The 72,089-nt window shown below is 33.3% G+C and overlaps 7 protein-coding genes and 1 pseudogene across 9 annotated transcripts; 4 read left to right on the top strand and 4 right to left on the bottom strand.

The window, feature by feature from the left end:
- Window positions 1-17,032: 17,032 nt before the first annotated feature.
- LOC149055485 (ATP-dependent DNA helicase PIF6-like) lies at window positions 17,033-17,911 on the bottom strand. The gene has a single exon (XM_089229576.1). The coding sequence runs from the start codon at window positions 17,909-17,911 to the stop codon at window positions 17,033-17,035; it is 879 nt and encodes a 292-aa protein (XP_089085702.1).
- A 218-nt stretch (window positions 17,912-18,129) lies between these two features.
- Window positions 18,130-18,644, bottom strand: LOC149055484 (uncharacterized; annotated as a pseudogene).
- Window positions 18,645-20,115: 1,471 nt separating this feature from the next.
- Window positions 20,116-23,162, top strand: LOC149055483 (uncharacterized). The gene is made up of 3 exons (XM_089229575.1): window positions 20,116-20,197; window positions 21,117-21,299; window positions 21,418-23,162. The coding sequence occupies exons 1-3, from the start codon at window positions 20,116-20,118 to the stop codon at window positions 23,160-23,162; spliced, it is 2,010 nt and encodes a 669-aa protein (XP_089085701.1).
- LOC149055482 (uncharacterized) lies at window positions 23,162-23,815 on the top strand. The gene is made up of 2 exons (XM_089229574.1): window positions 23,162-23,648; window positions 23,709-23,815. Exons 1-2 carry the CDS (start codon window positions 23,162-23,164, stop codon window positions 23,813-23,815), a joined length of 594 nt encoding a protein of 197 aa, XP_089085700.1.
- Window positions 23,816-24,433: 618 nt separating this feature from the next.
- Window positions 24,434-25,447, top strand: LOC149055481 (uncharacterized). Of its 3 annotated transcripts, none has more exons than XM_089229067.1 (4): window positions 24,434-24,618; window positions 24,689-24,784; window positions 24,840-25,314; window positions 25,372-25,447. In XM_089229067.1, exons 1-4 carry the CDS (start codon window positions 24,450-24,452, stop codon window positions 25,418-25,420), a joined length of 789 nt encoding a protein of 262 aa, XP_089085193.1. In that variant the 5' UTR covers window positions 24,434-24,449; the 3' UTR covers window positions 25,421-25,447. The 3 variants fall into 3 exon arrangements, with proteins under 3 accessions (XP_089085193.1, XP_089085192.1, XP_089085194.1); XM_089229066.1 differs by having other exon boundaries at window positions 24,680-24,784; XM_089229068.1 differs by having other exon boundaries at window positions 24,483-24,618; window positions 24,732-24,784.
- Window positions 25,448-30,598: 5,151 nt separating this feature from the next.
- Window positions 30,599-31,870, top strand: LOC149055480 (uncharacterized). Its single transcript, XM_089229573.1, has one exon. The coding sequence runs from the start codon at window positions 30,599-30,601 to the stop codon at window positions 31,868-31,870; it is 1,272 nt and encodes a 423-aa protein (XP_089085699.1).
- Window positions 31,871-31,904: 34 nt separating this feature from the next.
- LOC149055479 (uncharacterized) lies at window positions 31,905-32,929 on the bottom strand. The gene is made up of 2 exons (XM_089229723.1): window positions 32,164-32,929; window positions 31,905-32,104 (listed from the first exon to the last, which is right to left on the bottom strand). The coding sequence occupies exons 1-2, from the start codon at window positions 32,767-32,769 to the stop codon at window positions 32,021-32,023; spliced, it is 690 nt and encodes a 229-aa protein (XP_089085849.1). The 5' UTR covers window positions 32,770-32,929; the 3' UTR covers window positions 31,905-32,020.
- A 10-nt stretch (window positions 32,930-32,939) lies between these two features.
- LOC149055478 (uncharacterized) lies at window positions 32,940-34,373 on the bottom strand. Its single transcript, XM_089229722.1, has 4 exons — window positions 33,481-34,373; window positions 33,313-33,411; window positions 33,165-33,254; window positions 32,940-33,110 (listed from the first exon to the last, which is right to left on the bottom strand). The coding sequence occupies exons 1-4, from the start codon at window positions 33,949-33,951 to the stop codon at window positions 33,039-33,041; spliced, it is 732 nt and encodes a 243-aa protein (XP_089085848.1). The 5' UTR covers window positions 33,952-34,373; the 3' UTR covers window positions 32,940-33,038.
- Window positions 34,374-72,089: the final 37,716 nt, after the last annotated feature.

Genomic DNA, 72,089 nt, shown 5'->3' with positions numbered 1-72,089 from the left:
ATAAACCCAAAAATATTGAAAGAATTACCCAAAAAGGCTATGATTCACCTAACACACATCTTCAATGCCATCCTGCCTACAGAATACGTTCCTAAACATTGGAAACGAGCTCGAGTAATAATGCTACTTAAACCAGGGAAGCCACCTGAACAAGTAACTTCATACAGACCGATATCGCTTCTCCCAAGCTTATCGAAATTATTCGAAAAATTACTTTTAAAGCGATTAAAACCGATAATAGAAGCAAGACAGCTCATTCCTGAACACCAGTTCGGATTCCGGAATAAACACTCAACAATCAAACAGGTACATCGTGTAACCAACACGATAAACAAGGCACTGGAAGAAAAAAAAAATATTGTTGTGGAGCCTTCCTTGATGTTGCACAAGATTTTGATAAAGTTTGGGCACAAAGGACTACTTATTAAGCTACGAGAACAGATGCCGCATACTTGGTGCGCACTCATTCAATCTTACCTATCTGAACGTCAGTTCAGAATCATTCACGAAGAAGCAATAACTGATTGGAAAAACATATCAGCTGGAGTACCACAAGGCAGTGTCCTCGAATCTATCTTGTACTTACTCTACACTGCAGATATTCCAACTAACAACTATTCAATGACAGCCATGTTTGCCGATGATACAGCAATATTGGCAACTTATGAAGACCAGCAGACTGCGACTGATCAACTTCAACGGACAATCAACAACGTCTCCAACTGGACTTGGAAAATCAAAATTAACAGTGACAAATCGCTGCACGTAAATTACACTTTGCGTAAATGTGTCAATATCCCAGTATTTTTGAATCAACAGATCATCCCACAGAACGATTCTGCAAAATATCTAGGAATGCACCTTGACACACGATTAAACTGGAAACATCACGTTCGCCAGAAAAAACTGCAAATTAAAGAGAAATTAAGGAAACTTTATTGGTTGATTGAAAGACACTCCGATCTAGACCTTACAAGCAAACGCCTTTTGTACGTAACGATAATTAAACCAATATGGACCTATGGAATACAACTATGGGGTGGTGCCAGTAAGTCCAATATTGAGATAATTCAACGCTGCCAAAACATTGCTCTTCGTACTATTGTCGCAGCATACCGGTACGACAGAAATTACATTATCCACCGCGATCTGATGATTACCGTCCGTCCAGGACGAGATAACCAAGTTTGCCCGAAAACACGAGATACGCCTAGATCAACACACCAATCCAGCTGCAATTCAATTACTTGACAACTCTCAAGACATAATGCGTCTCAAACGCCGAAGACCATATGACTTAGTATAAAATATTAGACTAAGACCGGGATCTCTCCACTGGGAGTAATAACCCAAACACGTTATTGTATATATTTACCAAAATATTATTCATTAATATTTAGCATATATGTACACCTTTGAAATGTATTGTTAAAGATCACTGATCGTTATAATAAAAGCCTTCTGGCAGTTTGCAAAAAAAAAAATTAGTATTGTGCAAATAATAAAAAAATAAGATAATACTCAAGGTAAGGTAATATTATATACTAGACATTTTATAAATTAATAACTCTACAAATTTTAATAGTTTATTCTTTCTAGTCAATATTTATAAACTTTATAGTCATACATGTTGTAATGGATAAAACAGATCCATGGGGATAATAAAATAATAATAATAATAATAATAGCGGCAATTCAAATTGGACGAATCAGAGAAACCCGGTTCTGAGCGTACCAACATTTGCAAAATACGCAGCCTGGCCAACGCAACCGTAACCATACGGTAATAGTGTAATACCACAAATACTTGTTTATTATTTTTTACATGAGACGGCCGGCTTATTAGAAAACATAGCCTAATAGAAATAGATGGAAAATTGGCCCGAGGACCGTGCACCTCACGGTTTGGCCCGAGGACCGTGAGGTGTGGTATGAGTATGACAAAATTGATATTAGACATATTAGGCAGTTTAAACAATTAGTATAATAAAGAAATTATTAAAAATTAAATTTTTACACTAACGATTGACATTTAATAATAGAACTTAATTGTATTCTTATTATATTATGGAAAATAAATACCATTACTGAACAGTAATTTTAAAAATTCGATCATTCAATAATACTCCTGTGTTACCGCGACAGCACTAGAATATTCTAGACGCGGCACCCCTCCTCCTTCTGCTGAGCTATCCACGACGGTCCCTATATATACGGGCCGCCACTACCGTCTGACGGGTTTTTTTTAATCACCGTGTCTTATTACGTTGGTAAGTTCCATGTAATTTGTTGTGTGATCTTTTATTTAAGTTGATTTTTGTCACGTAAACCTTATTATCGGCTGTTTCAGTGGCGCAGTACGCGGTAAGATTATAATTTGCTTATTGTTTGGTTAATTTCTAATATTATAATATTGTATTGTAATTTCGTACAATTATATTTTTGATGTATTTGATAACTTCTATTGGCTTGGTTATATCTCAATACATCTCTTTGTATATAATATGTTATATGTATATTTAATTACACACATACAGTCCACTTGTCATTAGACATATCCACATATCCATTAAAAGCGTAGTTACCCCGAACAACGATTTGCTAGGGACATCGCTTACAGCAGTAGATAAATTAAATGAGCTTAGAAAGACAGCCCTTCAGAATCCATTAATTGATGCTACAGATAAATACAAGGAACAAAGAAATACTACTAACGAGATTTTAAAAAGAGAAAAGCCTAGCTCTTGAAAAATAGCAAGAGATATCCATGAACAATGACAAATAGAGATAATTGGAGAATCAGTGATGTTGGATTACACAGATGATATTTTAGTGATGGGAGATACTAGGGAGGAAGTTTCCCAGACAACCGAGAGACTACTTAAGGCAATCCTATCAATGAGCTTAAATGTAAATTAAAAATAAATTAAATACATGGTGATGTCAAGGACCAATCTAAACATAAACGACCTATTGGTAGACAATTGGATATTCGAAGCAGTAGACAACTTCAAGTATTTAGGAGTAATCGTCAACAACAAGAACAATATGCACCAAGAAATAAATGAAAGAATCATGAGTGAGAGCAGGTGTTACTATACTATAATCATTGATTATAAATGCTATAATTTATAATCAATGGTATAATGAAGCTCCTACAATCAAAATTAATATCATGTACATCAAAGATACGCTTATACCTGACACGGTCCGCAACGGCAACCAGTACAAAGTACAGGCGCCGCAGCAACCTGTCTACGCTCTTGTCAACCGACACCACGGGATACGACCGCGCGACAGTAAACTCTCCCGCCACGCCGCTACGGCACAAGGCGGAACGGGAAGACAAGTCGCGCCGGACGCGTACCGGCCGTCGCCGGCCTCTCTCTCGTTCACCGACCTCCGTGTCAGACACGCCGATACATATACGCCGATATACGTACGCAGACACTCATACGCCAACACGCACTCTCCTTGTTTTTTTTTTGCAAAGCTTTAATTTATTGTTCAACGAATAAACGTGGCACATCCACATTCATCTGACCGTCGGTGTTCTTTTTGGTTACACCGTCACATCAACCTAACCTCCCGACATTAGCGACCGGCCTTCCACGGACCACCATCACCATCGTCGCCGCCAAAGCCGTGCCATACCATAACTATTTGTGACTAATAGTGATGTACGCAAGTGAGATCATATGGCCATTAACAAAAGGTGATGAGAGAAAGTTAATAATATTTGAAAGAAAAAGAATCCGGAATATATTTGGACCACGATTTAACTGAGAAACATACACGTTTGATAGAAGAAAAATGAAGAGCTACAGAAATTATACAAAAGATCAGATATTCTAGCCTTTATCAGGAATAAAAGACTAGTATTGTTTGGACACACATGGAGAGCGGATGGTCAACTAATAAAAAGAGGATTCGTGGAAAAATGAACAAAAAAAGACCCCTATGAATATCCAGGACCCGGTGGATCGATGTAGTTGCCTAGGATTTGAAAGCCATATACCAGAATGTGACATATGAGGCGACTTACAATTGCTATGGACTAGCGTCCTGCATTGTCTAGTTCACGGTCAACTAGGTACCAGCCGAACAAAGCTAGGGTAGGGTGCGACCAACTTTGTAATTATTGTAGGAAAGAAAGCATTTCGGGGAAATCATTATTATAAGGGAAATACGAATCATGTGGTCATACGACTATAAAAGATTATTAATAAGTGTGTACAGGACGTGGGGTTATACATCAATACAAAAGTTCCAAGAACCAATGTTATAATGTAATATCATAATATATATTTTTGCATAATAATAATATAAATTATCGAGGTCTGCAGCAACACGAGATGCACATTTAGCTCGTATGTGGGCGAGTGGCATTTCCGACAGTTTAGATGGTTATACCACATCCATGAGAACAGCGACAAGAGCAAGTAGACTATGGGGAGTAGAGGTTAGTACTATATAAGAGATCCCGAAACGGCCTGTATTCAGACGCGACTTGACCAGACTAGCCAGAGCACCTTCACGCCAGTCTGTTCTTTAATTAATTAAATTGGACTCAGGAAAATTCTCGTAAAATAATATTCTGAACTTATAAAATATTCAAGTCAAACCGAATTTATTCTAGCCATTCAGAATACTTAATTTTGTTAAACAAAATTCAGTTTTCATGTTTATAAATAAATATATGTTTTGTCAAAATAAATAATCAATCAGTCTAACTAAAAAGAATTCAACGTTGTTTAAATTAACTCAAGAGTTACCTTCTAACATCATCATTGACTACTGATACCTGTAGGCGACGTGATTACTACACAATATAGAGAGATGGAGAGACCTGTTTAAGGCAATAATGGTCCTTAATAAACCGGTAAGCTGAGAAGAAGAATAATAAACTGATGTTTACTTAATGCTACAGTAGTCAGAGATTGACTTAGGAAAATTTGAAAATTCTTTAAAAAAAATGTGAATCATTCAAATACGATTAAAAAGAAAACTAACCTATAGGTTAGTCATTTAAAGTCATTTGATCATTAGAGAAATTAATTAAAAACACAGATTTACGCTGACAAATGACATTTAAGCACTCGAATTAAATTTAAACAAATAAGACAAAGATTAAATATGGTTTTGGAATTTTCCAAAATTATTTTTATTATTCTGTTATATTCTAGGGAATAATATTGTTCGCGCTTTTTGCGTGTGTAATTACGCGCGTGGCTCGATTGACCACGTAGCAGGGTATAGACACTGTGTGTAATTGAAAAATCTGGTGAGTGTGGCCTTGAACACGGTCTTTAGGAGGGAGTGGCATGCATTGTCACTTAAATAAATCATATCATTATTATCAGACAAAAAGAGACAGAACAGATATAGTGTTTTGTAATGCCCATTGGCCATTGCGTTGTTTGGTTATTTCCGTTTTTATAATTCCGTAACTAAGAGGAATAAACGTTGCTAACATTCTATCAGATTACGGATACGGTACAATTTCCAATATTTCAACCGTAGGGATACAGTAACCCGATCAGCTGATCGAGTGTCTATTCTATATTGCTCTCCACTAAATTTTGTTTTTTGTTGCGTATGATCGAAGCCCGATGCTCACTTAGATGTTAATAATGTTAGTTTCTTGGATCTCGTAATGGATACCTACTACTTACACTTATTATAATGAAAAATGTTGTAAGAGTAAAAATCATAAAACAAACAACATTTTTTACAAAATAAAATAAATTAATGATACGTACTAGAATCATCTAAAAAAATTTAATTATTATAATTATTATTATAATTATTTATAATTATTATATTTAATTATTTCAGATGTAAAATAATGTGAAATTAACGATAAAAATATAAAAAGTATGATTAGTTCAATAAAAATGACTTTAGACGATATTTCAGTTTTTACCAAATTTTTTTTCTATTTTTTGTATTCACTCAAATGTGTTGTACAGACGTGTTTTAGATGTAAAACAATGTGAACTTAACGATAAAAATATAAAAAGTATGATTAGTTCAATACGAATGACTTAAGACGATATTTAGCGGATTCATCACCTGTTTTTCAAAATTTTTTTACGACCTTTTATATTCACCAAAATGTATCGTAAAGTTCTGATTTAGATGTAAAATAATGTGAACTTAACGATAAAAATATAAAAAGTATGATTAGTTCAATAAAAATGACTTTAGACGATATTTAGCGGAATTATCACCATTTTTACCAAATTTTTTCCCAAATTTTTTTTCTATTTTTTGTATTCACACAAATGTATTGTACAGACGTGTTTTAGATGTCAAAAAATGTGAACTTAACGTTAAAAATATAAAAAGTATGATTAGTTCAATACAAATGACTTTAGACGATATTTAGCGGAATTATAAAACAAACAACATTTTTTAAAAAATAAAATAAATTAATGATACGTACTAGAATCATCTAAAAAAATTTAATTATTAATAATGATAACGAGCTGTAACAACTGAAAAGACTTTTCTCAATTTTTTTTCTTTTATGTTAAAACATTACAGTTTTATTTCAATAATGGCATGAGACCACCCATCCCGGCACATTTTTTACTGCATTGATGCAGTAATCTATAGGCATCTTGAACTAGCATCACTTATCTAAATCTGTTAGTCCTAACCTACTTATTTATTTAATTTTTTTTTTTTTATTGAGATTGAGGCTTCGACAGCAAGGGTCATTAGTCTTTGGAACTGTGAGGGACGAACTATTGGTTTGGAACTCGTGGATGTTTTTGGCAGAATTTCAAATGGGCACCCGTAGGTTTCTGCCATGCCCGGGTTTGGGACGGTGGCCTCTTTTTCCAGACAGCGTGAACTGCCTGAAAAGCGATGACACCCATGACCGGGATTTGATTCGGCGATGGTGCGCATCGCAACCGACTCCTTAATCCACCCGGCCACTACACCTCCATACTTCTTTATTTATTATCGTGTATATATTGTATTATATATGAAAAATTATAACATCGTCCTATCACCAAATTATTATTTTACAAATTGTACATACTTTTTATAAAATCTATATATTTATTTCCTAGATCTGTAATAATAAACTCTTTAGAATTTAATCTATTTAATAGATTTAACCATTTATTCATCATTTATGAAACATTTTAATTAAATCTCCATATCTATTTGAATCCCATAGAACTTTTTTTAATAAGCTACGCATACTTTCTTAATATTCAAGTATAAATAAGATGTTAATGAAAAAAAGAAAAATAGAAAATAATATGCTTCGATATTTCATCCACAATCTAAACAGTTTTGTTTTTTAACATACCAAGGTAGCTTTTTTCAATGGAATTTAATTGTACTTATTTTAACTATCCTTAATTTAGTTACTTCAATATTTAATACGCCATAAGCATGTATTTAGTTACCATTATTGTAATCAAGCATATCAAATTATGTTGTTGGGCCTTACCTAACCTAACCTTGAAAATTATGAAGGTAGATACTAGTTTTACTCATAGATGGAGCATGATGGTAGTTCTCGCGAGAAAAATAGGGTGCATTGTACATGTGTGGAATTGTCTTCTGCACGTGTCCAAAAACACAACAAGGTTTGCTTCAATAGTAAAATTTATCGTATCGTAATATTATGGTATATGCATCGTCGGAGAATATATCAATAGACTTTAATACTAGTTATTTACATAACTGTGTTATTATTATTATTATTATTATTACTAAGTTATTTTGATTTGTTATAATATCACCATATAATAATATTATATGGCAAATGTTAATAACAATGTTTTTGGTCGCAATGTCACTGCAGGCATGTGAGGAATGACCACACAACTAACCCGCATCCCAGTGAATGCTCCGTCTATGAGTATAAAGTCTATTGTTGACTTATTTTTCATCATTATAAATGATTGAATAAGCAACGCTCAGAGCAGATCCTGGTAGCAATTGGGATTTATTAGATAATTATTGGGGGTCGTTAAGAAAATCGGGCGAAAACGGCCTGATCCGTAAATTATATTCTACAATGTCTGTTAAGTATAAATGCATGAATAGCGTTATTTTGTTCTCTTTATTGTCACAAAAAATATATACATTTGCTTACGTTGTTGAATATTAGATTGTAAAATTAATCATACCTATATTAAACTTTATTGTATTGTAATAAACTATATACTCTACTATTATAAATTATATTTTATATTAGTCTTTAATAAATTTAAAAACCTAAATAAATTATAGATAAGTACACTAAACATTAATAAAATTAAAATTTGTTTTAATATTGTTGAAAAATTAAAATCATGCTATAAATACATTTTACATATTATAATTTAAATTGAATATATTACACGTACGATTAACCATCTCTAAAAAAGAAAAAAAAAGAATTATTTGTTATTTATGCGATATTATTAGTTTACCTACCGTAATATCTTAGATACAGATTGATTAAAACATATAAACGCTTTTAAAATTGTGAAATTTCGGTCTTTTTAGGGACTTACTTTCCACCCATGTTCTCAGGGGAACACTGACCACATGACCTATAAACCGCACCACGTGTTGGCTCAGGAGTCAGGTTGATGGAACTTATAGGTTTTTGTACACGCAGTGGTTAATGAAAACCAAATATTTAAAAAAAAACAAAAGGGAAAAGAAATATTTTAAATAACAAAATTATAAATTTAAAGTTAATTATAAGATTTATTTTAAACGAGGCACTAAATTTGCATAGCAAATAATACAAAAAAAAAATTAATAACATCAAAAGGCACATGGCAGTTACATTTTAAATATATATAAAATTTTGCACGTGGCAGAATTATAAGGAAAGTAATAGGGAAAAATACGAGAAATAATGCTACGGCTCCGACAAGCGGTTACCGCGCACGGAATGGTAATCATATCAGCTGCTGAGCCAGGTCGCCGGACACTACGTCGAAGAGGGATTGGGGGACAGTGATTATACAACATGACTATTGTTCGTTTTAATCATTAGACCTTATACTAATTAATAGACGGAGCAAGAGTGTAGTTCGTGTGGTCTTGCCAGGCTGCGCTGCTCAAGAGACCCGGTGACCTATGCACATGCGCAGTAGAGTTCCAGGTTGTGTGTGTTTTAAAAATTTATTGTATGATAATAACTGTTGACTGATAACAATTATTTAAAACATCAACACTCAACTACAGTCAAAATATACACGAATTTACGATAATTAGTAATTTTACAGTCTTTTTGTCTTTTTTTTACAATCATCTTTTTTCAAAAATGGTTAGAAAGTGTATAGTGTGTGGTGTGAAATATGAACCTGATAGCGAAATAAAATTTCATACGTAAGTATTCTTTGTTTTACCTATATTTATTGTTTTGTCAATGATTTATGATTATGTTTAAAAAAATATACAAAAATGATATTATGGCGCGGCGTAATGAGTAATTTTATTTTATAATGTATGTACTTGCTAATAATTGTATTTTTATTTTTACCAATATACCTATGCAATATATTAATATTAGTAATAGGCATTGACTTTAGTGCAATAATTATTTATATTACGTTCACTTGTAAGTTGTAAAATAAATTTGTATCACTATTCACTTTGTATATATTTTAAAATAAAATATCAAAATGATTTGTTTCTTTAAATTTAATTAGTTTAAAATTTTGAGGCCTAAAATTCTGTGACGTTACAAAACATAAAGTTAATTGATTTATTTGAAATCAAATGAAATATAGTTTTTTTATAGTTCATGAATCGAGAGTAAAAATATTGTTAAATAAGGTGAATAGCCTAACTGAACGGATTCATAACTACAATAGTACACATCAAGTAAGTAAAGATTTGAGGGTGGTAATCTTTACAAAAGTTATCAAACACAAATCACATAAATTGAATTTCAGAATTAAAATTTTAAAAAGATATCACAATATTCACATACTATTTGAATCTGCTGACTCAACTAGAAAGAAAATAATAAACATATTATTTAATAAATCACAATACACAAAAAATATATTATATGGATGACCTAATATGACCTTCTACAAAACATTTAATTTCGTAGAATTTTTCAACGATTAAATGATGGAAAGCAAACGCATGATTTAAATTTAGGTTTACAGTATAAGTATTATATTGATATAAACAATCTAAGATTAGGTTATTCATAATTTATTAGTTAATTACAGAAAATAAATATGAACAAAATTAAAATACTTAGTTCATAATAGTATTTGTTTCACTAAAACTCATATTCAATTAGAAGATAAATATCAATGGCATCATTAACATATAAAGATATAGGTTCTTTTCCATAACTGACTGAAACAGTAACAGATTTCAACAGCTGTAGTACCGATTGGTTGAACTTAGTTTAAAAAATAATAATTTAAAAAAATACAATTTCCTGGCATCCCACCTCTAGACCTTAAAATCGAACTATTAAAGATTTCGTTTGTGCTGATATGTGCTCATGGATCATATTTTATGTTACAAACCCTAATAAACTACAAGGAATCCTTATTGGGGGAGCCAGCAAAACGACTCAAAATGAGTCTTTCTTTAATAATTTGCTACTGACATTCTGTACCTATACTTATTATTCGATGTTTGTGCTCCTTATAATAAGGAGGTCTCCTTAATTTTATAGGCATTGCATGCAATATTACACTTATACCATAAAATCTATCTTGTATCTTTATATCTATGTATTGGTTTTTAATTTAAACATTCGACAGTATAAACAATTGAAAATGTAGTTAGAAATAAGAGCATTTCTTAATTATCATCAAAGTTAACTAGTCATTGTAGATATATATTAGGGGGAGCTAATTCATTGATGTTTAAATTGCATATACACATTATAAACACGTAGATTAAGGTTAATATTTAATTATAATGAATTAAAACTAACAGCTTTTTTTTTAAATCGGAAAATTGAATGTAGATATTTAAAAAATTAAAATCACACTTTGTATCTAAATTATGTTGAATATCATATAAACATAAGATTAAACTTTAAATATATTTAAGATGCATATTATAAATCATGTAAAATTTAATAATTATTTAAAATTTAATCAACTTACTTTCGTCTATAATCGACAGAGAATATCCGATAATAATTAATAAGTGTATAATATATTTTATATTTATAAAATATTCATCAAATATTATGGTTAAACTGGAAAATCAAGTGCTTTATTTGAAATGTTTACAATGAATTTTAATTTTTTTCAGTAGAATACATAATAAATTTCGAAACATAAATATTAGGGTAGAAAAATCGTTTGAACTTAAATTTAAATAGAATTCTTACTTATAACATATTCATACTTATATGTCTACTATCAGGCGATGCATAAAATTAAACATTATAAATACATAGTTTATGGTTAATATTCAATTATAATAGATTATAACTAACAGCTTTTTTTTTTAGAAAATCGAAAAATTGAATGCAGATATTTAAAAAAAAAATCACACTACTTATTTAAATCATGTTGAATATAATATAAACATATGATTAAACCTTAAATATAATTTAAGATGCATATTATAAATCGTGTAAAATTAAATAATTATATAAAATTAAATCAACTTACCAAGTACTATAATAGACAGAGAATACTCAATAATAATTAATAAGTGTATAATATATTTTATATTTATAAAAAATTCATTAAATGTTATGATTATGGTGGAAAATCAAGTGATTTATTTAAAATGTTTGCAATGAATTTTCAAGTTTTTCTGTAGAATATAAATTTCGAAATATGATAATTAGGGTAGGAAAACTATTTGAACTTAATTTGAAATAGAGTTCTTAGTTATAAGATATTCATACTTATATGTCTATTATCAGGTCATGCATAGAATTAAACATTATAAATACGTAGTTTAAACTTAATATTTAATTATAATAGATTAAAACTAATTATTTTTTTTTTTTAAATAGGAAAATTGAATAAAATTATTAAAAAATATAATCAAACTTCTCATCTAAATTATGTCGAATATTATATAAATATAATATTAAACTTTAAATATATTTATGTTGCATATAATAATTCGTGTAAAATTTAATAATTATTTAAAATTTCATGAACATACTTTGTTCTATAATCGACAGAGAATATACGATAATAATTAATAAGTGTATGTAATATATTTTATATTTATAAAATATGCATAAAATGTTATGATTATAGTGGAAAATCAAGTGATTTATTTGAAATGTTTGCAATGAAGTTTCAAGTTTTTCAGTAGAATTTAAATTTCGAAAAATAATAATTAGAGGGTAGAAAAATCATTTGAACTTAAATTTAAATAGGGTTCTTAGTTATAACATATTCAGTCTTATATGTATACTATCAGGACATGCATAGAAATAAACATTATAAACACGTAGTTTAAGGTTAATATTTAATTATATTAGATTATAACTAACAGTATTTTTTGACCTCGGAAAATTGTATGCAGATAATTCAAAAATAAAATCACACTTCTTATTTAAATCATGTTGGATATAATATAGACATAAGATGAAACTTTAAACATATATAAGATGCATATTATTATAAATCGTGTAAAATTTAATGATTATTTAAAATTTAATCAACTTACTTTCGTCTATAATCGACAGAGAATATCCGATAATAATATTAATAAGTGCAGAGGCGTATTTAGGCACAGGTCCTATAGGCCCGGGCCTATAGCGGCAACATTGGAGGGCGGTAAATTTCAACGATTTGTTTTTTTTAATTATAAAAAGTATTTTTCATTTGATGAAATCAAACTCAACTAATTTTTGTTCGCTCAAAATTTATTAATCATCTATCTACATGTACCTACAACTATATTAATATTATACACATACGCAACACAGTACGAGCACATAGATAACAAAACACGCGCATTCAACGCTGGTTCGATTTCTTAAAAAAAGACAGAATTTTATTGTACCTATGTAGAAATTAATTTGAAAATTAAATTGTAGGAAGGATGAAGGGGGGGAAGGCAGTGAATTGGAAAGTGCCTATAGGCGAAAAAACTTTAAATACGCCACTGAATAAGTGTATATAATATATTTTATATTTATAAAATATTTATCAAATGTTATGATTATAGTGGAAAATCAAGTGATTTATTTGAAATGTTTGCAGTGAATTTTCAATTTTTTCAGTAGAATTTAAAGAATTATAGAAAAATAATAATTAGGGTAGAAAAATCATTTGAACTTAATTTGAAATAGAGTTCTTAGTTATAACATATTATTCAATATTCATAATTATATGTCTAATATCGGCCCATGCATAGAATTAAACAATATAAACACATAGTTTAAAGTTAATATTTAATTATATTAGATTATATCTATCAGTTTTTTTTTTTTTGAAATTCGTAAAATTGAATGCAGATATTAAAAAAAAAATCACCCTACTTATTTAAATCATGTTGGGTGTAATATAAACATAAGATTAAACCTTAAATATAATTTAAGATGCATATTATAAATCGTGTAAAATTAAATAATTATATTAAATTAAATCAACTTACTATGTACTATAATAGACAGAGAATACCCGATAATAATAAATAAGTGTAGGTATACCTACATATATGTTGCCGTCGATAATTTTGTGGACTGTATATATAGGTTACCTATAAAACTGAGTTTTTTATATTGATATTAAAATTTAAAAATGTATTAATTATTTAACATTTAATTTATTTGGTGTCGGACACGATGACACGCATATGTACACACGGTCAAACACAGTAAACACACACTAAAACGCATGATAAATTAAATAGGTATGTCAGCAACTCGTGATACGCATGTCCGTGACGTATGCATTTCTCCATCTCTTATCATTTTATCAAACGTTATAATATTATAAAAACAAACATATTTTTCAGCTTTAACACATTTCAAATACTACTTTTTTTCGTATTTTAGTTATGTCTATTGTTTTAAAACTTAAATATAGCCAATGTTAATTGTATACACTTTTATTATGTTCTTAAAATATTTAACATTTGCTAATGAACTAATCGACGTAGTATGTACGGTTAGGTTATATTTTAGTATTATACCTTAATGTCACAGAAACTTTTGTTAATTTTGTTTTTCATTATTTAATTAGCAATGTGTGATGTGTATCTATTACTGATCGAGAAAATGATTTCTTGCAAGTTTTAAGATATATGGGGCACATCAGCAAACACATATATATTTTTACTAGTTATTGGATGTTTAAAAGACGTATTTGTTATAGAAATATCCAAATTTCTCCACAATCCAACATTTGAAGAACCCATATCACTCACAATGGCGATCACATTAAAACCATGCTCATGTAGTGCTTCTAGTATGTTATTAAGTAATTCTTTTGTCATAGCAGTATCGTAGTTATAGAATATCGGTTGTTTCCAATTGTTCAATAAACCTTTAGGTTAATTAATTTTATTCAAATAAATTTAATACAAATGTAACATGATTAATTAATTTGCTTACCTCTAGCTATAACGGTCTAAACACATCTATGTGGCCCATATACTTTTTCAAATTTTTTTTCGTAACAAATTCTTTGTAAAATATATGTCTCATCAAAAGAAATTACCTTTAATTACTAGTAATATATTTTTTTTAAATGCATTATTCTCTTTTTTAAGTTGGCAATTTTTATTTTTATACAAATCTACAGATTCCATCAGTCTAAATAAAAATAAACATGATTATTTCATTGAAAAATTAACAAAAGCATCAAGTTTCTAAATTACTTCTGAATCAAATCATTATCTGAATCATCAACTAACGGTTGAACCCCTAGTTCAACGTTGACAAAATCCAATGTTTTTGAAACATTTTGATGTTTATTATTAGTTTCTCTAAGCGTTATACAAATATTATATTATTGTTGAATTTAATTGATTTTTAAATGCACATAAAAATTATTAGAATATTTCAATAAACAAAATATTTATTGGGAGCTTACAGTTCAAATACTCTAGTAGGCGAGTAACTATTTTAGGTGAATCAATTTTATTTACTGGTGTATAGAAGAGTTTACTGGTCTTATAAAAGGTATATAATAATAGTATGTACCATAAATACTATTAAACAAAACATTGGTATTAAATAAATCTAAAAAAATAAAACCGGAATATTATTTACCTCAAAGGAATTGCATCATCTCTAAGTTTTCGCTTAGGTGAATATTTCAATAATTCCTGTATCATTGGCTTATCGGCAATATGGTATGGAGCAAAATGCAATGAACAAACAACAGCAAGATGCATTTTAATAAGTAAATGTAAATGAAAATAACAATACATGTAACGTGAATAATGTTAATGTCTATTTCATATGAATAGATGATGTTACCAGTTTTAAGATTTACAGATTTTGCATTAATAGATTGACCATATTCAATTTGTTGCAAACACATAAGACACAAATTTATATCTTTTGGGAACCTATATGCAGATGGACTGCAAGGTTCGTCTGATTTTTTCCTTTCTTCCTACTACCACTATCACAATTTTCAAAAACACACTTTGGCGTTATTACTAACATTAAAATACTTATAGGTCCAGAGTATTTTCTAATGAATTTAAACAAATTGATGTCACTTAAGTTTGCTATAGGTATATAACTAACGTATTTCTGTGAGCTATTCTTTACATCAAATGGTGTTATATAAATATTAATTTATTAATACCCCCTATCTGGAACTACTTTCGTATCTGAGTGTATTATAGTGATGATTAAATTAATTACATTTAATTAACTTAATCTTAAGCATAATAAAAGACATTATACTTTTTAAATACTTAAATATCATTCTTAACAATTAAATACCTAATGATAATATAACGAGTATAATTCCATCTTGCCCATTTGATATTTATTAAATTACAATGTCTTATACTCTGTTTATAACTGTCGAGGTGTTAAGATTATAAACCAGACAATAAACCAACGAAATTTAAATCGAATGACATAAAATTATAATAATTGTCATTCAAATACAGATGCTCATTTTCAATTAATAATAACTACATAGGAACACATGAATATTTATTGTTTATTACTCATTTACGTATACATATTTATTTATTTTTTTAAATCAATTTCTTTTCCGATGTGCCACCGCTCACTTGATGACTTGATCTAAACCGGTCAATAATTTTTTACATATTTAAAATATAAAGAAATACACCCTCTGACATCGATATTATTATGTCTCTGAAAAGAACTTAAGTTGGCGCAGAGATCTGATTTTGCTTCCGTTAATGTTACGGAAGGCTCTTCGGAAGATTTTTTTGATATAGGCACACCTAGAGACATTTTTCTGTGAGAGAGGGCTAAAATTGTTTCAGCACCACATCCCTGATACTTAATGTTTTAAGCTAAAATATGATTAAAAATCTGGGAGACTACGGATAAAACTAAGGGGGCTCAGCATACCCAAGTCCCCCCTAATTGCGCCTGTGTTATACTTCGTCATTACCTTAGATACATGAATTGTATCTTACATGATAATCGCTGGAAACCTCAGTAATAATAATAAGCTATTTATTTTAATTTTATGTTTTTCGTGGTTATTATACATCAGTAAACGTGTATCTTATATAAAAATGATTAATTGGTAATATAATGATACTAGCTGAATTACCCGTCATTGCCGGGTTTAAGTATATAAATGTATGTAACCTGCCAAGATTAAATTTTGTTAAATCTATTGAAATTTAAGATTTTTGAAATAATATTTTATACATATTAATTTAGTTTTTAAGATAGTGATTATTATCATAACCTATTCTATAAGTTATAGGTTTTGGCGGCAGAAGCTTTGTTCACGATAAATTTCAGCACTAAAGGTTCAAAATAAATGTTTTACTAATAGTTTTACAATATGTTATCTACAAAACTTCTTTGTAGACAATGTTCTTCACTGATCTATTAGTGTATTTTACTAATAGTTTTTCAATATGTTATCTACAAAACTTCTTTGTAGACAATGTTCTTCACTGATCTATTAGTAGGCGATAAAATCACCAAGCTATTGGGTGAGCTTAAGCGTGAGCAAGCTACGTAGAACTGCCCATGTGAAAAACAGTTTTCTCGCAAAGCTATTCCTGCAAATTTAAGAGTTTGGCCTTGAGACTTGTTTATAGTCATTGCAAAACAGACTTTCAGGGGAAACTGTAATCGTTTAAATTCGAACGGATGATCATTCGGAATTAAAGGGATTCGTGGTACAAACACAGTTTCCCCTTTTGCACATCCTGTTAAAATTGTGGCTTCTACTATATTGCGATGTAAAGCTTTGACTTTAAGCCTGGTCCCATTGCACAGTTTAGGCGGTTTCAAATTTCGCAACAACATAATAGGTGTGCCCACACGCAGAATAAGCCTATGATATGGCATGCTCGGTGGTTTCAATAAATTTAAAAATTCAACCAGATAATTAGTTGCATCGTCCATGTTGACCACCGTATCTATCGAAGTATATACTTTTTCTTCCCCTTCAAAAGACATCAGCAGTGTATCATTGATAGCCACCGCTTGGTCATTTTTTGGAGTGAGTATATCACGTTCACACAACCATTCCATAGGCTTATCATGAATATGAGCAATATCTGGATAAATTTTTGATATTAAATACTGAACCGTAGTTACAACTGTGCACAAATTTTCTGGGATAGTTATCATTTCATCAAACGATGGATAATCACCATTGCCAATTTCAAGTAAAAGATCTGCAAATCCACCAGAAAACTTTTCCTCCCCCAAGTGTACCCTCATATTTTTTGACAGTTTGAGTATATTGATCTTAGGCCATAAAGTAGATCTTTTTTGATGATTTGACTTCATCAGTTCTGGTCCCTTTTGATACTACTGGTAGAGTCTGCCTAAAGTCTCCAGCCAGTAAAACCGTTACACCACCCAATTAGAAGTAGTATTTTATTATAATTGTAATAAATTATTTTACATTTATTAGTAATAGTATAAAAAAATTAAATCCCTGTATGTTAAAAATATGTTTTGTATAGCAAAATAAACTGAAATGTATATAAAATTTTTTTAATTTATTAATTTGAGTAGGTATTTGAAGGAAAATTAGAGGATATATTAGTTATTGAAAATATGAGATTTGAGGCATTTGATGTTTCTTGTTGATATTGTGACAATCGAGGTTGAGGTGTAGGCGAATACACAAGAGGCTGAGGGCCGCTGAGGATATGGAGGTAAAACGATATGAGAGTTGCTAGAATAATATGAATTGGTGATTTCAGGATGTCTATGCGGAGGTAAATAGAAAGATGAGGAATTTTGATATGAGTTATCGTTGTGATATACATTTGATGGTTGATAAGTTGAAGAAGATGAACTAACTAATATTTTGAGATTTCTGTGCATTTAAAAAAAAATTAAGTGCATTAATGCGAAAATCTCATTTCTGCGAATCGTGAAGTTTTTTGTAGTCTGGTAATAAAGACAATAAAAAATGTTTATCCGGATCATTACACTCTCTTTCCTTTAAATAATTCAGTAACTTATTTTGGAACAGATAATAACGGGTTCTTTTGCATTTTTTTTTTTTCATTTTTTTTAGTGTACTTGAGAAAATCAAGTGATTTATTTGAAATGTTTGCAATGAAGTTTCAAGTTTTTCAGTAGAATTTAAATTTCGAAAAATAATAATTAGGATAGAAAAATCATTTTAACTTAAATTTAAATAGAGTTGTTAGTTATAACATATTCAGTCTTATATGTATACTATCAGGCCATCCATAGAATTAAACATTATAAACACGTAGTTCATGGTTAATATTTAATGATAATAGATTATAATTAAATTTTTTTTTTTTTTAATCGGAAAATTAAATAAAATTATTAAAAAATAAAATCACACTTCTTATTTAAATCATGTTGGATATAATATAGACATAAGATGAAACTTTAAACATATATAAAATGCATATTATAAATCGTGTAAAATTAAACAATTATTTAAATTTAAATCAACTTACGATTCACTATTATAGACAGAGAATATACCCCATAATAATTAATAAGTGTATAATATATTTTATATTTATAAAATATTCATAAAATGTTCTGATTATAGTGGAAAATCAAGTGATTTATTTGAAATGTTTGAAATGAATTTTCAAGTTTCTCGGTAGAATATAAATTTTGAAAAATAGCAATTATGGAAAAAAATCGTTTGAACTTTATTTGAAATAGAGTTTTTAGTTATAAGATATTCATACTTATATGTCTACTATCAGGCCATAGTAGTATAAAATAGAGAATTCAATCACAAGATCCTCATCCTCCTCCTCATCCTCATCCTCATCCTCATCATACGCCACCACCACCACCACCACCACCTCTCCTACTCACCGCTCGCCCATAGGTGCCGCCGTCCCACCACCACCACCCGCCCGGCCATGGGTGCCGCAACCGGTACACCACTCTCCGCCCCACCACAACATCCAACTACTCGACGCCGCCGCCGCCGTTGTGACGTATAATATTATTATTATCAGTGGAAATAATGCAAAAATTTATTTCGATTGTCCAGGACTCGACCTCGAATCTCTTGCCTCACAGACGACTGCTATAATACCACTGGTCCACCAGACCAATTATGTGCATATTATTAGCCATTTAAGTGAAGTATATTTAATTATAGGTACGCTATCACATTCCTGCGAGCAGTTCTATACCCTAAACAGATATCACTTAACACATTACTGTGAACAAAATACCGTGAACTTAATATTATACAGTTTACGAGTAGGTACTATCTGTAATTTAATATTACATGAATATAACACAGCGGTTACAAGTCCGATCTTTGGGTACTAACTGTTATATTTTCTAGTAATGTGCATCTATATACGCATACTCATCAGACTTATAATACCTTTATACCTATATTGTTCCACGCACACGCGCGCGCGCACACACACACACACACACACACACACACACACACACACATTATCATGTGCATTATTAGACATTATATTTACTACTTATTATATATACTAGTATACCGGCCATAGATGCCACTACTGGAACCACAGCCACCGCCACCACCGCCACCACATCCCACCGCTTCCCGCCCACCCATAGGTGCCACCGTCGGTACACCGCTCCCCGCCTCGCCACCACATCCCACCGCCACCACATCCCACCGCTCCCTGCCCAGCCATAGGTGCCGCCGTCGGACGTGACGTGTGATATATGGAAATAATGCAAAAATTTATTTCGATCGTCCGGGATTCGATACTAACTGTTATATTTTCTAGTAATGTACATCTATATACGCATACTCATCAGACTTATAATACCTTTATACCTATATTGTTACACGCACACGCGCGCGCGCGCGCACACACACACACACACACACACACACATTATCATGTGCATTATATACGTATCCATAGAGCATTTAATATTTGCAACATATACATTTAAATCATTAATATATATAATGACAAATTTATTATATATTATTATTAATATTATCATGCATTATATTGTCGTAGCGTGTGACTCTCATAAATCCCACCTTTATGACATTTTTCTGCAAAATTGCATTTTCTTATATTACATTATATAGTAGAATAACACCTCGCGATTTTCTAACAGTAAATCTCCAGCCGTTCTATAACGATATCATTGGTTCATATTATATTATTCATGTATATTATTTAACGCATTAATCACGTAGCGTAGAATATAGCGCGATTGAAAACGTTCTACAAACATCTTTGTTTTTAACACGTTATTTTAATATTTCCGAGTGTGTTTAATATTATATATATATATATTATATTGTCATAATGTTTAATTGCGAAACATGTTCAGCGTCTTTTACGCGAAAAGATAATTTAAATAGACATAAAAAGAAACATGCGGGCATACGATTTTCGTGCACTATGTGTACTGCGATATTTACCAACAAATCAAATCGTACTCGTCATATGAAAAATATTCATCGTAAGTATATAATATATTTAATTAAATATTTTTACAATAATTTAATTATTTTACAAAGGAATCAACTCCACAAATAATATAATTGAAGTAGTTTCTCAAATTCACGTACCTAATGAACACGCTGGACCATCAAATCAAAATAATGAATGCTCTAATGCGATAACCGATGATTTAGAACGCGATGATCATATATGTATGGCTGCCTTGGATGCATTTGAAAATGAACGGGATACTGCACAAGGTTAGTTTTAAACTCTTATTAAACACCATGTTATAATTAATTTAGATATGTATACAATTTTATGTTATTATACGACATGTTAGTATTATAAATAATTCAGATATATTTGCAATTTCAGGTTATTATACGAACATGGGTAATAAACGTATACATACTGAAAATACTTATACCGCCGTAAAAGCAAAAAAAGTAAGACTACAAAGTGTAAACACATTAGGATTTATAGAAATTCAATCAGCCCACAACCGTAAAGTTGTATGGTATTATTATAAAAATTTGAATAACATACAGAATTATCCAGAGTTCTTCGAGTCCGTCGGATCAGCATTGCTAGAAACTATTAATAAACATAATATGCCAATTAAATTTAATTTAAAACTTGAATCAAAATATAATCGCCCAAACGTAGAAAATTCATCCGAAAATCGAGCATTTAAAACTTCAGCTAGAGAAATTTATGAGGCTTCAAGTATCGAAACTTTAGTTGACGAATCGTTTAAGAAATTATTAGCTGAAGAAGAAACTTATTCTTCACGCGGAAGTGGGTTTACGTTACAATCTATTGACGGTTTACTGCTAGGCATTTATAAATATACACCAATGTCTGGTTCGTCGTATATAGAACTACCTAAATCGATCGCAGACAAACGAGCTATAATCAATCCTAAAAATATAGACCAACAATGTTTTAAATGGGCTATATTAGCAAAACATGTGACAGTACAAAATAAATTCCGAGTCGATAAAAATTATACTGATCATGAGAATAGATATAGTTTTGAAGGCATTTCCTTCCCAACACCGCTGACTGATATTTGCAAGTTTGAAAAAAATAATCATAACGTTTCTGTGAATGTTTACGGACTTGAAAAACGTTTGCAGCCGCCCGAAAAGTTCCCATCATACGAGGTTTTCCCACTCAAAGTCGTGGATGATGAGAAGCAAGATCACTTTGATCTATTATTAGTGACGGATAATGACAATATGCATTATACGTACATCTCAAATTTTTCAAGACTACTTCGTTCACAAAAAACTTGTCATAAAGGTCAAGTTATATTCTGCAAGCGATGCTTTACATCGTTTGACAAACAGAATTTAAAGTATAAATTAAGTGGACAGGCGGCACTTGAACATCACATGCTAATATGTGGACCACATAAACCCGTACGGCCAATAATGCCAAAAGAGGGTGATGTTCTACAATTCACCGCATGGCAAAATGCACAGAGACATCCTATAGTTATTTACGCTGATTTCGAGGCACTGCTTATAAAAACAAATGAGAAAAAAGGGGAAAACACAACAATCATTCAAAAACATTGTCCAATGAGTTATGGATTTTTAGTTAAGGCGTCTGAAAATGTTCCAATAGAGTTGTTGAGAAAATTTAACATACCAATTGAACCAGTTATTTATCGAGGAAGTGAAAGCAGGCAAGACGTGGCAAAGCATTTTATGGAGAATATCACTGATGTGGCCGCTAAAATAGAAAAGTTGCTGGAGACAAACATAACTTTAATCATGACTGATGAAGACATGGCTAAGCATAAATCCTGTTTTAAATGTAATTTATGCAAATGTGATGTTAATATCCATACCCGTGTCCGCGATCACGATCATTTGACCGGGAAATTCAGACAGACTTTGTGCAATAAATGTAATTTAAGTCTTGTACGACCAAAGTACGTACCAGTTTTTCTCCACAACCTCTCCAACTACGATGCGCACTTCATAATTACAGAACTTGATTATAATTCGAATAGAATAAATGTAATCCCCAACAGCGAAGAAAAGTTTATTCGTTTTCCAAATATATCAGTAATAAATTCAGTATCCGGTTCGTTGATACATTTAGATTAATGGCCACGCGTTTGTCTACTCTAGCCACAAACCTGGTTACACCAGACTTGAAGAAATTCCGAGAAACCGAAAAACATTTTTCCAATAACGATATGCCACTGGTAACCCGTAAAGGTGTCTATCCTTACGACTTTACTGATGATTGGTCTAAGCTCGAACAAACCTCTTTACCACCAATAGAAGATTTTTATAGCGTTCTGTCAGAAGAACACGTTGAAGATACTGAATATCAGTTTGCAACAAAGGTCTGGAACCATTTCAATTGTCAAACGCTGGGCGAGTATTCAGATTTATATTTAAAAATTGATGTTTTGCTTCTGGCTGACGTTTTCGAAAATTTTCGAGATCTATGCTTAAACACTTACTGTTTAGACCCAGCGTACTACTATACAGCTCCAGCATTTTCCTTTGATGCCATGTTGAAATACACAGCGATAAAACTGGATTTACTAACAGATTATGACATGCTTCTCATGTTTGATAATGGTTAGTATATTGGACTTGTGTTATTTCTATATACATAAAATATAATTACGTTTTTTATAGGTATTCGAGGTGGACTTACACAAGCCAGCATGCGGTATGCAAAACCAAATAATGAAAAAACACCAGTTTATAACCCATCAGACCCCAAATCATGGCTTGTTTATTAGGACTGTAAGTTTATTTATAAATAATAATTATTCAGTTAAATACACTTTTTAAACTTTAGGTAACAATCTTTATGGCTGGGCAATGAGCAGATTCATGCCTTATGGCGACTTCAAGTGTGTTAAACCATCACTCGACGGATTAAACGATTTGACCGAGAATTCTCCCATAGGGCGGATGTACGAGGTTGATATTGTTTATCCAAAAGAAATGCACGATAAACATAATGACTTGCCATTTCTTCCGCAAAATAGCATACCACCAGGTTCAAAAGTTCGCAAACTCATGGCCACATTCGAACCTAAGAAAAATTATATTGTTCACTATCGTAATCTCCAGCAAGCCTTAAGCAATGGTCTCATAGTTGAAAAAGTAAACTGCGTATTTCAATTTTATATTATATTATAAACGTTTAACTTTTATATATTCCAGGTGCATAGAATAGTTCAATTCAAGCAATCGCCATGGCTTGAGACGTATATAGCTTTAAATACTGAAATGAGAAAGAACGCTAAGAATGATTTTGAGAAGGATTTCTTTAAACTTTTGAACAATGCTGTGTTTGATATTTTATTAAAAAATTCTAATTCTAACTATTTTTATTAATTTTCTTTTTGCTATCATCTAGGAACAACGATGGAAAACGTACGTAAGCATTTAAATATAAAGCTTGTGTCTAGTGAACGCCGTTTGCAGAAATTAATAAATCGATCGACGTTTAAATATTGCACCACGTATTCCGAAAACTTGAACGCTGTCTCGCTAGAGAATAAAATTATTGAATTTTGCAAGCCTATTTATATAGGTAATAAACACTTTTAATTTAGTATCAATAACTATATTTTAATATGTATAATTTTAAACAGGTTTTGCAGTGTTGGAAATTTCCAAGACCTTAATGTATGATTATCATTATAGCGTAATGCAGGCACATTATGGTGATAAGATTGAGCTCATGTATACGGATACAGGTGAATATTTTTAAAGTAATATCGTGTTCATGCATATTAATTTGTGTTATTTTAGATTCACTGGTATACTATGTTCAAACCGATGATTTTTATGAAGACTTAATGAATAATTCCTTCTTACTTGACCGGATGGATACTTCGGATTTACCGATAGACCATCCATGCCATATTGCCGAACGAAAAAAAATTCCTGGACTGTTTTCTGATGAGACAAAGGGCGCGGTTATGACAGAGTTTTGTGCACTGCGCGCAAAGTCTTACGCGTATAAGATCAATGAAAAGGAGAAGATCAAGACTAAAGGAATTCTAAGACATGTAGTAAAGAACCATATGAACTTTAATGATCATTATCGATGTCTGTTTGGTGATAAAAGCTTGAAGGTAAAGACAGATAATGTCTCTATCCGCTCATTCAAACATAAATTGAAAACAATTAAATCAAGCAAACTAACGTATAAAAGCTTTGCCGACAAGAGAGTTATACTTGAGGATAAAGTACATACACTGGCCCATGGTCACTATCGTATTAAGTAAGTTATAATAAAAAATATTGTTTATAGTTATTTTATTTAAAAAAATGTTTATAGGGAGGCTGAAACAGATGAACACTTAGGAGAACGGATGGATGAGATTTGATATTAAATTTTATGCATATAATTGTAGTAAAAATACTTTTTATTTTTTAAAATTGTATATAATGTAAACTATATGTAAATCAATTAAAACTGTATATTATGTAAAAAATAATTTAATCTATATATATATAAACTGTATATAATGTAAATCGATTGAAACTGAATATACATTTAATTTATACATGATAGAAAAAAGTTATAATCTTAAACATTATTAACATACCATTTTTTTAATGCAAATACTTTATACAATGTACATTGTTTTGGATTGAAATCCTTATGAAAAATACAGCATGGTATTGTTTCTCCGTTCAATTGACAAAGCCATGGACATTCCAAATTTTCAAAGTTGAATACTGTGGCATGTGGCATAAACTCGTTGATAATCTGTTGTTTTTGAGAGCCCTTAACGTAAATTCTATCGAATTTTAACGATTGAAATATTTTCTGTATTTCTCCATACTCTACATCACCATATTCCAACGTTAAACCGTGATATAAACGCTTCAGCCAACTGTTTACGCTTCGACTTTTTGAATCTTGTTTTAAAGATGTATGTTTAAATATCCAGTGTTGGTTGGACCATGTTTCAGTATCTACTATAGACATTTCTTTGATAAAGTACTTGTTGTTGACTCCGAAAATGCACTGAACGTCCAAGATAGACGACGACATGGTGTGACATAAAATGGAATTTTTTAAATAATAATAATTCGTTGTACCGAACGGATTGACTTCTGAACAACCACTGAAACTATTTTTTAACATCGTCCTTATGTATCCATGAATTATGGGAATTGTCAAATCCCACCCACTTGACATATATCTGGTCCCCCTTCTTTCATACAATTTTTTCAATTAAATAATCATTTGGATAATTGGTTTTAGATAATTCTTCGGTGTAAAAACAGCCGGCTATTGGACCATCATTATAATCGTGTAACTGATAAGTTGGTGGTATTGTTTTATTTATTTTTACTATTGTAAATATTTCTGTTGACCAATTGGGTAAATACCCTTTTGTGAAAACTCCTTTGTGAATGCTTATTCGAACTTTATCGCCGACATGAAATTTTACTTTTCTATTAGTGATTGTACGTTGTTTCAAAGTAACTAGTGAAGGATTTTCGTCTGCCTGCAATGGTGTCATCCCAATCGTTCTGTGTTTCGCATTGTTGTAATTATTGATTAGGTCAGGTAAAATTGATATCCATTCTTGTGAACCCAGAGCAGTAAATTCTCTATACATGTTTGTTTTTAAAGTTCAATTAAACCTTTCCACAAAACAGGCTTTTGTCGTGGAATATGTGCTATACTTTTTTATATTATGCTTAGTCATTAACATGTCAAACTTTGAATTATAAAATTCTTTGCCATTATCTACCTGCAACAGTTTGGGCGACCTATCTACAAGTATTGTAGACATGGCTTTGGTCACTTCACACCCTGTTTTTGTTTTCAATGGTACGGCCCAGGCGAATTTCGTAAAACAATCAATCACACAGAGAATATAATTATATCCTTTGTTTTTCTTTGAAAGTGGAATCATCTCGACCAAGTCAGCCTGCCACAAATCGTTTTTACCATACACATTTACTCTTCGTCTCGTATAATTTTTCCTAGCCGGTCTGTGAAGTTCGATAGCTATGTTGCGTTTATACATTTGGTATTTTCCTTGTTATACCAGATTCGTACAGTTCTTCAAAAATAGATAATATTTCGTTTGAAACCCCAGTGTTTCCAGCAGATTGAGAGGCTAAAAGAAGTCGCAACCTATCAACCAGCTCATTTGGGTCATTCCAATATACTAAATTATGTCTTTGTAATTTCACACCCATTCCCGATGGAAATAGCTTGCGAATAATTTGTGTATATTTTGTACCACCTTTCTTAATTTTTGCACCGTCCTGTGTCAAATGTGCTGAAGTTTGTATTAGTATTTCTTTATATGTATTTAAATCATTATCAGTATATCGCATTGGATATCTGAAACATAATAACTCAACAAGTCCAGGCGTTAGCTGATAAGACGTATCTTTGATAATTATTGCGTTGTTTTTGAATTTTACTTCTTCTTGACCTAACTTGCTTTTTCCATTAGAATATTTTTTTGGACCATATATTTTATCTTTTTCCTCTTCTTCTAATGTACGAAAAATTTCAGACTGGCTATCGGATGCTATATATGGGGTACCTTCAGCTATAATTTCATTATTACCGGCTTCGGAATTTTGTAATTTGTTCAACGGTTCGATTATTGGTTTAAATGTTTGCGTTACATAAGATTGAATATCAGCTTCACCTCTTTTCAATGCTTCAAATTTACGTTTAATGTTTTTCTTGGCAATAACTAATTCGTTCAACACTGCACTTCTGTCTTCCATGGTTGAGAATGAACTACATTGTTTTATACAACGACAAATGTGTCGAAACCGTGTCGATACCGTCCGTTGTCACGTTCACAGTCTTTACTTATCACGACGAAATTAAATCTCCCCCTACTCCAACACAAAGTACAAAACTCTTTAAATTCAGAATAGTTCATATCACCCGAACAGTGTTCCATATAAACGTGTTTTAAATTAGTCTCGTCTTGCTTGAATAATATAATCATGTTGCTATTATCTCGAATAAGTTGTTTGGGTATGCGAGCGAATGATTGTGCTAGATAGAACACGTCGATATTGTTGTGTCTACAACGCGTGTAGTAAGAACGTACGATATTTTGATTTTCACATAAAATATCGTCAAATATAAAAACAGAATCTGGTAATGCTTTTTCTGGTGGGATAACCTCGTCGTTTTCGTGAAAAGTGAATAACTGAACGCCCTCTACATCTTTTAAAATTTCACAAAGCATTTTATATTTAGGTTGATCGAGTGTTTTCGAATATATATAAACGTTGTGAAAACGTATACCATTGATGTTAGTCAATAAAGCATAAATCAAATTTGTCTTGCCGCATCCGGAAGGCCCGACAACTAAAGCACGACAAGTATTCGGTAAAAGCTTCCTATGCCTCGATTGGAGACTCGTAGGCGGGTCGACATTTTCCACTGTGAGTTTTATTTCTTGATCTACAAACTTCATTATAAATACTTGGGTAATCTCTGTAATCTAATCATTACACGATGTCACCCGTTCGAAGAAACAACAAGAATAAAGGCGGAGGTATCGTGAACACTCTTATAAACAAATTACCATTTGAACTTCATTTACCGGGTAATTATAAACCATACAACACACATAACATTCAATATAATCGACTCATAATTTTAGGTTATCAGTACTGCGGCCCAGGTACAAAATTGAAAAAACGATTAGATCGCGGCGATAAAGGTATCAACCCCCTAGACTCGTTGTGTAAAGAACACGATATCGCTTATGATCACAGCAACTCTTTGACTGATCGTTAAAAAGCATATTATATATTAGAAAACCAGGCTTGGAATAGATTCAAGTCAAAAGACTCTAATTTAAAAGAAAAGGCAGCAGCGTGGTTGGTCACTACTGGTATGAAGGCAAAACGAAAAATGGGTGCTGGATGTGGATTCAACGCAGCAGTCAAGGCAGCTAAAAATGTATTTTAAAAAAATATGAAAGAAAAAAACATGATGAAATTAACAAAAAAATGTTTTGTGGCAGCTAAAAAAATATTTCTTAAAAACAGCAAGAAAGCTCGGGTACCTCGTGTTATACCTTTACCGAAAACTGGAGGAATGTTACCACTGATACCAATTTTTGCCGGTTTATCCGCACTCGGAGCGCTGACGGGGGGTATTGCTAACGTCGTAAAGACCGTTAGCGAATTCAATAGAAATGAACCTACACATTTGGGCAGAGGTTTATACCTCGCCCCTAATAAAGGTGGCTCGTATAAGATCGAGAAAGGTAAAGGACTATATCTCTCTTCACAAGGAGGTAGTTCGTATAAAAGAAAGGGAGTCCATAAATCTGTGAAGAAAACCGTAAAAAGGAAAAAAAACTAATTACTACGTTACCCAAAAGAGCTTTGTACGATTATGAAATTATAAAACACGCGCACATAATGAAAATACCTCATTTCATCGGAGTGTTTTCCAGAGATAGGTTACCTAAACGTCCTAAGCATAAAGAATCGGCTGTTATCAATTTGGACGTTGAAAAAAGTACCGGAACTCATTGGGTAGCGTATAAGAAAATCGGAAAACAAGTAGAATATTACGACAGTTTTGGAAATCTATCACCACCACTGGAACTACAATCGTACCTCAGCGGGTGTAAAATACAATATAATTACACTAGGCATCAACGTTATAACACATATAATTGTGGTCATTTGTGTTTGAAATTTTTATCATGTACACGATAACATTAAACGGTAATTCCAGCGAAATGTCTTGTGATATTTTCCCGCCGTTAGAAGTACAAAATACCTCTCAGCTGTGTCTTTTAAGCCTGCAAACACATAATTCTATACCAAACGTAGAACCGGATTGCAATACAATAGGTTTTCACGATTTACTCGGAAAATGTGTGACTGTGACTATACCTACGGGATCATACGAAATAATTAACTTGGAGTCGATGATTCAAAAACTATTACCGAATCATGTTACTTTGTTTCAACTCAAGGCCGATGGAAGCACATTGAAATGCTCGATGACGTGTAGTCATGATGTTGATTTCACTATTGAACATAATATATCGAAAATATTAGGGTTTGAGAATAAAGTTTATTCTGCCAAGACACAACACGAATCTGAACGGATAGTCAACATAATGAAAGTTAACTGTATAAAAATAGATTGCAATCTAATTTCTGGTTCATTCAGTAATGGTATACCGAGCCAGACTATACACGAGTTTTTCCCTTCTTCACCGCCTGGACATAAAATCATAGAAGTCCCAAAACATTTAGTTTTCTACCGGCTTAATTCTTCGTCTATAAGTAAAGTGAATATAGTACTAAGAGATCAAGATAATAATTTGATCAATTTAAGAGGGGAGCCAATCACAGTTCGTATACAAATTAAACATTAAAATGGCTATTAAGTTCAACAGCTATATAAAAAGAAATGCTATCAAGAGTCGCTACAGTTCTACTAACAAGATTAATACGTCGAGACGTACGCCGATTGTAAAGAAACTAACAAAGAACAATCTATCATTTCTACGGTCTTTAAAAGTTCTATAATCATGGATGACATGTATTTGGACGTGGCCGGCGGATATGAAGATGAATGCAAAATAACTCAAATGCAGTACCACTCTTTCCTCCCCTATTCTTCAACAGCTTTATCCAATAACGACGAAATTAGAATATCCATTCAAAATATGGACGCTTACACTCTCCCCTGCGAGAGCTATCTCTATATTGAAGGTAAATTAAATATACCGGCAGATATTGCATCACATGCGAACGAAATTAATGCGAACGAAATTAATTTTACAAATAATGGTTTGGCGTTTTTGTTTTCTGAAATCCGGTATGAAATTAACGGTGTTGAAATACAAAAATTAAAATCTCCTGGAATATCATCGAGTCTTAAAGGGTTTTGCTCACACACACCGAATGAATTGAACAATCTAAAAAATGCTGCTTGGGACGTAGAAATGAATGTCAGTGAAAATAAAAATTTCACGTTAAATAACAAATTTGCTGGTTGTATCCCGCTAAAACACTTGTTAGGATTTTGTGAAGATTATAAAAAAATACTACTCAACTACAACCAACAAATCATTTTAAACAGATCGTCTACGGACTCTGATGCGTTGTACGTTTCCGAGACCACTGCGAATGACAATAAAGAAAAACTCAAAAAAGCAGTGATTGAGCTGAGTAAAATTATTTGGAAGATGCCGGTTATCAGAGTGAGTGACAAAGAAAAAATAAAACTATTAAAAGTATTAGACTCTCGTAAACAACTCTCGTGTGCGTTCAGAAATTGGGACTTGTGCGAATATCCGGTTCTCCCTCAGAACACTTCTCATTCGTGGACGGTTAAATCGAGCAGTTTGCTCGAGAAACCCAGATTTGCATTAATTGGCTTTCAAACAGATCGAAAAAATAATTTATTTAATCCGTCTGGACGATTCGATCACTGTTACCTGAAAAACCTTAAAATACATCTAAATTCTGAAGTGTATCCATACGAAGATTTCCGTTCAGATTTCACAAACAACGTTACGGCCATTTTATATAAAGCATATACAGATTTCCAAAAATCATACTACGATAGAGAATATAGTGAGCCTCTACTGTCAAAAACCATTTTTGAACAATACGTACCAATCATAGTCGTAGATTTATCACGACAAAACGACAACGTAAAATCGTCGACTGTTGATTTACGCATCGAGTTCGAAACAGGCAAAGCCATTCCAGCGAAGACTGCAGCTTATTGTCTCATTTTACACGATCAAATTATAACTTATAACCCTTTTAATGGTGATGTAAGGAAATTGTAAATAGTTTGTAAATAAAAATACTTTTTTTAAACATCAAGTTGTTTTTTATTATCATCGACCAAAGCCACAATAAAAATGTAAGTATAAAATATTACATTTTTTTTTTTTTTATTAATGTACCAAAGTCACAATAAAATATTACATAATTAATTATTTTCCAAAACTCAATCTACGGCTTGCTATTTCCCTTTCACGTGCTACGAATGCTCTTGTCTTAGATCTGCTGACTTCAGTCTAAAAAAAAAATGTTTTTGTTTAGTATAAAATAATATGCAAAAATATGTTTGTATTACCTCAATTTTTGCCGAATAAGATAACCAGCCTCTTGCTAATTGTTTGAGTGCTTTGATTTTCAAATCTGCTATTAAGCAAGTACCTGCGACTGGAATACATTCTTTCAGTTTCCTAACTTCGATGCGGTTCAAATAATCTTCAACATCGGTTATGGCTGTATCTTTAGATAACGGCATTTCCTTTCCGAGAAACATTGAAATCTTACATGCCTGATCCAATGCAGTGGGCCGTGTGTACATTGTTTTCATCTGAATAACTTCTTCAATGGCACCACTTAACTGTAAGATCCTTGCAACATCCCCTTTTGTCAACTGCACATTCTGGTCTTGAAGCAAACATTTGATTGACAGTATGTTGTTGCCGTTGCATTCTTCGATTGACATCAATTTAAACTCCTCTAACAGTAAATGTGATGGTAGTAAAAAATTGATGTTTTTAAGTAATACATTAAGCGATTCATATAAGTCCACACTCATTTTTACACATTGCATGTTACTTGTAATACATACAAAACAATTTAACAAGAAATCCGGATCTAGACCTATATTTATAAAAATATTATCGTCCACGAAAAAAGTCGAACAGTCGATAAGTTGACTAGCCATTATGATGGATCAAACGCACAAAATTGTCACTTCTTGAAGAGCGGGTTACGACTGACTTGTCCTATGCTCGTGTCACACGTTTTATGCAGTGCTGCCGTGTGGAGCGGGGATTAATCCCTACTCTATCCTTTATGGTAGGGATAGGTATAACGAAATGAATAACACACATGTTATGATATAAAGAATATTTATTATCATCATTAATAAGATATTATTAAATAAAAAATTAATTTCGTATTCCTCTGAGTTGATTGAGACTTGCCGTCTGTTTAGTCAAACAAAGATGGTGGGGATGGTGAAAATCTGTTAAAGTAAGTCGGCCCATCGTTCTCGTCAACAGCCTGTAATAAAAATTTATCAATATCCGTTTATCAAGTAAATAATGTGTGTATTACCATAGGTTTGATTTTCCGAATTGGTGCCCTCGTTGGTAAACTCGAACGTGTTGAAAAGTATTCTCGAAACCCCCTGTCCTCGTCAGCACCCTAAAAATAAAATAACGGTTAACTCGAGAAAAATATTTTTTTTTAATTTTTAAATTACCCGTGACTGTGATAAATCGTTTTCGTCATGTATAATCGACGGTGACAAAATTGAGTATCTTGGTGGCGATATGTCAACGTTAAAAGCTTCCGTTTTATTCTGTAATAAAAATAAGTAATCATGATACGAAAATTTTAACTATCGAAATATTTAAATAAATTTTCATACATTTATAGAGTTATTCAGCTTTTCCATCCATTTGATTGCCAGCTGTTCAGTTGCGAGTAATTTTATCTGATGTATGAAACTCTGTTTGTTTTTCGGTATATGGCTTGTGATTAATTCGGCATGAATTCCTTTTGTTATTGAAACTAGTTCTTCAAGTTTCGCTGATTTATCAACATTAAAATCGGTTTTAAGGTAGTCGGTTATTTGATCGATTTGATTTAAAATAATAGGTCGTGTGATGGCGATTTTCATTGTTATGGTTTCAAGAATTGTGCTCTCTAAATCTTGAATTGTCATAAGATCTCTTCGATTTAATATAGTTCTACATCCGTCTATTTTTTTAGACTCTATGACCAAAACATGCTCTCCCTTATATACCATACTCGTGAGCAATACAAATTCATCTTCCAAAAAAATAATTTTTTTATAACGTACAGTAGTATCCAGAATGTAAGATAAAACATGGCCCATCACTGAGTAAATACGCCTCAAGAAGTCTGGAGAAATATTTACATAGCGCGACGGTGTAATTATTTGCACAACGATATTGAACTCATCTTATGAATCGAAACCAACGTTTAAAAATTTACGGTTTTCAAAATCGATTGTAAAATTAGTGCAATCGATAAGTTCAGTCGGAGATGTAGGCGCAACATATTTGTACAACCGATTCATTTCACTGATTGATCCACCCATAATAACACTGTTATAAAACTCGCGACTTGACACTGTTAAAACAAAACAAAGACTGAATGTTCATACACTGAATTATTAACTAATTGTTTCGAGTATGGTGAGGATAATAACTTATAGTGGGGAAACGGTTCTGTAGTGGGAGACTATATCAAGTATACCTAATATGAGTGTTTTATATATGTATACCGTGGTAATTCGAATCCCGGACGATCGAAATAAATTTTTGCATTATTTCCATATATCACATGTCACGTCCGACGGCGGCACCTATGGCTGGGCAGTGAGCGGTGGGATGTGGAGGCGGGGCGGGGAGCGGTGTACCGACGGCGGCACCTATGGGTGGGCGGGAAGCGGTGGGATGTGGTGGCGGTGGCTGTGGTTCCAGTAGTGGCATCTATGGCCGGTATACTAGTATATATAATAAGTAGTAAATATAATGTCTTATAATGCACATGATAATGTGTGTGTGTGTGTGTGTGTGTGTGTGTGTGTGTGTGTGTGCGCGCGCGCACGTGTGCGTGGAACAATATAGGTATAAAGGTATTATAAGTCTGATGAGTATGCGTATATAGATGCACATTACTAGAAAATATAACAGTTAGTACCCAAAGATCGGACTTGTAACCGCTGTGTTATATTCATGTAATATTAAATTACAGATAGTACCTACTCGTAAACTGTATAATATTAAGTTCACGGTATTTTGTTCACAGTAATGTGTTAAGTGATATCTGTTTAGGGTATAGAACTGCTCGCAGGAATGTGATAGCGTACCTATAATTAAATATACTTCACTTAAATGGCTAATAATATGCACATAATTGGTCTGGTGGACCAGTGGTATTATAGCAGTCGTCTGTGAGGCAAGAGATTCGAGGTCGAGTCCTGGACAATCGAAATAAATTTTTGCATTATTTCCACTGATAATAATAATATTATACGTCACAACGGCGGCGGCGGCGTCGAGTAGTTGGATGTTGTGTTGGGGCGGAGAGTGGTGTACCGGTTGCGGCACCCATGGCCGGGAGGGTGGTGGTGGTGGGACGGCGGCAACTATGGCCGGGCGGTGAGTAGGAGAGGTGGTGGTGGTGGTGATGGTGAGGATATGGTGTTGTGGTGGTGGTGGGACGGTGGCACCTATGGGCGAGCGGTGAGTAGGAGAGGTGGTGGTGGTGGTGGTGGTGGCGTATGATGAGGATGAGGATGAGGATGAGGAGGAGGATGAGGATCTTGTGATTGAATTCTCTATTTTATACTACTGGCCATGCATAGACTTAGATATTATAAATACGTAGTTTAATGTTAATATTTAATTATAATAGATCAAACCTAAAATTTTTTTTTTTTAAATAGGAAAATTGGATAAAATTATTAAAAAATAAAATTAAACTTCTCATCTAAACTATGTTGAAGATTATATAAATATAAGATTAAACTTTAAATATATTCATGTTGCATATGATAAATCGTTTAAAATTTAAAAATTATTTAAAATTTAATCAACTTACTTAACTCTAAAAAAGACAGGGAATACCCAATAATAATTAATAAGTGTATAATATATTTTATATTTATAAAATATTCATCAAATTTTACGATTAAAGTGGAAAATTAAGTGATTTATTTGAAATGTTTGGAACGAATTTTCAAGTTTTTTGATTGAATATAAATTTCGAAACATAATAATTAGGTAGAAAATCATTTGAACTTATTTGAAATAGAGTTTTTAGATATAACATATTCATACTTAAATGTCTACTATCAGGCCATGCATATAATTAAACATAAAAAAACACGTAGTTTAAGGTTAATATTTAATTATAATAGACTATAACTAACAGTTTTTTTTTAACCTCGGAAAATTGAATGCAGATAATTCAAAAATAAAATTACACTTATTTAAATCATGTTGAATAATATATAAATATAAGATTAAACTTTAAACATATTTATGATGCATATTATAAATCGTGTAAAATAAATAATTATTCAAAATTAAATCAACTTACGTTCCTCTATTATAGACAAAGAATACCCGATAATATTTAATAAGTGTATAATATATTTTATAATTATAAAATATGCATCAAATGTTACGATTAAAGTTGAAAATCAAATGATTTATTTGAAATGTTTGCAATGAATTTTCAAGTTTTATGGTAAAATATAAATTTCTAAACATTTAGGATAAAAGACCATTTGAACTTATTTTAAAATATAAATCTGGTTTAATTGCGTATGTTGATTGATAGGATAATTAAATGGCTTTAAAATAATATATAAAAAATTATGTCTAAAAGTTGAAAAGTTTCGGAGAAACATAAAAAAATCTGTGGTAGGTTTGGTTTGGTTTACGAAACTTAAATTTACCAATAACTTAACAAATAAAAGAGTTAGACCCCCCCCTTTAAAGGTTATTTTTTCATTATTTCAGGTCTACTTTCGTATGACGGCGGCTGATCACTTCGCCCCGGAACACATTGTATTCATTATTCAATATTCATACTTATATATTATTGTCTACTATCAGGCCATGCATAGAATTAAACAATATAAACACATAGTTTAAGGTTAATGTTCGCGCCGCCGTCAACGCCGTGCTCGCAATAATACGACCAATTAATACACCGACCGACTCATGTGGCGGTCCTGGACGGATACCGCGTGAGTCAGTGGTGTCACTAGTGTAGGAAGTGGTGAAAAGAAAAACACAAACAGTTCGCGGTATAATTATTTTTTTATTGTGGTGGTTGAAAATACAACCGCCAGAAAATGATCAACACGAAAATCAAAATAGCGGGGTGATGAGGAGCGCGTGTCGTTCAGTGTCGGTCAGAGAACTCACTCTACTGTCGACCGGTTCGGAGTCTCGGCGGATCGACCGTTCCAGGCGCGCTTATCGCGTGTCGGTGTCGTCCGTCGTCAATTGGCGGTTGAAAAGAGAAGTAATTGCGCGGTTTGCCACGCAAAGGCCGTTTGAATTCAAACGGCTATTACGCGGGCCCGCGTCACTCACACACACACAATCACGCACAAAATTATTTATTTTTTTATTGTTTTGTGAAGTATTATATCCCCAACAAAAACATAACAGTGAAATTCCTCATTCAGAAACTGACCAAGTGTTAAATAATACAAATAAAAGAGAAGTATTGCTTTGTAATGTAGGAGTGCATTGAGGTTATGAATTAAAAAATAGCAGACTTGGCCACAATGTAGATTTCACAACTTTGATAGGCCGACTTTTTTGGGAAGGAGTTTGGAACTTGGCCTTTTTTCACTGTTATGTTTTTGTTGGGGATATCATTTATTTTTGCGGGCTTCAGCGTCGTTCGACGACGTGTTTTTATTATTTATTTTTTTTTATTTTTATTTTTTATTTTTTAAAATAATAATTTTTTATCCCCACCTAGCGCGGCTGTACACCTATCGCGACTCCACTGTGGTGGTGAAATGGAAAATATTTGTGAACGCCCGCGCGCGCTGCTATGTTCATGCGCGGGCGTACGACACGTCGACACTACGACCTTTCCTTTCTTGCCACCACAAACCACACCAACACGATGCGTCGCGATTACGATACGATCGTGGCTATTTCGGTAACTAATAATTCCATTAAATTCATAAGAGTATGCATTATGCAATTTGTCATCAATGTGTTTTGTGACGTTATCACGTAAAATTATCGTTCGCAAACCGACGAATATTATTAAAATATTCTGTATTTGTATGAGTATATTATATTTTGTATTTGAATAAAATAAATGTACGAAAACATGATTTTGTTTTATAAATATATATATATATTTATATATATATAAGTCAACTACAAACAATTTCTTATTACCATATTGTAACGCTATTTGAAAGTAAACGTTTATGCGTGCTATAAGCGCACCACTTTATATTTTTGAAATACACACTCTGGAGAGGCATTCATTTTGAAAAAAATTCAATTTTTAGATTTTTCTCTTTAGTTACACTGTAAAATCTACCTTTGTGCCAAATTTCACGTTTCTACCTATACGGGAAGTGTCTTTTTGATTTTGATGACCAGTGAGTGAGTGAGTCAGTAACAATATTGCAAATTTTGAAATACTTCCATTTTTAAATGGCACAATATTAAGGGCTCATTTTCTTACAGCGTCCTAAGCTACTAGAGGTTAATCTGTGTTTTAAATTTCAAAAGTTTATCTTAAGAGGAAACAGAGATCTTAAGAGAAATGTCGAATTGGTTCGTGTAAAGATACACTGGCATTGCTGTAACTTGGCCTGGCGCTAGAGCATATTTTAAGTAATTTTCACTGGGTGGCACTTCAATAAAATTGTCTACCAGAGGAACATAGAAAGAAAATCAACTCTCCTATCTCAACAATTTTGATATAGGTTTATTAACTGTACTCTACTGAAAAATACATCTATAAGTTGTATATAGGTTTATTTATTGAGAATTTGAGATATTATTATTATATCAAAATAACCGATTTTTCAATAATAAAACTTTGATAAAATAAGTAGAACAGAGTATATACATTTTTATCAGTATCCAGTAGTAGTATGAAATAGCCGATTCTGATACCTCAACCCTGAGCCAACTGAGCCAACTGAGCCTCAACCCTCAACCCTCAACCCCAACTGAGCCAACTGAGCCAACTGAGCCTCATCCCGCACCCGCACCCGCCACTGCCACCGCCGCCGCCACCACCGCCACCACTGCGGTGGTGCCAAACGGCTCTTTCAGTCAGGAGTCTCTATAATAGGTGGGGGCATTTTTCAATTATAATGGTATAGCGGCGGTGGTGGTGGTGTTGGTGGCGGTGGTGGTGGGTTGCGGTGGCAGCGGTGGTGGTGGTGGCGGTGGCAGGATGCGGGATGCTGGATAAGGCTCAGTTGGCTCAGTTGGGGTGGAGGGTTGAGGGTTGAGGCTCAGTTGGCTCAGGGATGAGGTATCAGAATCGGCTATTTCATACTACTTCCAGTGGCGTAACTTGGAGTCAATCCTGGGGGGGAGGGGGGGCAAGCAGTAGTAAAACTAAAAATGCAAATATATAACTTATCATAGTCCGCATTGTGCTATTGTGGTAATAACTAATAACCCGCCATGCCATCACTGTCATCTATCTGCAATTCCTTGTATTACGTTATTATGAAGGCGCTCGGTTTATAATTATACTATTAATAAATATCTTAGGCACTCAAAAAGTCAAAACGATAAATCTATTGTTATTAATTATCAAACAATCCATTATGCTGTTTAATTTTGCTATGATAAAATAGAAATTGAATTATAAGTTATAACTTTTAAAGGGGGGCAAAACGATACTATTGCCCCCTCAATAAAATATCTGGAGGGGCAGTTGCCCCCTCTTGCCCCCCCCAGATTACGCCTATGTCAGTATCTGTATTTAAAAAAATACGTGTTAAAATTTAAAATTATATGTTTGAATCTATGGAAAAAAATTGTTGTATAAATTCTTGATTCTGGTATAGATCTGGGTCAGTTAGTTTCCTTCTTCTCTCTTTAGATTCCAGAAACTTAGCATTTTAATGACAGCTATATTATAATAGTATACACTAGGTATACAGTCAACAAACAGGATAAGATCATTACTATTTATTAATACTAAAATTCGTCCAATATGGGCTTTTGGTTGCAAATTACGGACCGATTGAAAAATATTTCTCGAAGGGCCGAGACTATCCAATCCGGCCCTGGACGAGTATAAGTAATTGATATTTCAATCACAGAGCAATGCTATGAAATATGAATACTTCTAAACAATTGTATAAAAGTAGTATAAAATTTACCTATACAGTGTATGGTCGCCTCGCCTGTCTTTCATCAGGAGTACAGGACGAAATTCAAAATATGTAGAAAATTAGAAATGTTGTAATATAGCACCTTATTCCCACCCAACCTTCAATTTACGGTGACGATCGACGACTTCCGAAGAAATTGATAGCATCGTTAAAATTGCGTGTACTATTTTCGTACTACATCAGTACAACTATATCTATTCGTATGATTTATATTATCAATAGGTATATAATATAAACAATTCCGACAAAATATTTGTGAGCATGTGACATGTTCTACATTCAATAAAATATTATTATTGTTTATTATATAGTATGGGATAAACTATACAAGAGTCGAAAGCTTAAAATAGTTTTATGTTCTTTATACATAATAATTGACATTGGTACCTATCGGTCGTTATGAGAATGTATTATAAAAAAAAAATAGTCAGTGGCAGTGTGGCACGATCACCCACCAGTAGGTAGCATTAAAATATCACTGGGGGGCACCCGTACTTTGTATGTTAAAATATGCTATGCCTGGCTCACTGCCGTGCTCTCAGATAATGTGTGCGCCCAAAATAATAATAATTTATGATAATTAAACAATTTAATACAGAAAGGACGGAGTGGAGTGGAAGATACGGGAGGGAAGTGATTAGGACGGTCCGCCGTCACGCAGCATTACGTTCAGCGAGAAAACTTGTTTGGCGCGAACAGATAATATACAGATTAAAGCGCTATCGTACGCCGCCGGATCGGCTGGCGATTATTATTTAACAATTATTTAACGGCTGGCAGTCCGTTCCATGGTGCCTACGGTTCCCCCTCAAAATATCCCATGCATCAAAATATCCCTCGTTCAAAATATCCCCCGTTAATAATATCCCAGTTACAAATATCCTATATTCAAAATATCTCCAGTAATATTATCCCTTAATTTATAACATAAAAAAAGATTTTTAAACTTTAAACTTTTATTAACTTCTCATCAATTAGGTTATAGTTATAGTAACATACATACTATTTGTAAATCATAGTGTATAATGAATATAAGTAGAATTCGTATCCTTTAATTTATATTTTAATGACTGACCGAACAAAAGAAACGTATTCAGAAATTTTTGAAAACTAAGAAACCAAATCTGAAGCCATCTATGTTAATGGTTGACTTTGAAAATGCTTTTATATCAACTTTTAAAGAAGAATTTCCAACGACGGTTATTAGAGGTTGCTTTTTTCATTTTACTCAGTGTGTTTGGAGGAAAATACAAAATAGTGGCCTACAGATAAAATATGGTCAAGATTCTGAATTTGCATTACAAGTTCGACTTCTTTGTTCATTGTCATTTATACCACTAAATAAAGTAATCGAAGCCTTTGATGAGCTTATTGAATCAGAATATTATATACAAAATGAAGAAGTATTAGAATCTATAATAATGTATTTTGAAGACACGTGGATTGGACGTTTAGGGCGAAGAGGACGAAGAGGAGCACATTTTAATATTGATTTATGGAATTGTTATCAATCATTTATTGACAATAAGCCTAGCACAAACAATGCCGTTGAGCGGTGGCACCATGCCTTTAATGGATCTCTAGGAGCTCATCATGCATCGATATGGAAATTTATCAAGTGTCTCCAATTAGAGCAAGGTAAATAAAATATACAATTATTATTCATTTTTTTTTATTTAAGTAATATTATTACAATTAATTGCCTTCAAGAAGCAAAAATTGAAAAATACATGTCTGGTGAGCTACCCGTTAAAAGAAAAGAAAATTTACGAGAAATTAGATAAACAATTAAAAGAAGTGGTTCTTAATTATGAACATGTTACTGTATTTAACTATTTAAAAGGCATTGCGTGTAGTTTTTCTTTTAAAAAAATCTTTTATATGTATATTTTATTTAAAAAATAATGTTAAAAGTGTTCTGTGTTATATGACTATTATATTGAATTCTACTTATATTCATTATACACTATGATTTACAAATAATATGTATGTTAATATAACTATAACCTAATTGATGAGAAGTAAAAAAAAGTTTAAAGTTTAAAAATCTTTTTTTATGTATATTGTTATAAATTAAGGGATAATACTACTGGAGAAATTTTTAATATAGGATATATTTAATTGGGATATTTGTAACGTGGATATTTTCAACGTAGGATATTTGTAACGGGGATATTTTTAACGGGGGATATTTGTAACGGGGATATTTTTAACGGGGATATTTTTAGGGTGCACCGGTGCCTACGAGGAATATAATATATTATTACGAGCGCTAATCGCCGTCAGAATATAATAATGTGTACCTACTCGAATCGCCATATTAGTTATAATAATTACTATTTCTTATTGCATATTGTATTTTTCAGCGTAGGCGCGAATCGCCACCTTATTATATACCGATTGTCCGCTTGGTGCGAAACACCACATTTATTATAATATTATTAAATGTACATTGTATTTTTTAAGTGTGTGCGCTCATCGCCACCTTATCATATACCGCTGGCGCGAATCGCCACTACTGTAAAAATTATATTTATTAAATTGGTAAATTTGTCGTTTATTGTATGTCGTTCATCAAATTATATAATATTGTTTTTTAATTAGTGTATCTTGTATTATTATTATTAATTATATAGATGTTGGTAGCAGCTGGCCAGCAGCGCGACGATAAAACTGTGAGTCTATTTTATACTAAATTGTTATTATTTTATATCCATATATTATTTGTTATTACTGCTCTAATAGCTATCTAAATATATTATTATACTTGTCTGTTTGACCATAAGGGTCGAGCCTTTATACATATTATATTTATATTTACTGTTTATACGCGCTCACATAGCAGCATATATTATATTTTGTTGGTCCAGGAGGGCTACGTATTATATATTTTATATTTGTCAATTATATCAGCTCACATAGCAGCAGTCTTGTTAAGTATTCGAATACTTATATTTAAATACTTTTTTGTATTTCAAATACTTAAAAAATACTTTTTATTAGTATTTATATTCTAGAATATCAGTTACTTTTTTTCATTCTTATGTTCATTTCCAATTCCAATTTCCAATATTTTGTAAAGTACTATTGTAGATTTTGTTTTTAAAATATTATTTTACAATGGTTTTAACTTCTGAGAATTTATAAATAAGATTTTAGATTTCGCCAAAATACAAGCTGATAACAGAATGACTGAAACCCCCGTCAGCCCCTCACACCCACTTCCATGCCATACGGCACACAAACCACCACGACTGGTTGGATTGGCTTTTATCTTAAACCTATAAATAGTATTTAATTTTATGTTGTATTAACATTATAACAATATTACGATTTTAAATTAAAAATTATTATTATATCTCTTATCTAATTGGTGGTAGTCTACACTTCGGGTTGCTACTACTGCCACGATGATGTACTACCACGATAACATAATACCACGAACATATTACTCCGAATATAAAATGTTACGAATGCAACTAGTCTGATATTATACTATCACGATAACATAATGCTCCGAACAATTATTACTCCGAATATTATAAAAATTTACAGATAACAATACGAGTCCGATATTATATCATAGATAAATATTTCACACAGAACCGTGGTTATACCACGACAGAATAGATACTAGAATATCGAAGTAGGGTGATGAATGTCAGTGATGCCATGCTAGCGGCACTCGTCGCTACGCTCTACAAATCGAAAATATCCCTCGACTTGCTGTGCAACGCCACCTCAAGTTGGTCAGACTGTAACCATCGTATAACCACTCTTATCAATTTTCGGACTGCCATTGACTCCATAGATAATATATACATGGATAGGCATAGACCTTATACTCATAGACTGAACATCCAGGCGGGATGCGGGTGGGTGGTGCGGTCTTTCCTAACGTGCCAGCAGTGATGCCATTCCTTGCGACCAAAAACATTGTTATTAACACATACCATTTTATAATTACAACTTGATTATTCATTATTGTGCTATGTACTGACGTCCCGCTGAGACATCTAAACACGCATATACACGTAGATATGTATAAGTGACCCTGGGGCGTATGATTTCGCCAACCAATTTTCTATTGTGTAGGACCTCAATAGTTATATCGAAGGCCAAACTTCTAGCCTTTCCAAAATATTACCATAATTGGAATTAAATATACGAAATATTAAATATGAAATCGTAGTCTTGGCAGGCGTATCTAGAGATATGATTAATGTCGTCGGGTTATGGAGATTACGTATCGCGAATAACCAGGATGTGGCCGACCGGTCGCATTGGCGTGGGAAGCAGCGATATCAGAATAATACACGCGTACGCTTTTGCACGACTCGGCCATGGACACATACGTATCTTATCGATAGGAGAGGAAACGCAGGGAGTAGGACTATCTGGACTATATAGGAGAGCCCCGATTAGACCCAATTCAGACGTGAGCCACCAGAGTCAGAGCAAGCACCTTCACGCCAAACACCAGTCCAATTTAATTATTCGGACTTAGAATATTTTACAATTAAATCAGTTGTGCAGTAAAAGTGTTTTATTTACATAGTAATCAAATAAATATCTAATAAATTAATCACAAATTAAGTTGTTATACTTATTACACTCAATCCATCTACTTCAACACCAGTCGTTTGTCCTCCTGTATGCTGGGACGCTACAATTGTATACTGCATAGACCAAAGCCAAATAGACTTATAAATTATAATCAGCTAGACTATATTACTATAATAGTTCTATTGTAATTTGTAAGTAGGTACTAGTAAGTTGTAAGTAGTACCTAGTATAAAATAAGTTTATTATATACTTTTTATAAAAATGGTGAAGAAAGCAGCTCTTGGACGACAAACTATATTATATATTATATATAATATTATCTAACTGAACATTTTATAATAATAAATATAGAAAGTTGAAGAACTTGAAAAAGAAGGAAAAAGAAGAAGCACTTAGAGAAGAAGCTAGATATTATGCTATTGATATTATATGTTATAATATTATTGTATAAATCATGATATAATGAATATAAACATAAATTGGAAATATAACAGTAATATACTATTGTGATAGTATGCGGTGTGTTGATAAGTCGCAGACGCAATAGAATTAAAAATTATTGTACAATACGATAAGCCTTGTGCGCATGTGCGGTGTACGGGTGTACTATCACCTATATCCGTCATTAGTTTTAAGCTTACACAACCACAAATATACACATCTACACACAACACCGCACACTAGCACTCTCTGCCATCTGGTTTTGCTCGACGACCCCGTCCACTTTGAGTTGCTATACAAAATATACACACGTACACAGATCGGTCGGTGTGTGAGTGCAGCGTAACGAAGATTACGGTACCGAGCGCATGTACTATTAATGTACGTTCTCGGCCAAAACAATTATATTAGATTATAACTATCAGTATTTATTTTTTTTTGAAACTCCGAAAATTGAATGCAGATATATTTTTAAAAACAAATCACACTACTTATTTAAATCATGTTGGATATAATATAAACATAAGATTAAACTTTAAATATATATATGTTGCATATAATAAATCGTGTAAAATTTAATAATTATTTAAAATTTAATCAACTTACCTATCTCTATAAAAGACAGAGAATACCCAATAATAATTAATAAGTGTATAATATATTTTATATTTATAAAATATTCATCAAATGTTATAAAGTGGAAAATTATGTTATTTATTTCAAATGTTTGGAATGAATTGTCAAGTTTTTCGGTAGAATATTAATTTAAGAACATAGTAATACAGATAAAAAATCATTTGAACTTTATTTGAAATAGAGTTCTTAGTTACAAGATATTCATACTTATATGTCTACTATTAGGCCATGCATAGAATAAACAATATAAACACATAGTTTAAAGTTAATATTTAATTATATTAGATTATAACTAACAGTTTTTTTTTTAAACTCTGAAAATTGAATGCAGATATTTAAAAATAAAATCACACTTCTTATCAAAATTATGTTGAATATTATATAAACACTTTAAATATACAGGTTGATTTTTTTATCGCGAACCATTTAATATCTCGGGAAGTATAAGGAATTAAAAAAAAAAAAACATTTTTTTTTTTAACTTTCTAGGTTTTACTATTTTAGAGTGTGTTACAATTTTGATAATTTTAACTTCCTCCCTTATTTTATAAAACACTATAAAATTTCGATTTTCAAATGGTAATACCTATTTTTAATAACAAAAATCTATAAACATACTGAAATAAATAATTTTTTCGTTTACAGAATTTAATTTGAGTTATCCGTTTGCGACTTATTAATGCTTAAATATTCGTTCAATTTACTGCTAGGTACTAGGCAATTTTACAAACCCAACACTAAAAACGAAATCTCAATTTAATACCCATAACGGTCATAATCGATAATAATAAGATAGATAAACAATACTATTAGAAAAAAAAAATTGTCCTATCACCACTCCCACCTGAACACCGAGTGTCAGTGAACGACTAGCCAGCTGCAGCAGCGCGACTGTATCAGCTATAAAGTATAAAAATAACATTTTTCAATTTACTATCATGGTTACAAAATATAGTACCTACTGGTTACTGATTCCTGGTATACGTTCTTATCACGTATTAGTAAATAAACGATAATAAATGCCGGTATACTGTTTCTGAAAACTTGTGGTTGTTGGTTAATCGTTAATGTTAGTTTCTCACTATCAAATATGGAATTATAATTATTAATTAATTACTATTCTTTGAATATTTAACCAAAGAATATGTTTTAACTAAATACTAAATAATGTTTATTATTTAAGATATAAATTTAGAGTTTAAGCCAATTATTTCAATGCATACCTATTATATGTTTTGATTGTGTTTTAATTTTGTATTTTGGTTAACAAATTTGAATTTAATTAAAAATATACTTCTATTCTATCACCAATATTATTATGTATATGGGAATCAGATTTCATACTTCGCCGACAACTTTATTTGTATAATTTATTGGTAAGTTCAATCTAAAATTAATATATTAGAATTTATTTATTTTTATTAAATGATTTATACCAACATATTGTCAACAAAACAGCGCAGCATCAAGACCAACTACTTCTATATTTGTAAAATTTGTTGATTGTCACATTAATTGTTAATTGTACGTTTAAATAGTTAGGTTAAGTTATTGATATACTTGTAACTGCTCGAAATATATTTCTCATGTATCGAGAGTTATGTGGCCGCCTCGAACATGTATTACGGTCATCAACCACGGGCCGAGACCCGAAAGCCGGATTGCCGTGGAATTTTTGTATAATTAGAATAATGATGGGATACATTTGGGTCAGTATAATATGGGTTGCCAGCAATAATAACCTCATTTAGCATGAAAACAGATAAATAATAACTAGGTTTATTTTTTTTTGTTAATAATAATTATTTGTGAGTGCCGAGAAAGCTGACTGGCATAAAACTCGGTCAGAGTGAGAATAATAATTTACATTTGTTGTATAATAAATAATGATAGTAAAATACACAACGGTACAGTGGATCATATCGCACAGCTCCAACCAAGTGGTTACCGGCGGGTGAAATAATAATAATAAGTACCATCAGAAATAATAATGGATAATAATAATAGGAGTACCGGCCACGATGAAACATGTATAATATAATAATTAAATAACCAACATTCACATACGTGTGAGGTCCAAGGGTGTCGCCCTTGGAGATATTTGAAATAGCTCAGCACCGAGTCCAACTTTACTCGCATCAGTCTGAAGATAGAAACTTTGGTCGAAGTGGGGATGTGACAGATATTGTTTGGTGAATGATTCACGGACCGCATTGAACAGCTTCAGCTCTTCATACCCAAAACGCCAAGAGCAATCTTTTTTTACGAGTTCGATAAGTGGGCTTATAATTGAGGCATGGTGACACGAAAATTTCCGGTAGAAATTACAAAAACCTATAAACCATTGTAGCTCTTTTTTATTCCTAGGCTGGGGGAACTCGTGAATGGCTTGAAGTTTTGACGGATCCTAACCTCCCATAGTAGAGTCACAATATGTCCAAGGAACTTGATCTTTTGTCCGAGAAACTTACACTTTGATAATTTCAATGCCATTCTTGCCATTGCGATTTTCTCGAACAGAGTAGCGAGACGTACTAGATGATCGTTAAACGATGTGGATGAAATTAAAACGTCATCGACATATATGTGAAGATTGTCTAGGTTGTCGTCTGTCCCGTCTACTCTAATATTTAGTACAGCCTATAATGCTTTGCCGAACGCTGTATTTGAAATGTTTAGACCGAATGGTACAACGCAGAACTGATAGGTCCGCCCTTCAAAAACAAACGCCGTGAATTTCCGTACTGCTGGATGTAACGGAACTTGTCAATATCCGGCGCTAAAATCCAGACTGGAGAAAATTGTTTTCCCCCGAACCGAGCCAAAAGTTCATTAAGTGGTGAGGACGTATCACGCATCAGTAAAATCAACTGATTCACGCGTCGGGCGTCGAGACATAAGCGGACGGAGCTATCCGCCTTCGCTACACAAACAATTGGGTTGCAGTGAGGTGAGGAACATCGTTCGACGACCCCCCCTCCCACCATGAAAGCATGCGTTGGAGTTCCTTTTCAACTGCAGATATACGGGAAAATGGTACTGGATATGGCTTCACCTTGAAAGGTCATCTTCTGATACTTCAAAATGGCAACTATATAATTTTTTTAGCCCAGGTTGATCATCAAAAATACTATGATACTGTTCCAGTACACTTATGAGCTCTGACCGTTCTTTATCTGAGACTTCGGGGAAGTTAATTATACACTCGGACCATGATTTTGTAAGGGGATCGATAACTGGTTGCAAATGATCGAAAAAATCCAGTGGGAGACACGGAACGGGGGGCAGTGTCGATACTTGCTTCACGAAAGAATTGTCAGATATGCAGTGTTCCATTGCAGTGGGCATGAGTCGATCTAGTTCTTGATGTACAATCACCTGGGTTATCTGGATAGATTTACTGTCTTCAACCTCTGGTCGGAATGGCGAAACTATTGGCTGTTCCATTTCGGGAACTCGACCTGGTGTGTTACATAATTCAACACGACACCGTACTGGGTGAGCCAGTCATCGCCGAGAATCATTTAAGTGGACAGATGGGGGATCACCAGAAAAATCCCTGGAGCTTCATGTCCAAAAACACTTGCGGAACATACACTTGCCGGGTGATCTTCTTACTTCGACCTTGGATGGTGGTGGAATTAGTTACCCCCGTTACAGGCAGCGTAGATAGTTTTGATAGTGCGGGAGCTTGATTCTTAAGCGTAGCTAACTGTTCGGAGACCGTGGATATGGACACACCGGAGTCTAACATGCTAGCGTACTTATACCGAAAATGTCAACGTGAAGCTCAGGACGTTGCACAATGCGTTCAGGAAAATCAGTGGAAGACGATGATGGTTGGTTGCAGACAGATGTATCTTGGCTCTCGTCACGTACTGTAATCACGGGCGAGGTGCTTCTTCGTTTCCTGACACATTTAACTGGTGAACGGATGCCCCAGGTTGATTCCTCTGTCGGTGGTCTCGATTGTACCCTCCACGGTAACCTTGTCGGTCGTCCTGTCCTCTCCGTTCGTTCTGAAGATTTGGTTGACTATTGTTATGTTGTGGTCGGTGATCATCATGACTATACATAAAAAATTGCACGAAAAAATTGCAAAATATGCATTAAAAATTTTAAATATACAAAAATATTATTCTGAATTCCAAAAATATACGCAATTCACCTACTAACAATACAACGTCTAAAACGAAACTGTCACTGTCAAACATCAATCGTGTACAATCAACAGTTACGATAAACGAAAAAACCATCATTATATTTACAATAACTTATCGACGATAAGATAGTACTACAAATAAGTATTTCGGCATACTAGCGTGATAGACTAAATGCGTATCACATCAGTACATCACTGTTATTAACTCCGTAATTGACTATGGCGATGACAATAAATACCTTCGTTGGTCATTTTGAGTTATATTCAATATTAGTTGAAATAAACAGGTTAAGAAAGAAAAAAATTAATTATTTTTAGAAAAATATGAAATGTGCATAATATGTGTATAAAATTAATGAAATATGCACTTTGTAGCTAAAATTGGCAATATATGCAAAATATGCATTTTCAATTTTCAATTTTTTAACTCGCAATTGTATATTTCAAATTTCTAGCTAGATCTGCTATAAATTGAGATCATACAGAACAATATGCAATTCCTACAACTTCCAAGCCCTAATCATGACGTTGCTCGCAGAACGATGTAGATTCTTTGAACTCAGTCAACACAGCCAACAATTCAATTGTATCACGCGGTCCACGTTCCCGCAGGGCCATACTAAGTGGAATTGGGTAGTGATCCAACACTACACACCCGCTCCATCCATCCAGAACACTTTATCCACCAACTAGATGCGTATTTTGAGAATGTTCCAATGTCAGCAGACCAACAATTAATTTATGCACAACGTAGACTTAGTGGAGATGCACGCCTGTGGTACGAGTCATTAATCCCCACCCCTAAAAGCTATAATGATTTTTGCATATTATTTCGTCAACGTTTTTGGTCCGCTGTGACTCAGCGTAAGACCCGCAACGAGGTGTTTCGGCCGTTCCAATACACGAGCTACGACGGTCTCACAACACTCGCCATGCAATGGATTGTCGAAACCAAGTAAATTGGGTCAATGGGTGGTGACAGATACTTTGCCCCGGCAATCCATTGCATGGCGAGTGTTGTGAGACCGTGGTAGCTCGTGTATTGGAACGGCCGAAACCCCTCGTTGCGGGTCTTACGCTGAGTCACAGTGGACCAAAAACGTTGACGAAATAATATGCGAAAATCATTATAGCTTGTAGGGGTGGGGATTAATGACTCGTACCACAGGCGTGCATCTCCACTAAGTCTACGTCGTGCATAAATTAATTGTTGGTCTGCTGACATTAGAACATTCTCAAAATACGCATCTAGTTGGCGGATAAAGTGTTCTGGATGGACGGAGTGGGTTTGCCCTGAGAATTCCAACACAGCATTGTTGAGGCGTTCTTGAGACCCAAAGAATGACGAATGGCCCTGACATGTGATATTCAGGATTGTATAATTACCCACAGGATTCATGGTCGATGATGTAGGCATAGCGTTCCTCTTAAACGATCGAAAGCCTTGGGACATATCTGGCGGTGCTAAGGTGTGCGTTGGTAACTGAGCTGTATCATTAGTGATGGGTGTTGGATACATCTAAAATGGCACAGGGTATTCTTAATTGAAAGCCCTAGACACCTCCTAAGCTCAGACACTTAGTTATGAGAATAGGTTGGCACGGAAGAGGGAAAAATACCGTGTCTATAGGTACCCTCTCCCCTTGGGAAGGGTGGGATATGAATTCCTTATTATGTCAGAGAGGCGCAGTGACATAATGGACTTTTTAGATCGTCCTCGTATCGTGGGAACTTTATGGAAAAACTTAATGAAAACGTAGAGATGAAAATGAATAACGGATCGGAAAATTTTGGACAGTTGGTAGATAGGTAGAGGGATAAATCTCCCATCATTCGCGGAACTCTTGGTGAGGAAACTCTTAGGAAGGTCAACAAGCGAATGAGAGATGAAGAGGTTGAGAGCGTTGACCGGTTCACCTACGGCGCGGGGTCCATTATGGACAGCATAGAGTTGCGGGATTACACCTGTAACTTGGGCCGTCGTGGGAGAGAACCGTCAGACAAGCTTGGTGCCCTGATTACGCCGATGAGGGTAGACAAGTCGACAATGACCAAACCCTGGGAAGAAGCCTTCGAGAAGATCAGAACTGATCTCATGAACGTGGTAGATGAACTCATCTACGCGCAAATGATGATGCTGGGACGACTTCTAGAGGCCAGACACCAATGGGCTCGTCAGTCGGTCTCCAGCAAAACCCCCATTAGAGAGTTGAGCAGGATGGAGAAACCCATCGAGATTTTCGTATCTCCTGGGAATTACCTGTTCGGCGAAGACCTCGAAAAGGTGATAGCGGAGATAAACGCAGAAATAAAGTAAGAGAGAAAATAAGAAAATAAGCCAAAAATGAAGTTGAAGAAACGTAAAAATAAGACGAAAGAGAGTCCGGCGATTGTCGATCTCGTGTAGGAATCGGAAGCCTCGACTTTGAAAGAAGTAAAGTTAGAGCCAAGAGGAAGAGAACCGGGACGACTGGAGCCGTTGAAAAACGGCCAAAAGAGTCTAGGGGATCTAAATCGAAGCTGATCGAGACAGTATAACAGCCAGAATTCTCCGTGTAGCATTCACGGCGATGGCGGAAATCAGTGACCGCTCTTTTCAACGAATGTTGGAGAAAAGCTCGCTTTTCGAGGTCATGGAAGAAAGCTGTGGTGGTACCCCTATTGAAGAATCGTGACAATGATAGATCGGACCCCAAGTCTTATAGGCCGATAAGCCTGCTCCTGGTTCTGTCAAAGGCACTGGAGTATCTTATCTGCGTGAGGATACGCCAGCATCACTGTGCCAGCGGGGAGGAGTGAGCGGAGACTGTCCAAGGGTTGCCCTCAGGGCTCGCAGTTTGGTCCGGAACTTTGGAAGATCTTAATGGACTCTTTACTGAGTAGTCTTTACTGAGAAGAACTATCCATTGGTTACGTGGATGACGCGTTGCTGATGATAGCCGGCCGGACTCGATCCGAGGTGATCCGAAGGACAGATGAAAAATTAAAAAGTGCAGGGTCCTGGGCGAGCGGCATAAAGCTGAACTTCTCGGGCACAAGGCGAAAGTCATGTGTCTGAAAGGAAGGCTGACACCACCCTATACAGTTAGGATGAACGGGTGGCGGTTAGGTTAGGTTACGGACACGGGGGTTTCATGGCCTATCTCCATCGCTTCTCTAAATTAGAGACCGACGAATGTCAGTCATGTGGAACTCTGGATACGGCAGAACATGTTGTATTCCACTGCGAAGCATTGACAGGCGCTAGAAGGGCACTAAGAGACCTAGTGGAGAGAATTGGCCGTGTGAGCTACAGACGCTTATGAGTTTGCCTGAACTTTGGAAAGAGTTCAGGTCGTCCATGCGGGTGGCTGTGGTTTCTGGCGGTCATGTTGTGGGTCAATAGGATGGTAGCATCTGGGACGCGGAGCGGTAGCGAATGGACGTCAGGCGTTCTAGACGAAGATGGGCAGCAGCTAGGAGGTGGCGGTCGTCGGCTCGCAGAGAACCACTGACGCACGGCTCACCGCGCTCGAGAACTCCATGCAACACATCACAAACCAGCTTGCCATGCTAAAAATGCACGCGCCGCAACAAATGGCACAAACAGTCCGCGCGTCACAGCAAGGTTAGGTTAGCAATCAACCTACGCACCGCAACAGATCACGCAACCAGCACGTGCCGTCGTTACGACCGATTGGTGTTATTACCATACACGTTACGGCCCCGAAGTACGAAAATGCAGCGGCCCGTGCACTTTCACCCCGTCTACGCAGAAAAATCCGTTACACAGCACCTCGCCACACGACCCCCCCCCCCCCCCAATCACCCCGACACTTCGTCACAGACACCCGTACCAGCGCGGGAATTTCATCGTTCCTCCGAACTCAACATCATTACTACAGCTTAGAAGCACCGACATCAAACTAGTAGCCGCAAACGGCACACAGATCAAAACATTCGGTCCTCAAGAACTACATCTCAACCTCGGCCTCAAACGGCTACGAAACAATCGACTCGTCGATCACAATCTGAAAACGTCAACCCAAGCAGTCTCCGTCATCGACATGATATATCAACCCGTATATCGACCCGTATATCGACGACGTATTAATCGCCTCACGCGACGAGAGCGAACATTTTCGACATGTGCGCATCGTGTTCGATCGCCTGCAAAAATACGGCATCGCGATCAATCCGGCAAAGTGCATTTTTGCGACGGATAATATGCTGTTCTCGGGCATGTCATCGACAAGGACTCGTGCCGACCCAACGCGGGACGCATGGCCGCCATACACGAGTGGCCGCGGCTGAACACGAAAAAGGAACTAAACGGTTCTTGGGGTCATTGAACTTCTATCATCGCTTCATCCACAACGCCACCGAGGCCCAAGCACCACTGTACGACTTGCCGCTGAAATCAAAAAACGCGACGGACTCCTTCAGTGGACGGACGTAACCCACGCCTGTTTTGACACATGTCGTCAAGCGCTCACAGACACTGCGCGGCTCCCGCATCTACTTCCGAACGCGCGCCTACGTCTTAGCATGGATGCGTCGAACGTGGCCGTCGGAACCGTACTTGAACAAAAAGTCGACGACCAGTGGCATCCGCTCGGGTTTTTCTCCAAAAAGTTGTCCCCCGCCGAACGCAAATACAGCAATGACAGAGAATTACTCGCCGCGTATCTGGCCACACGACATTTCATGCACACAATTGAGGGACGAAGTATGACGCTCCGCAAGGATTACGTACATGTTCACGCTCAAAACTGAAAAAATTATTGATCGACAGGTACACCAAATTCCATTTTTGTCGCAAATCTTGAACCCCGTCGAACACGGCGATGAAAATGTCGTGCCGGACGCGCTGTCGAGGCTCGAGATCGCCGAAACGACCGAATTGCCGTCTTTACAGCAGTGGTCTCGTGATCAGGCTGACGGCCTGCAGCTGCAACACCTGATCGCGGACGGGTCAACGACATCGCTCCGGCTGCAGGCACGAGATACGAGCTACGGAGTGCTCTATTCCAACTACTCGATGGGCAACGCGCGTGTATACGTGCCAGACAAACACCGTCGACTCGTTTTCAACGCCCTACACGGACAAACACACGGAGGATGTCACGCAATGCTACGACTCATCAAGTCGCGTTACTGCTGGCCGGACATGAACCGTCAGATCACGCAGTGGACCCAATGTTGTGAACCATGTTAACGTGCAATGGTAAACAAACATATTTTGTCTACTGTCACACCTTTCGCGCCGCCCGAGTGACGTTTCGGAAATACAGGGTGTCCCACAGAGAAATGAAACAAAGAAAGGTTAGATTAGGTTAGGTTAGGTAACTATAAAATTGAGTATAATTAAATTTGTAATGTGTAATTTTTGTAATTTATAATAAATTATGATGGCGGTATAAGATATGAATAATATAACATGTAAAACGTAATTAGTGAATTGAGTGTTAGCAAATTAGTTTTTTTCCGGGTACGTATTTTCAGTGGACTTTTTTACCAGGGACTTTTTTTCCGGCATTCATTTTTCACTCAGGTTTAATCTAAAGAATTTGTAGCGATTAGTGTCCATCACAAAAAGTAGACAAACCTACGTCATATCACATGGAATAAATAACTAAAAGATTTTTATTCCATGATAAATACTGGCTGCGCCGACTGCATGATATTTCATCAAAATTGAGAACATACCAGTGTATTTAGCCATGACTGTAACTGTAAATATAGTACCTTATTACTATCATTATTATTTTTATTTGTAAGTATTAATAGTTAATAGGTACTTACTAATTATAAGTTACAATAGTTTCATATTAATATTCATAATAACATATTTATATATTATATAATAATATAATATTATGAATTAAAAACCCATTTAAATATTTTTGTTTCAAATAAAATTTAAAATGTTTAACCTCCTAAAAATTTTTAATATCCATTTTCAGGATACTACACAAGTTTATTGCTACCAGAAAAATTTTTTTGAATCAAAATATTTATTAAATTTAGGAGTTTGCTTACTAAAGAACTGTTTAATGCATTTAAATGATGATCCAACTTATAAGTTATAACTATTGATTATAAATAACTAAATATACATTTTATGTAGGTATAGGTAATATAATATACCTAGTTATAAAGTTAAAAGTGTATTATGTTGCTATAACTTGTTTTTAATGAAATGTACCCATTTAGTTATACTACTACTGTTAATTTGTTGAATAGGTTCCAATAAAAATGTTAATCTAATTAAAACTAATTATTAATTATTACTGTTATTAGAATTAAAATGTATGTATATTAAGTAAATAACACCTACTATGCTACAATCTTTTCACCATTTGGTAATGATCAATGATCTCTGAACATTCCATTTAGTCATAGTGTTAATTATTTTTTTGATATTTTGTAATTTCTATTATAGTTTTTATATAGGTATATTTTATATTACTAAATAACATGAAGATTAGAAATTAGAATAATATTATCGTTCAAATATTATTGTTCTGTGATATTATATGATAAGGTTATAATCGCGGAAAATTAAAATAGGTTAATCAAAAGCAACAAATCGATACCTGGTCCATAACATGGTGCAGTATGTTAATTTAAATAATATGTTAACGCTGAATAAATTATTATATATTTATTTGTCAACCATAAGGGCTGCACATTTATAATTGTATATTTATCTTGTTTAGCCATAAGGGCTTCATTTATTATTATTATATTATTTTTATTGTGCCATAAGGGCTATACATATTTATTATATTCTGTCGTGCCACAAGGGCCGTGCATTATTTATATTTATATTGATTACTTTTACATGAACATCAGTTCTAATTGCTGTGATTTTATTATATATTTGTGCAATTATTATTATTGTGTATTATACAGCAACAGCAACTTATTACTAGAAACTTTGTTACCATTTATTATTATTTGTTTTATTGTACACACCCACATATATACACACATAACACAAATAACACACGTAAAACACAACACGCACTACATAGCTCGACAGTATTTGCCCGGCATTCCCGACCACTGCTGTTCGAGCTATTACACCAATACACACCCAGCTAGTCCTCGCACATTTAAGATCTAGGTGGTAGTGGTGAACAACAAAGGTGTCCGGGATGCGCATATTATTTTTATATGCTTCCGGCCCTAACATAATACAAAATACAAAATTGATTATACACATAAAGCTCTAGAGGAGATGTTAAACCTTATCCAAAAAAAATCCAAATTACGAAAAAGGTGATCAAATAAATATTATAGTAATGAATCCAAATTTAAATAATACTATATCTACTGAAATGAAATCTGACAATTTTTTATCAAACTTAAAAACAATAATTGGTAACATATTAACTTCAGCTGAAACAATTGATATTACAGAAACTACTTTTCAAGTTCAATTAGTAAAAATACCAAGAGATTCAAATCGAACTAAAATAATAAATTTATCAGAAAATATAAAAACGAAAAATAGTATTATTCAGATTAAGAACAATGATAATTTATGTTGTACCAGAGCTATTGTTGTTGCATTATCTACTCAAACAAATAATATTTTAGGATATGAATTCGATTCCAATAAAATTAAACAATTGAAGATGGGTAGAAAAATTCAAAAAGATTTAGCATTAGAGTTATGTAATATGTTAACAGAATATAATGAAGAAGGTTTTACATTGAATGATATTAAGAATGTGGAACTTGCACTAGATATACAAATCAATGTTATTTGTGCTGAAAATTTAAATACTCTAATTTATAAGGACGATGATAAAGAAATTAAAATTTATTTGTATAAAAATGGTAATCATTTTGATGTTATTACATCAGCTAAAGGATTCTACGGATCGTTTTATTATTTTGAAAAGTGTGATAAACCATATAAAAATAAAGATAAACATAAATGTGTTAAAGAATACAATGTATGTAAATTATGTACAGATTTCGGTACGAGATTTGAACATTTAAGTAGTACGAAAAATAGAATATATGTATTGTGAAAAATGTAATAGATATTGTTTAAATCAAGAATGTTTAGATAATCATAATTATATATGTGAATATGTTTACAAATGTATTGAATGTAATAAAATAGCATTAAGAAATAAGGAACATTTATGTGGATATAGTGAATGTAGAAATTGTAAACAAGAAGTGAAAATAAATGAACACCAATGTTATATGCAACCTAGAATATCAAAAGGAGGTAAATGTATTGTAAATCGTGATGATTGTTATAAATGTTATAAAGGTGATAAAAAATATCAAGATTGTACTTACACAGAAAAATATATGTTTTTTGATTATGAAGCTCAACAAGAAATAGGAACTCTTATCGCAAATAAAATAATTGCACATTATTTTGATGGAAATAAAATTATGTTTGATACAAACGAAGAATTTTGTAAGCATATAATATCCTCTAAATATAAGGGTTATGCATTCATAGCTCATTACGCAAAAGGATACGATTCACAATTTATATTAAAATACTTGGTTGATAACACTCTAAAACCATTTACAATTTATAGTGGTACAAAACTAATGTTTTTAGAAATTAAATGTTTAAATATAAAAATAAAAGATAGTAGTAATTTTATTCAAGCTCCACTTAGTAGTTTTCCCAAAACTTTTGGTCTTAAAGAGTTGAAAAAAGGTTACTTCCCACATTTCTTTAATACAGTGGAAAATAAAGATTATATAGGCGTATTACCTGATAAAGAATATTCCGGATACAAGACAATGAAAACAAAGAATAAACAAGAATTTGAAAAATGGTATGATAGTAAAATTAAGGAAAATTAAATATTTAATTTTAAAGAAGAATTAGAGTCTTACTATAATTCAGATGTAGATATTTTACGAAGAAGTGGTTTAGAATTCAGAAAACAGTTTTTGGAAATAGCTATTATAGATCCTTTTCGATATACGACTATAGCAGGTGTTTGTATGTCTATTTATAAATCAAAATATTTGTTACAAAATACTATAGCTGTTTTTGATAAAGAAAAAAATGAAAAATATTCAAAACAATCGATAACATGGTTAAAAAAAAATGGTTATATTCATTTACCACAACCAGAATTCAACGATAATAATAAATTTAAAATAGGTCTCGAATCATTGTATTTAAAAAGATTAAATTTGATTAATATTGAATCAGATTGTAAAATAGAAGTTGAACATAGAGAAATACATATAAAAAAAAGGTATATATAGCATTTCATATTTAAATAAATTAATTGAACCGGTATTTTTATCTTATAATAATAAAAAAAAATCAAATTGATTCTCCTTGTTATTATAAATTAGATGAAAAATTAAAAAAAAAATTTAGGATTTGAAAATACAGAATTTGATTTTTCATTAGTTGTTAATACTTTAATGTAATGTCCTACTTCAGAAGAAAAATATATAAATATAGATCAAAAATGTACATTTAGATTAGGTAGAGATGGTGAAATACCAAAGAGTGAAATTCGAATAGGAATATACACAATAAATGAAATTGAAAATTTAATGAATTGTTATGATTTTCCTAAAATAAATCTTGAATTAATTGATGGTTTTTTAAATATTACAGCCTCAATCGGTCTAAGTTTTGATGAATATTTATCAAATTGTTTAGGTTTTGATTATATGGGATATTTAATTCCTATAAATAAGGTATGGCCTGGTTCATGGAAACTAGCTCCTGATATTGAATATAAAATAACAGGATCAAACAAACTAATTTTTTATCTACAATGTTTTAAAAAAAAATATAAACGGTGTTATATTTAGCCAAACAAAAAAATCTGATAAAATATATAAAACTGAAATTGAAGGTAACTATTCAATAGATCAATTGAATAGTTTATTACCTTCAAATATCAAATTACAAAATGATAATCATTTTATTAAATTAACTTCAAAAAATACTTGTTTGATAGACGAAAATTTAAAATTAAGTTTAGGGATTGATAATAATTTTTTATATAAACATGTAGGAGATTCTGAAAAATTAGATAATAATATAAATAAATAATTATTAGAAGTACATTGCAACATAATTGAAAAGTCTGTTTCATCTATTGATGAAAAAGTTATCGAAGAGGAACTTTTGTTTGTTTTTTATTATGATTCAAATAATCGTTTTATAAGATGTAATCCAATAATGTACAGACAAGTAAATGTAAGAACAATTCAAAAGATAAATATATACGTATATTCTTGACCAAAATGGTGATATTGTTAATTTTGGTGATGGTTTTATTGTTTATCTTGATCTAATTGAAGAAAAACAAAATAAATATTAAAATTATTTTTCAATAGAAATATTTCTATTGAAAACACAAAAATGTATTCCAGAAAGAGGTGGAGTACTATTATACTATTATTGTTGTCACAAAGACATGAAAATAATTCTCTTAAAAGAAGTGTAAATCTATTATCTAATTTAATCAGTAAAAGATTCTTCAATTGTTCCTTTTTCAATATCAAATAAAAATTCATCATTTCTGACAAAAAATACATAGCAAATTGTATTTTTAGGTAAATCTTCATTGAAATCCACATGTAAAATAATATTTTGTTTAGTTGCAGAAATATTTGTTGGTTGTTAGTCATGTTTACAAGATATATTGTTCTAAATGTTTTTAAATCGTTTGGATCATTATACAATCAAAGGAAGTTCTTGATGAGTTTTATGAAAAGTTTTTTTATAATCCATCAAACTATCATAAGCTTCACAATATTTTTCATTCTTAAAATCTAGATCTTGAGTTTCTTCAGGATAACGTGTTCCATTTATTTCAAACCTAAAATTTTTCACATTACAATGATCAAATTAACAAGGATCATGTTCTTGAGTATTTAACTTGTTTGTTTGAAATACCACACCGGCAAACAAAGGACTATTAAGACTTCGATATTGAGTTGTTAAATCGAGTTTTATAGTTTTTCCTGATATATTTCTTTCTTCAATACATTGACATGATTTAAAATTGAAAATATTTTTTTTTCTTGAGAAATTGTTTTTAAATCATTTAACAATAAAACTTTATACATAGGATTGAATTCTAAAATTGGAATTCTAAGTGTAAATTCATCAATAATAATTTTTCCATCTTCTGTTCCTATAACAACTTTTTTAAACAATGCATCATCATCTGTATTTCATGGTAAAAATATATATTGAAGATGATAGTAAAGAAAAATCTTTATTTGAAATACCTTCACGAGTTTTAGTGGTAGGAGCATCTGGCTGTGGTAAAACAACTTTGTTGTATAATATGATTATAAGTTATTGGATTCCATATAAAAATCTATATATTTTTACAAAAAATATTGATCAGCCAGTTGATAAAAAATAAAAAAAATATTTGATGGAATATCTTCTATAAACATTCATTTTTCTGATGGTGATATAATATCTGTTGATGATTGTGAACCTAATAGTGTAGTGGTTATTGATGATTTTCTTTTAGAAGATCAAAAGTTGATAATGAAATATTTTATAAGATCGAGATCAAAGAATATTAGTGTTATTTATTTAACACAAAGTTATACTTTAGTAGATATAAAAACAATAAGAAATAATTTAACTGTTATAATTGTTTTTAATCAGTCAAATTATTATATTGAAAAAATATGGTCCGATTTTATTAGCAAAATTATACCATTAGACAAGTTTAAAGACATTTTTAGAACTTATTGTAAAACATATGATAAAAAAAATAAAATAAAAACATATGGTTTCATTACAATAGACATAATAAAAAATTTCATCTATGACAATAAAGGTAATGATATTTTAAGTATTGATGAACGATGAAAATTATTTTTTATGTAATAAATGGATGTCAAACAAATTCAAAATGAATTAAAAATAAAATTAAAAAAAAAAAATAACATTTGAAGACCAAAACAATTCCAAGGTAGGAAATAACATAGAAAACGAAACAGAAAAAATGAAACATATTATTCATCTTAGACAAAATTTACAAAAAACTTTTAAAAAATCAGATTTAGAACAATCCGAAAAAAAGTTAAATTTTATAAAAAAAGATGAAGATTTAGGCACACGTTGAATATACACCAAAAGAAATCCAAAAAATAATTAATCTTAAAAAAAATTTACAAAATAACTATAGAAAAACAGTTTTAAACGATAAATACACATCAGAAGAAAAAGTAAAACATTATGAACCAATATTAAAAGCCTTATCAAATGTTGAATCATCTGTTAATGATGTTAAAGAGGTTGCTATTAAAACCGATAATGATATTCAAAAGATGATAATACCTACTCCTTATAAACCTCGTAATCCAGAATTATTACGATTAACAGAAGATCAAGATAATATGAAACACCTAAAAGTTCTCCACGAATAACAACAAATAAATCTCCTATGCCTAAAAATATAATAATATTAGGTGAAAATGCGCAAAAATATTTACCAACTTTACCAAATGAAGCTAAAGGTGTTAATCCATTTGGAATATATCATATAAGTAAAACTGATGAATTCATGATCGGAAAATACCCTATAATATTTGACTTTGATGATATAATTTTAAATGGAAAAAAACATATACTAACCCCAGGTATGTGGAGATTATTAACTCATACAGATGTTACAAAACCAGAATTTTATACAAAAGAAGATTTTGAAAATTATGAAAAAATATTAATTGAAACAGATTCAATATACCAAAATAATGATATTAACACAGGAAAACCTAAATCAAGTGGAAGTGCTAAATATAATGAAATGATTAAACCTATTTGGGAAAAAATTAAACTAATATCAACAAAAACTAAAGAAAGTAAACCAAAAACATCAAAAAAAGATAAATCACCAACACTGAAAGAATCACAAAGTTTACCCAAAGGAGAAGGTTTAATAAAATATACAAATAATCCAATTGAATTTATTTATATCGATAATATAATAAAAATAATTGACAGACTATATTTTATATTAGCAGAAGAAATAGCGGGAGATTATGGTTTTCATAATGAAAAACTTGGTATTGTTCATTTGTTTAAACGAAACATGGAAACACTGATTGATACTCCCAAAAAAGGTGTTGAATAATTACTACAATCTTTGTTAAATTTACCAAAAGAAACAACAAATAAGTTAGAATATAATATTAAACAATTAATTGACAGACTACATGTTATATCATCTGCAGAAAGATCGGGAAAAAACACTTATCATGATGAAAAACTTGAAATTCTTAATTTTTGTATTAAAAAAATAGAAAAGATAATTGATATTCCCATTAAATGTGTAGAATATTTAATGTCGTATATTTCACATTTACCAAAGGATATTATAAAAGGTTCAGGGTTTTTTAATGATTTTTTTAATTGTTCAAAATTACCTCCGATACATTGGCCTGGATATAATTATCTAGGACCATTTACAAATATAGATGAAAATATTCCCCCAATTAACAAGTTAGACGAATATGCAAGAGAACATGATTATTTTTACAAAGATCATAAAGATACTAAAACAATACATATCGCTGATAAAAATTTACAACAAAAAGCAATGGAAAGATTTTATGCTTCTGATAGTTCTTTGAATGAAAAAATTGCTGCGTTGACAACTGCAAATGTAATGAAAACAAAAAGATATTTAGGAATGAATTTAATATTTGAATAAAATTTAATATTTTTTAAATAAATATTTTGTATAATAAAATGCATTTTAAATTAACTGAAAACCATAAAAAAAAGTTGGATGAAGCTCATAAAAAAAATTATAATGTAACAATTGATATTGCTAGTGATAAAATATATAAAGGAGAAAATAAATATTATTTAGATCAAAATCAAATAGATAAATTAAAAAATGCCAAGAAAAAAAATTCTGGAGTAAGGTTGGAGATTACATCGAAGCAAATTAAAGGTGGATTTTTACCATTCATTTTACCTTATCTAGAAGCTGCAGCAGTAGCTACTCCATCTTTAATTGCATTGTATGATAGTTATAAAGATAGTAAACATAAGAAAAAAATAGAAGAGGAAATAATTCGACACAATAAAGAAATAGAAAAAAATAAAGGTTCTGGATTGAAGACAAATAAAAAAAAAAAAATCGAAAAAATGATTAATTTCGATATATCAACATTTAGAAAAAACATTAAAAATTATCCAGGTTGTTATAAAACTTTTTGGAGTAAAATAAAAAATATAAATATTGAACCGTTAAGTAATTTTGATATAATAAAATTTGGAAATAATATAAAAAAATTTAGAGATTGTTTCATGATAAATGAATTACCTGAAAAACCTTGGTTAAATGAATGTGGGATATTTAATTTAAATAATTCTACTCAAAATGGCTCTCATTGGGTTGCATGGAAAAAAATAAAAAATTATAAAATATATTTTGATTCATTTTCGAGTACTCCTCCTCCTGAAATTTTAAATTATTTAGGTGATGATAATCTGTGGTATAACAATGACAAGTTTCAAAACTATAATGATCCTCCTATATGTGGTAATTTTTGTGTTTAGAATTTATTGAAAATTATAAAAAATGTATTAAAATATATCTAATATATTAAAATATTTTTAATAGAAATATTTCTATTAAAAATAATGATTATTAAAATGTTACACATACTTAAAATAATTGTATTTCACGTTCTTTGATTTGATTTTCTAACAGTTTAAAAAATTCACAATCGTTATTATTTTCCATTTCTATTATTTATAATAATAGAAATATTTTTTTTTCAAACATCGATAATAATAATAAATATATCAATAATAGATTATTCATAGTCTAAAATCATTTCCAAAGATTTTTTTGACTAACATCTTCAATTTTCTTTTGAAAGATTTGCATTTGTGATCTATTTGTGTTTAGAATTTATTTTAATATAATATATTAATATTTTTTAATAGAAATATTTCTATTAAAAAATGACGATTAATTAGTTATATTCTAATCATTTTGTTTTCGCTGTGTGTACCTCCCATACCAAGGCAGCATATTTTAATATTTCCTAAATCTTGAACAACACAAATATCATGAAGATATTTGAAAAAAAAGTAGGTACCTGTTGTAATTATTAAATCATTAGCTACCTTACAAACGTCGAGCCATGATGGTGATTGTAGTATTTTAGAAGCATAAGGCTTCCCATTTCCAGAAATATTGTGTCCATGATCGACAATTACAATATTTCCTTGAATTGGAATTTTATGTAGATTATATTTCATTATTTTAATATTTTCATAGTATTCATAATTACTAAAGATTGACGCGGGCCCGCGTAATAGCCGTTTGAATTCAATCGGCCTTTGCGCGGCAAACCGCGCAATTACTTCTCTTTTCAACCGCCAATCGACGACGGACGACACTGACACTCGATAAGCGCGCCTGGAACGGTCGATCCGTCAAGACTCCGAACCGGTCGACAGTTGTAGAGTGAGTTCTCTGACCGACACTGAACGACACACGCTCCTCACCACCCCGCTATTTTGATTTTCGTGTTGATCATTTTCTGGCGGTTGTATTTTCAACCACCACAATAAAAAAATCATTATACCGCGAACTGTTTGTGATTTTTTTTCACCACTCCCTACACTAGTGACACCACTGACTCACGCGGTATCCGTCCAGGGCCGCCACAAAATTGGCTCCCCGAACAGGAATCACCGGTAAGTGAATACTTTTGGTATCATTTACTTACCCCAATACTACTCCCATCACATTCCCCTGTTGAGCAACTTGCGAAAAACTCCCGATTCCATACGACGGAATCGTGGTTTGCAGGCAATAACGGAAAAACCGGCGTTAGTGCGTTAAGTAACTTTGAGGACGTAACGACGGTCCGCGCCGCCCGACTTACGGACGCACCGACTTCACTGCGCGCGACTCCGCAAACACGGACAGGTAGGAACGCTAGAGCGAGAGAAGGTCGTACAACCACCGCCCAGCACCACCACCCACCCAACGCCACCACGCAAGTACCCGGGACAAAAATACACAAAACCGGACTGCATTCGTAATCGCGATAGTCGACTGGACAAACGTCACGAAAACCGGCTAGTGTAATCACTCGGCGAGCATAACAACAACAGACCCACACTGACCTACATTCGTACGTAAATAAACAGTGATAAACGGTCAACAACAACAACTGCATTACATATTTTTCCGTCAATAACACCGGAAAAACAATTGGACGAGATGTCGGGAAAATACATTAATGAGCTGACCGTTGCGGAATTACGTTACGAGTGTTGACAGCGCGGGCAACCGGAAGGGGGCGTGAAAGACGCTCTCGAAATCCGATTGTTCCAGCATTTCGCGGATATGGACCTGCAGGCCAACGCCATCCGGTTCCAGCCTATGGAGACCATTAGGCCAACCGGAAGTGTCTCGGATTTGAGTCAGGCGTACCATGCCGGACCACTCGAGATCACAGCGGACGACCAAACAGACACCCGCCACCGCTAAACACCACCAACAAAAACACAACCAACCAACAAGCCACGGACATGATCCAAATGGCCCGCGGTATAATTCAGGAGGAACGGCAATCGGCAGCGATCTCAACGCATGCGCACAGTATGGAATCACGACTGGCCATGCTTGAGGGCCGCATGATCCGTTTTGGCGACAACCAACGTCGCATAGCAGAGACAATGTGACGTCTGGAGATGGGTATATCACACCAGACACCGGAACCACAACCGGAAGTACCCAGTAGAAGTCCCACCACCAAAGAACTATGTTATCAGGACAACACCGGAATACACCGGAATTATCAACAACCGATAACGCACACCAACATCCACACGTGAATATATCAAACGCGACGAACTACGGAACGAGTTGTCCCGCGGCACGCGAACCGCCAGCCGCGGCACACCAACACGCCGACCGATCGTTGCGGTTTGATAACGTGTCGAGTCAGCACTATACCACCACCACCACCACCACTACCGCAACCAAAACCGGCATACAAACAAGCCGGCCAAGTCCGGACACAACGCCCGCTCCACCAACCGCGTACACGGGACGGCACGGCTGGAAAACCGCCACCGTCTAACCCGTGAGGGTACTGCGGAGGGCCGTACTGGAACAGTGATTGCCCCGGGCACACACCGACTTTGGTAAACGGAAATTGAGTCGGCGGACATTTGTCCGCGCCGCCACCTCATACACACACACACACACACACACACACACACACACACACACACACACACACACACACACACACACACACACACACACACACACACACACACACACACACACACACACACACACACACACACACACACACACACACACACACACACACACACACACACACACACACACACACACACACACACACACACACACACACACACACACACACACACACACACACACACACACACACACACACACACACACACACACACACACACACACACACACACACACACACACACACACAACCACACCACCACCAATAACGTTCGGCATTACGGACGGGGATATAACTGTCAAACGCGCATCAACAAGCTTGGCGTCATCAGATATATCACCCGCCCACACACACAAAATTTCATTAAGTAGTAGGTCGTCACCACCACACACAAACACACAGACCACTACTATGAAATTCACACGTGCACTGTTGGAACATACAAGTAACACAGAGGCAACCGAAACGGACGCTCTGATAATGGCGGTGCAAACCGCTCACCAGAGCACCGGAAACGCGGTTCAGAACCAGTTGCCCCGCTACAGTACACAACCAACGACGAGTAACGAAAAACGAACATGCCCCGACAATATTCCGACCCCCGCGGTCGAGCTCGAATTTAGGTCAGGCTTCGTAACAGCGCTACTCGATTCACAAGCACAAAAGTCATATGTAAGCCCGAACATTGCACACACATTTGGCACATTTCGGTAGTACACGCGGGAAAAATAGGCGTAATCACAAAGCGCTAATTTTTTCCGCCACCTCACCTAATGACACCCGTTCACAAACCCCCAACCTACACCACCCCACCACCAATCACAATCACCTCACCGGTGACAAGTGTGTTCAACAACAACCGGCTCATGGGGCAGCCGCAGGTGTAGGGACAAAGGCAACAGATACACAGGTGCTCACCCACATGGGTGACAGGTTAAGCACACACACCGTGCCTATCCCGGCATTAGGTCAGATCAATCTGCGAGCGTAGAGCATCGGATAGGCACAGTGGCAAACCATAGGGACAGTATGGTTATGGCGGTTAACACCGACTACCGAACAGTCTCTGTCGTGGTTCAGAACCAGTTGTCCCGCATTACCGATGGCAATACAACTAATAACGGCATGCGAACACGCCCGGACAAAATTCCGACCCTTGCGGTCGAACGCGAATTTCCATCAGGCTTCGTAACAGCCCTATTATATTCACAACCGCAGAAACGTACATAAATCCGACAGTAGCCCGTAAATACGCAAATCACCCTCCCCCCCCCCCCAAGGACCACCAAACAACGTCCGAATGGCGGACGGCCACACTGTGACAACCAGTGGAACCACCGCGTTCGAAGACATACCACCAGCTACCAGCTCCTAAGGACGGTAGCGCGGAGGAGGCAACCTACATCACCACGGCGGCACGAGTACAGTGGATGAAGACGGCGCAGCTTCAACGGAATCCGGTACTGTGGGCCGCTTACACACAAAACGCGACCAGCAACCATGACGCGACCGGCAACCACGGCGCGACCGAACAAGCCACAACTCCACCGGTACCAGCTGGAACACCGCCGTCACTGGCGGTTTGGAGGGGGGAGTATGACGCGGGCCCGCGTAATAGCCGTTTGAGTTCAAACGGCCTTTGCGCGGCAAACCGCGCAATTACTTCTCTTTTCAACCACCAATCGACGACGGACGACACCGACACGCGATAAGCGCGCCTGGAACGGTCGATCCGCCAAGACTCCGAACCGGTCGACAGTAGAGTGAGTTCTCTGAACGACACACGCTCCTCACCACCCCGCTATTTTGATTTTCGTGTTGATCATTTTCTGGCGGTTGTATTTTCAACCACCACAATAAAAAAATCATTATACCGCGAACTGTTTGTGTTTTTCTTTTCACCACTCCCTACACTAGTGACACCACTGACTCACGAGGTATCCGTCCAGGGCCGCCACAAAATCACATGGATTTTATCATTTAATATAGATTTTTTTATTTCGTTTTGCATTTCAATTTCTTGTAATTTATTAAAATGTTTTATAGATTCCATTGTTTATTATAATTTTTATTTTTTTAAAATAACTTATTCAATTTCTTTTTGAAGATTTTGCATTTGAGGATTTTATTTCATTTTGTGATCTATTTGTGATTTAATCAATTTTACTGATCTTTTTATGTTTAATTACAGTTTACTGATCTTTTTATGTTTAATTACAGTTTACTGATATTTTTATGTTTAATTACAGTTTACTGATCTTTTTATGTTCTATTTCATTTTGTGTTCTATTTCTGATTAAGCGAGCGTTTCTGATAAAGTTTACTGTTTGTGATGATTTTCTGATTAAAATCAATCTTGTGATCTTTTACTGATATTTTTAGGAAAAGTGTGCTCAAGTGTCCCCTATACTACTGTTGTCTTTGATGACTATGAAAATATCAGCAACAGCGTAAAAGCTGTAGAACAACTTCGTCGGTCCTCAAAATCTTCTACTATTGATATTTGTTTTGATAAGCAAATGACAGTTACAGTTAGCCAAGAAAAGCTTCTTTCCAACAGAAAAAATAAAACTAGATTAATTTCAATGCTGACAGAAAAGTTTGAGGCAAATAATTTTCCTGTTAAACATGCTCAAGATGATGCTGATATTTTAATAATTGAAACAGCAATAGAGCAATCTAAGAATGGTACAACAGTTGTTGTTGGAGAAGATATAGATCTCCTCGTTATTCTAACTGCTCGTACGACTATTGACAAAGAAGTTTTTCTCCTCAAGCCGGGCAAGGGAATGATTGAACAAAACATTTATTCGTTACGAAGCTTTAATCATCAAGAAAATATGAAAAATGATGTGTTATTTTTGCACGCATTATCTGGATGTGATACTACATCGGCTCTTTTTCATAAAGGTAAAACAGCAGTATTGAAACTCATGAAAAAACGCAATGACTTACAAATTGCAGCTGACTGTTTTAATAATTCTAATACTTCCCGTGAAACTATTTCCTTAAATGGAATTAAGTTTTTCCTCGCAGTTTATGGTGCTTCAGTTAAGGAAACGTCTATAAATAACCATCGATACTCATGTTTCACTAAGTCAGTGGGAAAAGGCAAACCAGTAAAATTGAATTTATTGCCACCCACTTTTGAAGCAGCACAACAACATCTCTTTCGTGTGTATTACCAAATACAAAAATGGTTGGGCAATGAATTAAATCCACTGGACTGGAGATGGGTAATGAGAGACAACCTGTTATGGCCAAAAACTACAACTCAACCTCCTGCACCTGATTGTCTTTTACATATGATTTTTTGTAATTGCACGAAATGTTGTGGGCCATTGTGCGGTTGTCGAAGATTAGGTCTGCATTGTTCGGCAGTTTGCGGAAATTGCCAAGGTCTATCTTGTCTAAATCAGAGCCAGTTTAAGACGATCAGTTGGAAAAACAAACTATGGACGAAACTGAAATTCTAGGATTAGAGGAGACTAATCCGGCAGATTTTCAACAGCATATTGATAATAATGAATATGATGATGAAGATGAATAGACAAATTAATGTATAATGGATTATTACAATTTTATAATTGGTTTAAATATTATATCATGAAATAGTATAATATTATTTTATAAATAAATAATATGGTATGAAATAAATTGTTTTTTATTTTTTACATAATTTAATTGGCGTTTATCATGATAAATATTGATCTGATGAAAAAATGTATAAGACCTTTTTTATGTAAAATTATTTTTTTTTCACTTTGGTTATAAGCATTTTAATCGTAAAGTCTATAGTTATCGAGAAAATCTCGAAAAACCATTTTTGAGCGTCTTTTCATTGGTGCCAACTGTAATTAGATTAGCATTTATCATGATAAATACTGTTCTGACAAAAAAAGTCATAGAATCTTTTTTATGTAAAATTATTTGTTCTTTCAGATTGTATAGACATATTTTTGTTTTAAAATCTATAGTTACTGAGAAAATCTCAAAAAACCATTTTTGAGCATCTTTGCAGTGTTGCCAACTGTTATGCGTACACTTTTTTGTAGGGGACTTTTGAGGAGTTATTCAGGACACTTAAATATACTTAAAAATACACTAATACCTTTTGTATGAATTATTCCCCAGTTTGGACTTTTTTTCAACAGATTTCAGTGGACTAATACGCGAGGACCCGATCGCTATTCGCTAATTATTCTTACGCGCGTAATATTCTTTAATTTAAAAAAAAAAAAACGCGCAATTGTTTTTCTTTTTCTTTTTCTTTTCGCCGAGGGGGAGTAATGTGGCGATACCGATATCAGTTACCAATTAAGTGGCTGTGATGATAATCATTATATTGTTGATACACATAAAGATCAGTTTTCTTAGTTAGTTATTCAGAAATATTTAGACATAAGGATGTTCCATGAAATTTGAAAACGAAATGACCAGACCAAAATAAGATCAAAGTATACCAAACTAATACTTTTCAAAAACCAATGACTGGCAATGAGGCATTAAACAGTGAACATATTAATAAATTCTGTGATATTATGATATAATAAATAAATAATAATATTAAATACCTATTTTGTTTTTATTATAAAATTAATTTTTAAATTATGCTTTAATTCAGAATAATTAGGTTTAATAATTAATTAATTCTAGCTTATAATAATGATTAATATTTAATATTTAAAAAAAAAATCACTTCACTTTGTTATCAGTCTTGGAACACCGATAAAAATCTGATGGCCAATCATAGACATATAAATAAATGGACTGCGCTTAGAGAGAGAAATCATGAAACCGACATTGATGAGAGTGATACAAACTGTTGGGGGCAACCATGGAGGAAATAATTTAATACTCAAATTATTCCATGATATTATCAACTATTCCCGCGTTCAAAGTATAGACATATAAATAAAATGTATTTATATGTCTATGAATGTATACTATATAGTATATATAGCTGTGATCTATGATAACTGCAAACGATTGCACCCATAGACTTAAAGTAAACTTAAGGTAAACTTAAAGTATTTAAGTCTAT

This window comes from Diuraphis noxia, unplaced genomic scaffold (genome assembly GCF_037042655.1).
Source record: "Diuraphis noxia isolate RWA-SAM2 unplaced genomic scaffold, SU_Dnox_SAM2 contig0005, whole genome shotgun sequence".
Taxonomy (NCBI): domain Eukaryota; kingdom Metazoa; phylum Arthropoda; class Insecta; order Hemiptera; family Aphididae; genus Diuraphis; species Diuraphis noxia.
This window is presented reverse-complemented; position numbering and strand designations above follow the sequence as displayed.

Coding starts and splice junctions, on each gene's coding strand:
- LOC149055480 (XM_089229573.1), top strand. CDS start 30,599: ATGGATGACATGTATTTGGACGTGGCCGGCGGATATGAAGATGAATGC.
- LOC149055483 (XM_089229575.1), top strand. CDS start 20,116: ATGCCACTACTGGAACCACAGCCACCGCCACCACCGCCACCACATCCC. Junction 20,198..21,116: donor ACCCATAGGTGCCACCGTCG/GTACACCGCTCC, acceptor TATTTTACAAAG/GAATCAACTCCACAAATAAT. Junction 21,300..21,417: donor TGAACGGGATACTGCACAAG/GTTAGTTTTAAA, acceptor TTGCAATTTCAG/GTTATTATACGAACATGGGT.
- LOC149055485 (XM_089229576.1), bottom strand. CDS start 17,911: ATGAAGTCAAATCATCAAAAAAGATCTACTTTATGGCCTAAGATCAAT.
- LOC149055479 (XM_089229723.1), bottom strand. CDS start 32,769: ATGGCTAGTCAACTTATCGACTGTTCGACTTTTTTCGTGGACGATAAT. Junction 32,105..32,163: donor CTTATTCGGCAAAAATTGAG/GTAATACAAACA, acceptor TTTTTTTTTTAG/ACTGAAGTCAGCAGATCTAA.
- LOC149055478 (XM_089229722.1), bottom strand. CDS start 33,951: ATGGGCCATGTTTTATCTTACATTCTGGATACTACTGTACGTTATAAA. Junction 33,412..33,480: donor AGCTGAATAACTCTATAAAT/GTATGAAAATTT, acceptor TTTTTATTACAG/AATAAAACGGAAGCTTTTAA. Junction 33,255..33,312: donor ACGATTTATCACAGTCACGG/GTAATTTAAAAA, acceptor TTTTATTTTTAG/GGTGCTGACGAGGACAGGGG.
- LOC149055481 (XM_089229066.1), top strand. CDS start 24,450: ATGGAAAACGTACGTAAGCATTTAAATATAAAGCTTGTGTCTAGTGAA. Junction 24,619..24,679: donor TTGCAAGCCTATTTATATAG/GTAATAAACACT, acceptor AATTTTAAACAG/GTTTTGCAGTGTTGGAAATT. Junction 25,315..25,371: donor CATGGTCACTATCGTATTAA/GTAAGTTATAAT, acceptor AAATGTTTATAG/GGAGGCTGAAACAGATGAAC.
- LOC149055482 (XM_089229574.1), top strand. CDS start 23,162: ATGGCCACGCGTTTGTCTACTCTAGCCACAAACCTGGTTACACCAGAC. Junction 23,649..23,708: donor GCTTCTCATGTTTGATAATG/GTTAGTATATTG, acceptor CGTTTTTTATAG/GTATTCGAGGTGGACTTACA.